This window comes from Perna viridis, chromosome 6, assembly GCF_037379345.1.
Source record: "Perna viridis isolate PV_CMFRI_1.1 ecotype Kerala chromosome 6, ASM3737934v1, whole genome shotgun sequence".
NCBI lineage: Eukaryota > Metazoa > Mollusca > Bivalvia > Mytilida > Mytilidae > Perna > Perna viridis.
This window is the reverse complement of record NC_142450.1, coordinates 21,977,801-22,028,823: the sequence shown is the minus strand read 5'-3', so window position 1 is coordinate 22,028,823 and position 51,023 is coordinate 21,977,801. Positions and strand designations below refer to the sequence as shown.

General features: G+C 33.1%; 4 protein-coding genes and 1 long non-coding RNA gene across 5 annotated transcripts; 2 read left to right on the top strand and 3 right to left on the bottom strand.

Moving 5' to 3' along the window:
- The first annotated feature begins 1,284 nt into the window (after positions 1–1,284).
- Positions 1,285–19,669, top strand: LOC148614083 (organic cation transporter protein-like). The gene is made up of 10 exons (XM_088587904.1): positions 1,285–1,532; positions 6,020–6,266; positions 6,688–6,791; positions 8,174–8,328; positions 13,194–13,362; positions 13,675–13,887; positions 14,753–14,979; positions 17,180–17,361; positions 17,610–17,761; positions 19,424–19,669. The coding sequence occupies exons 1-10, from the start codon at positions 1,390–1,392 to the stop codon at positions 19,497–19,499; spliced, it is 1,668 nt and encodes a 555-aa protein (XP_088444030.1). The 5' UTR covers positions 1,285–1,389; the 3' UTR covers positions 19,500–19,669.
- LOC148614082 (sialate O-acetylesterase-like) lies at positions 19,526–25,137 on the bottom strand. The gene is made up of 9 exons (XM_088587906.1): positions 25,004–25,137; positions 24,295–24,614; positions 23,822–23,960; positions 23,023–23,206; positions 22,401–22,492; positions 21,559–21,689; positions 21,053–21,216; positions 20,334–20,535; positions 19,526–19,950 (listed from the first exon to the last, which is right to left on the bottom strand). The coding sequence occupies exons 1-9, from the start codon at positions 25,080–25,082 to the stop codon at positions 19,648–19,650; spliced, it is 1,614 nt and encodes a 537-aa protein (XP_088444032.1). The 5' UTR covers positions 25,083–25,137; the 3' UTR covers positions 19,526–19,647.
- LOC148614081 (uncharacterized) lies at positions 25,120–28,990 on the top strand. The gene is made up of 3 exons (XR_015923559.1): positions 25,120–25,163; positions 26,797–26,917; positions 28,764–28,990. It is a non-coding gene; the product is annotated as an uncharacterized LOC148614081 (long non-coding RNA).
- On the bottom strand, positions 25,610–32,039 carry LOC148614080 (sialate O-acetylesterase-like). The gene is made up of 9 exons (XM_088587907.1): positions 31,656–32,039; positions 30,867–31,183; positions 30,345–30,483; positions 29,893–30,079; positions 28,773–28,858; positions 28,073–28,203; positions 27,458–27,621; positions 26,888–27,089; positions 25,610–26,108 (listed from the first exon to the last, which is right to left on the bottom strand). Exons 1-9 carry the CDS (start codon positions 31,735–31,737, stop codon positions 25,812–25,814), a joined length of 1,605 nt encoding a protein of 534 aa, XP_088444033.1. The 5' UTR covers positions 31,738–32,039; the 3' UTR covers positions 25,610–25,811.
- A 5,657-nt stretch (positions 32,040–37,696) lies between these two features.
- LOC148614079 (uncharacterized) lies at positions 37,697–39,957 on the bottom strand. Its single transcript, XM_088587908.1, has 3 exons — positions 39,718–39,957; positions 39,048–39,242; positions 37,697–38,215 (listed from the first exon to the last, which is right to left on the bottom strand). The coding sequence occupies exons 1-3, from the start codon at positions 39,776–39,778 to the stop codon at positions 38,061–38,063; spliced, it is 411 nt and encodes a 136-aa protein (XP_088444034.1). The 5' UTR covers positions 39,779–39,957; the 3' UTR covers positions 37,697–38,060.
- Between the last annotated feature and the right edge of the window lie 11,066 nt (positions 39,958–51,023).

Here is a 51,023-nt window from a genome sequence, read left to right as displayed (position 1 = left end):
TCGTATAATCATGGAGAGGCATTTCAATTTAGAAAGGAACTGGCAATTTTTTTTAAATAATATTTATGAAATCGTACCTTTCCTTTTACCTTTTTTTCTATTTCATGGACGTTCATTGCAAGGGCATACATCAGTTATCGACACAAAATTTGCAAGTTAAGAATCGAATGATTAATATGCAAAATAACTTATACATATTATTTATTTAAGACAATTTTATTTTTAATTGTTTACATTAAGAAAATTGTCATGCATTGAAGACATCGACAAAATTGTGGGTTTTGGTTTAGAATGATTCTAGATGGTAAATTTATGACATACACTTGGGCGGATTTCATTCATTGAACTATCATTGATTGCATTACAAATACAAAACCAAAATATTTTAAGCAAAAATATCGACAATTTTTGCATTAAATTTTGTTTATCGAATATTTACATTGCTTTGGTCTTCTGGTGGAGGGATTGATTGATTGAATAAATTGAATTTATTGAACGAAAACGACAAAAATGCACAAATTTTAAACATTAACGATTTTTTTTAATGTTGATCTTTGACCTTTGAATTTTCGAAAAATGCACCACTGAAAACTTCTACCACTGTACGACAGACCTTAGTCGAAGGTAATTTTACTTCCTTCAAACTGACACCAAATTCAGCCGTGTGGTATTTTGGTCCACTAAAATTTATCGATTTGTTCCCGTACTTCATGTGAATAGTAAAAGTGCCTTTATATCAATTAATTGTAATTATCATATTGATTAATGTTTGGATGCTCTTATCTTTTTCGTTTAACTTAGTATTCATTACTAATACTATCTACTATCAAATATCATGATGAGTTACATAAGAAAATAAAAATCAAAATTGTTTAATAAATTATTATCCGACCGCGGTAAAACTACGAAATTGACTTTTGACTTTCGGTGTCTCTAATTTCTCACGTGAACAAAAAGCAACTTCCGAATGACCATGAATCTAAGTGATGAAAAAAACCGGGAAATCAGTTTTATACGCCGAATTTCACATTGAATTAATTATACATGACAGATTGGTGTCAGAGTACATGTTATCAAAAGTAATTACGATTCGAGATGCAAAATCAACAGGATAACATGTATTTTTTTGGTTAAAAATCCTCTTTACTTGTTATTATATGAATCAAATATAGGATACTAATAACGTCAGCCAAGCATCCATTTCAGTTTTCTTTGCCAGAAAACGATATATATATATATATATATAATACATCTACCCATTTAAGGTGGATATACTTTGATGACATTTTGAGATAACAGAAAATAGGTAGATGTATTATACCTATCGTTGGCATAGCTGTAGGCTTAACAGAAGGGGGACGATTATTTTATACCTTGGACAGTCCAGCAATGCATTTCGACGAAATTCTTGAAAAAATTGGAGAATTTGGACTCTACCAAAAAATCTTGTATTTTTTGCTCTGTCTGCCTGGAATAAGTGCTGGTGTTTTTATGGTGATATCCGTATTTCTTCTTGGAATTCCAGATCATAGGTGTGTATTATCTTGTTAGTACAAATTTATAAATGCTTTCTTGAGAATGTCTGAATCTTCTGCATGTAAACATTCCGTTTCTACACCTATCATATTCGTTTTTTTGTTGCTGCAGCTGCTGTAAACACGTTTTTCTTTTTTTCTCCTTACCCCATAACATTTTGTGCTTATTTTGTTGTTTTTGCTCTTATAAAAAACTAATCTGCAGGTACATGTATTCCATACGCAATTTTACATTTAAGATCTTTAAGATCCGAGATAGGATTTCATTTCATGAAGAAGAGAAAAAGAAAAAAAATGTTTGTGCGAATGGACAGCCCAAATAATATAGTAGATATTTTTACATGTTTTTTTATGGAATAACGAGATAAGACATAGTAGTCAAAATTAATATAGATTATTTTTGATTTTTCTTGTTCGAACAGGAGTCGAAAAAAGGCAAGCTATCTAAATAATCTTAAACCACTGTATGTGAAAGATAAACTATCATCTTCAAGTAGTCGTTGCACAATTTTAATCTCGATCACCATTTACCTCAAGCTTGGGATAATTTATATATTCTTTCAAAAACTATCCCCATGTTTTGTTGTTTTATATGAAAAGATAACGGGCCACCCAACCCAGATATGTCAATAAGAAATAAAGAAAATTGACCCCAGTGACATTTTCAATACAACTACGGAGAACGCTGAACTTGTTACAAATGGAATGAAATGACCCTTCAATACAGAAATTTAACAGCTTTATCTTCATTGTGCTTTAATTTTGCGAAATGGTTTTGTCGTGAGTTTTCTACTGCAATTCAACTTTTTCTTAAGTTAATTTTTCCTCTCGAGTTACCCTCTTCTTTTTAATATTCTGTTTGCACTAAGGTTTCATAAGGATCTTTATTTTTTGGGAAAAAAAAGACGAAAAAACAGTCAGAAATGCTCATTAAATCGAAATCCCACGCTCCCATTTGATAACATGCACCTTTGGACCTCAAAATTGACTTGGAACAAAATCTAAATAAGAGGGTACAATGTGTAATATGTAACAAAGATCTAATATGAAAGTTTCATAAAATTGCATTCAGTTGTGTAGGGTGATTTACGGATAAGAAATGCATTGGTCCCCCATGTTCCCATATTTATCATTGAAAAAGTCCTTTTGCTCCGTGAAAACCTAAAAGTGATTCTGATCAAAATTTAAAATAGACAGTGCGCAATGGGAGTATGAAATAAAATATCTGTGAAAGTTTCATTGAACTCCATTCAGTGGTGTAGGCAGAGTAACGGATAGTAGACCCCATCCAATGTCCCCATATTCATAAATGACAAAATTCATGTTCTATGTGAAACCTAATTGATTCTGATCAAAATTTAAATAAAAGGTGCATACAAAGAATGTGTAATAACGATTCTGTGAAAGTTTCATTAAAATCCATTCCAATTCAAACCCTTAAACTGAATCTGATCAATACATAAATTGGAAGGAAGACAACGGAAATATGTAATAAAGATTCTGATAAACTTTCACTGAACTCCATTCAGCGGTGTAGGAGGAGTTACGGATAAGAGATGCCCCCTCTGCATAACGAAATGAAGAAAAGAAGGAAGGAAGGACACCCCTATCATAAATATATTCCCATTTTGAAAGTGGGGTATGGGCGTATAATAAGTGACTGCGACCCTACCGACAACACAAATAGTGCATAAAGATACTTCATTCTCAACTAAAACTATATTTTCCTCCTTGTCGCGGACAATTCTGTTGGTATATATTAATTATGTCTGTGTCTTTCTTTCAATTTCCCTTTTTGTCTCGATCATCCGACTATATATATATGTGTGTGTGAGTTACGGATAAGAAATGCAGAGTGTGACGACTCCATTCGATACATTGCTCCATCGGATCAAATTGATACAGGGAAGATAATGTAAGTATAGAAGGATCTGAAAAATTCCCAACATCAAAGAACTGTCAAATTTGTGAAGCAATTTTTGGTCGTTTCCTCCGCGGGACTTGAACCGCTGTGACATGCGTAGCAACACCGCCTGCACCAAATCCAGCGCCCTAGACCCCTCGGCCAGCTTGGCTATATATAAATATAGCTTTCGTTGGCCGTGTCATTCCTCCTCTAGCGCTGTAACTTATTAACGATGTAGTATGTATTTGTATATATACTAAAATGATATAATATACAATAATAAAATGATATAATATACAATAACTACATTGTATGAACATAAAAACAATCTACTTGATACACAATAATACGGACTAGAATTGCTCTCCGGGTTTTGTCTTTACCCTAATACAGTTGAAGATGAAGTGGAGAGTTTCGGGGGTTGGAACAGTTCCTCCTTAATTTGATTTTTAAAAAACGAGCAAGATTTGAACAAAAATGTTCAAGTAATAGCCTAGTATCCCGATTAAAAAATTCTGGATCGGAACCTTTTTCATTAATTTCTCAATATGCCCCTGCTTATCTAGTTTTTTTTTCGTTCACTATTTGAGTTAACCTGTCACTGTTTTTTTAATCAAATAAAAATAATAAGGAAACATATCTACGAATATGACACAGTTCAGTAAACTGTTCTAACCTACCAAGGAACTTCATCTGTAGTCGAAAAAGTTGTTGCATCGAGAATTGAGTGTCAATTAAAATCGAATTCCTTATATGATGATGTTCAATCAGCGTAACGAGAATTCCACTTTACTGAGACCGCCCTTCTATGCGTCCATCATGATATCACGTCTGCTCTTGACAAAAACTGTTGTACCGCACTTTTGATGCTAGATTTATCAGCGGCATTTGATGTCATTGACCATAATATTCTCATGAATCGTCTCGAATTTTCCTTTGGAATATCTGGAACAGCTTTATCGTGGTTACAATCCTACTTGACGAACATGACTCAATATGTTTCGATTGGATCTACTCTTTCCGACGATAAGTGTCTTCGATATGGTGTACCCCAGGGTTCCGTTTTAGAACCCAAACTTTACTGCTTAATCTCAAAACCGGTCGGTGAAATCTGCAGACGCCATAATATGTTGCATCATTATTACGCTGATGACACACAAGTGTGCTTGGCGATTAAGCCTCTCGATGACTGGTCCGATATATCAACTAGGTTAGAAAACTGCCTTTCCGACATTAGTGCTTGGATGGTTTCTAACCTCCTTAAACTCAACCAAAACAAGACTGAACTGATCGTCTTTGCACCGAAAAACAGGCTTAATAAGTTATCAAATCTTGATCTCTCGTTCGATGGAAATAATATTAGCGATGTACAAAGTGTGAAAAACTTAGGCATATTTTTCGATCGCTCATTAAGCATGGAACTACAATCTAGTGCCGTCAGTAAAGCTTGCTTTTATCAAATTCGCAACATAGGACGTATAAAACCTTACATTTCCGAAGATGCGAGTAAAACTTTGATTTGTTCTTTAGTAACATCAAGGCTGGACTACGGCAATGCCTTACTACATGGAGTTAATACTAGTGTCATCACAAAATTACAGCGAATTCAAAATTCAGCGGCAAGACTCATTTCAAAGAAAAGGAAATACGAACACATTATTCCTGTATTGATGTCTTTACATTGGCTTCCGATTCAATACCGCTGTCAGTATAAGATACTTTTATATGTGTTTAAAGCTCTCCAAGTTAACGCCCCGGTATACTTACAAGAACTGATTTCAATCTATAGGCCTGCGAGAACTTTAAGATCACAATGCAGCAATCATCTTCAGGTACCGAACGATACAAGAACAAAAACGTACGGTGATAGGCGCTTTGACAAATCAGCAGCAATGCTTTGGAACAATATACCTTCAACCATAAGAAATTGTACCTCTTTAGACATTTTTAAGAAAGACCTGAAAACATACCTTTTTAGACTGGCTTTTCTTACTTTTAGACAGCTGCTTTTAGTATAGATCAACCGTATGTGATGGATATGGTTTTTTTTTTAAATTGAACTGACTTTATTTATTCCTATTTTTAGGCTTGTAGATATGTATATATATATATTTTTTCTCTTTTCTGTGATATCGAAATAATTTTATTTTTGATAAATCCAAAAATTATTTCTATTTTTATTTTTGCTTGCAATTCTGTAATATTTTTATTATATTTTCGACCATTTTATTATTGCTCTTAAATTTTGGTTTATTTTAACTGTTAACTTTGTTTTTAAATTACAGGTCGGTTTTTACATTATTAACTTTTAAAAATGTTTGCCAAATATCAGATTAATATTTTAATTCATCATCATTTTTTTAATGCAAGTGTTAGATTAGATTTGTTTGTTCTTCCTTTAATGTGATTTGCTATATATTTTGTATGCATGTGTTGTATTTTTGTAAAGCGCTTAGAGTAATTATATAATGCGCTCTATAAATGTTGTAATAATAATAATAATAATCTGTAGACTGTTCCAACCTACCAAGGAACTTCATATATGAACAAATTTATTATTTCCTCCATTTTTTCCCAGATGCGCAATACCAGGATATGAAAACGACACTTTTCACTCACAAAACGCAAACCACAGTCTATTGATCAGTCATTACATACCCGACGCTAAGGAAGGCAAGAAGAAATACGATGAATGTCACCTGTATCGGTTCGACGACCTCTTCACTGAGTTCGACAACGATAGCCACCCAATAAACGCCACAAAATACAAATGTAATAAATGGGTATACGATGATGTCGACTTCAAAGCAACATTTTCGTCGAAGGTAAAATGATTTTTGCCTTTTTAAGTTTTGATAATAACTTTGATATTTGATGATAGTTCTTTGTTGGTTTTCGGGTAATGATTTAAGATCTGCCTGACCATTTTCCAAACTTTATCACAATAATCTGTAACCCGACTTGGTCAAGTTCGATTATTGTGCGTCCTGATATGCATTTAATCTGTTGTTAATATATTTTTGGCCAAGGTACGATTTAGTCTATTCTCGTATTGTTGAGAATAAATTCTACTGGCTAGTTACGCAATATATTTAAGAAATAAAATACATTTTGTAGTACTTTTTTTAACTTTTTGTCAAGAACTTTAATCTGTCACTTTTAATAAAAGACAATCTATCAATCAATCTATCAATATTAATTTTTAAAAGTTAAATGTACATGTAGCGTAATACCTTCTTATTTAAGATGGACTTGGTGTGTGATGATTTCCCTCTCACAACACAAGCGAAAACCTTATTCTTTGGAGGAGTGTTGGTTGGGGCATTTGGGACAGGGCTACTGTCTGACAAGTGAGCTGATTTTATGTATTTTTTAAATGGTTACAAATGTATGTACCAATAGTATTTAAATTATAAACAAACTTGTTATATTTACGATTTACAAAAGAAGAAATATGAACCACAAACATAATATAATAATAATAAAATATGATATAATGAATATTCTATCAAAATACAGTAACTGAAATAAAATTAGTAAATATTTATAGTTATTTCCGAATTCAGTGGGGATCAAGGGGAGGGTACAGGGAGTTGGACAATCCTTTTGGGAAATGACTTTCCCGGTTTTTTGTTCATTGAAAAGTGCTAGGTTTTATAACATGGGAAAAACAATACGAACTGACCTTTGACAAAGTAGAATAATCGATTATTGAAACATAGAAATAACATTTTAATAGTATTTCATTCAAAATAAAACCATAAAACATAGAAATATGGCAGGGTCAGGTCTAACTAAAAACCTTCCCATTAACAATGAATGCAGAGCGCGACTATCTAGTCAGGATACGAATACCACATCAAAAAGAGTCGTAATAAGCTGCTTACGGTGTACTGGTTTGTTTCATTTCTTTAACCTAAAAGTCACTTGCGCTTTCAAATGATCTTTTTTCTTAAATCATTTAAGGCAAAAAGAGATGGTTGCAATGGTGCTTCTTTGGAAGTTTCTGACTCAAAGTGTTCAATTCAGAGCATTTTTAAAGACTTTCGTTTCTTATTTTTGTACTTTTTCTCTATTTGTCTTATTTTCTCTCTCACAAATTGCATTTTTGAAACCAGAAACTTTAAAAGGTTTCTTTTTCTACAGATTCTAATGAAAATTTCGGCCGTTTTAACAATTTTTTTAATAGGCCATACTTGTGGTCAGAATCATGATGAAAATGGCTCAGGTTTATTTATTTCGTGAGAATGAGAAAATTACAGACTGGCTCTAGATCGGACCCAGTAGCTGTTCGGAAATTTCTGGATCTTCCACCGTAGTGAACTTACACGTACTATGTAAACACAAAGCTAACATGAATAGGTTTAAAAGGATTACCAACATATTTTATAAGAGTTTAAAGCAACATCAAAAATTTTAATTGTATTTAAAACTCTTTTATAAAGCAGAATAATGAATGCAAATTTTTCTGACCTTTCTATTGTATTTAATTTCTTCATGAGCAACATTATCAAAGGAGGATAGGGAAGGCTTAAAATGATAGGTCATGAACTTAATTCATGGAAATTAATAAACCATTGATAGACCTTTGGTCAAATATAAAAGCAAATGACTCGTACATAAAATGGAAACTAAAAAATATCCAGAGTGAAGAATTATCTTATTAACCCCAACAAAGATACTTTTTAACATCTAAATCGGTTCATAAATTCGAGCAATTATATAATTTCAGGATTGGCAGAAAGAAAACTTTATTTTTGTCGTTCCTTTTGGCCACTGCAGCATCCGTGGCGTTGTCGTTCTCGACGTCGTATACAATGTTTGTAGCCTTCCGATTCTGTGTTGGTTTTTCGATGGCAGGGATCTTCATGACTGCATTTGTCATAGGTAACAATATTAAAGTTTATATAATTCACTTCCAAACAAACTTTTCATTCCAAATATTTAGATTTTATTTCGAATGTCAAATTATAAGACTTGCTTTTGTAATTATTACTACCGACACAAAATATTTTAATAGTTGAATATATATCGTGGCTGTTATGGTATACAAATACACAAGTCTCACAAATCAAGTCCAATCAAAATGCTGAGGCAGTGAGTCAAGGAAGGCCTCATAATAAGTCATGTAACCAAATTACAAGCTAATTAAACCGATCAAAAACTTAGTCATTTTAAAGAGTAACCACCTGTTTTAATGAAATGCATATCAATACTGACTGTTTATTAATGTATTTATGGATCTTCTGTTCTATTATTGCTTTTGGCATTTCTTCAAAATTATGATATCCACTGGGAATCACTATCAAAATAAGATGAATTTTCAAAGTAAGAATGAATCCACACTTTGAAATTTCGGGATGGAGATGCTTGAAGTACAAATGAATCATATGGACTAGGGGAGGGTTAACCAATGTCCTAATCTAAAGAGAGAAATGAGCGAAAAACTTCTCCTTGTTTGTGCTTACTTTGACAGTGATTTGTAATAGATTACATGAACAAATATGTCAATAATATTAGTTTTCAAACAATATTTACTAAAATTTGTCCTTGAAATTGTCGTCTAGGTTAGGCCCGGAGTTGAAAATGTCTAACTATACACCTTTTTTTAACAATAAATGATTACCTTTCTCTAGGATTTTTTTTAATTCAACAAGGATATAAACTCTTGTTATCAAAACAAATATGCACTTTAAAAATCTTTAAACTAAAAAAATTGTGTACCTCATATATTTTAGCAATTTAAGATTCCAATCAAGTTGGAAAGCCAATGTTAAAGAGATGAAGTAAATACAGGATGTCTTTCTAACAAATGCACTTTGAATAAAAATCCATCTTTTCTACTCTCCAAGAAATAGGTTACTAGTGAACACATACCCCGTGACTCATGGGCCATGAGTACCGATTTTTATGATGAATCATTATTGCGCTTAAGCAGAGTGTTTTATATCTGTCTGCCTTCAATAATGCATTTCTTTCATTTTTTTAACATGATTGTTTCGCAAATATGTATAAGATTACAATACAAGTAACTCTTATGTTTTGCAAACAAATAAGTGCTAAGAAATCAATCATATGAGTCTTCATATTTGTAGTTTTTATTAAGAGATGTTGACATGTACCAGCACTTGAAAATCATGAACTGTGTTTCATGCTTAAATAGTGATCCAGCACAAGAATAGTGCATTTTGCTTTTGCTTTCTTCTCGCTACATCTAGTGAAACTTCAAAAGGGATTACCACTGAATAGAAATCAAGGAAAAATAATAACAGTGTCTTTAAAAAATGTTACAATGTAAATGCATGAAAATATACACGTGTTTTAACCACATGAAGATCCAGGAAGATGATTACAGTGGTTTGAAGTGGTGAGTTTAAAACAATAAATTAAAGTCATTTCATGTACTAAAAGTTTTCTAAATAAGAAAATGGAATGTTTACCTGATGATTTATAATGATGTCTGGACCTACATTTCAAAATCTCTGGATCAATACCTGAATGTTGATTTATCTATGAGCAATTAATGTCACATTGTAAAGTAGAAAACAAATTAGATACGTGTATTACTATATTACAAATATCATAATTTCAAGTAAGAAATCTTTAATTAATACTGTACTGCATATGCCAGTAACCATAGTTAGAGTACATGCATATGTATTTCTGTAGTTTTCAGTATAAATTTCCTGTTCACAGACATACAAAGTAAACTACAAATTTTGCTAAGAAATGTGACAGCTGTTCTACACTAGCAATGCTTACAATAGACCTACCACCTGAAAATTTTAAATCATTGTGTACATTGGAAATATATGAACAAACTTATGCATACCTTTACTTACCTAATATATTGTACATGTATGAATGTTCCGGAAAAGTCTAAATTTGGTGCCTTGATATCCATCACATTTTCAATTCACTATCATGGACACAGAATTTCTAACCTGATTGACTGTGTCTTTCACTTGTCATGAAAATCCTGAGTGTATATAACTGTAAGATCTGCATTCTAAATAAATGTATCTGGTATATCTTGACAATGCACTAAAAAAGAACAACATTGATAATAAGTTATGACTTACATGTATATGAATATAATACACATTTACATTCCATACTGAATATTGCATGCCAAAATCTGTATCACATGCGGTATCAACACAAGACTCCTATGTCAAACCCACTTAGGGCCATATATTTCAATTGCACTTCAAGTGTGTACTGTGTAGGGTGTGATGTAATGTATGAAATATAGGTCTACAGATGTGATATAGGGTATACAATGTAGGTCTAGAGGTGTGATATGGGGTATGCAATATAGGTCTAGATGTGTGATATAGGGTATGCAATGTAGGTCTAGAAATGTGATATAGGATATGCAATAAAGGTCTAACAGTTTGATATATGGCATGCCAAATAGGTGTAGGGGTGAGATATAGGGTATGCTGTATACAAGTAGGTCTAGGGGAGTAATATACAGTATATGATGTATATATGCATGTCTTAAGGTGCGATATAGTCCAGCGGTGGAATATAGGTTATGCGATATACATGTAGGTCTAAAGGTGTGATATACAATATGCTATATAGGTCTAAGGGTGAGATATAGGGAATGCGATATACATGTAGGGCTAAGGGTGTGATATACAATATGCTATATAGGTCTAAGGGTGAGATATAGGGAATGCGATATACATGTAGGGCTAAGGGTGTGATATACAATATGCTATATAGGTCTAAGGGTGAGATATAGGGAATGCGATATACATGTAGGGCTAAGGGTGTGATATACAATATGCCATATAGGTCTAAGGGTGAGATATAGGGAATGCGATATACATGTAGGGCTAAGGGTGTGATATACAATATGCCATATAGGTCTAAGGGTGAGATATAAGGAATGCGATATACATGTAGGTCTAAGGGTGTGATATACGATATGCTATATAGGTCTAGGGATACGCGAAATAGGCTTGTGATTTAGGGGTGTGATATAGGATATGCGATATATGTCTAGGGGTGTGAGAAGGAATGTCATAAGCGGGGCTCTTTATGCTCTGAAAGTTTGTTTGGCTACATATAAATACTTAATTTTTACTTGGCATCCCCTTTAATTTTTACTTGGCACCCCACTTTTCGATGAATCAAGATCAAATGCTGAATGCGATAAATATGCCACGTGACCTCATTTCATCCAAATATAATTCAGATTAGATTTTAATTGCTCCCCTTTTTTCTTTGTCACATGACTTCATTCTTACCTTTGAAACAGACATTGTTTATGTCCATCTGGTAGGGGCGGATCCACACATATTGAAAATGAGGGGTGGCAGCTTTTTGAGTTCCTCAGAAAAAGGGGGTGTAAATTTTACACATGAAAATTGCAAATTTTCTCATAAAAAGGAGGGATGTCAACCCCTTGCACCCTCACTGTAATCATAAACATGAAAACTATAAATACATGTTTGTACATCACAAAAAGCGTACACTGCAGCTCCGAAAATCCGTTATTAGAAGCTCCCGACATTCTCAATAAAAGAGTAAGATCAAGGATTTTCATAGGTATGATATATAGTAGTCCATATTTAACTCCTTGGTAAGATTGACAAAAAAAATACACTAAACCTGCATGACCCATCTTGTAATCGTAGACATTAACAATATACTAACAACTCAAAGAATGTACATTGCAGGTCCAAAGATCTGTAATTAAAAACTTCCGACATCTTCTTGTGAATGTTAGACCGGGTAGCTCGAATAACCAAAACCCGAAAACCATATTGAAAACTCGAAAACCTCTGTCAATAAAACACGTTTTTGGGTGGTATAATTGCTCACTGTGTTATTTAAACACAGTTGCAAATAAGTTTTTTTTTATTAATATTCCAACACTTTCTAGCTACCTATCGAAAGTCTGTAAATATAATGAAATTAGTCACGTGTCCTTCCGACGCCATATTGATTATTAGAGACTCTCGTTGGGTAGTTAGAAAGTGTTGAAATATACATAAAACAATTTTTTTCACGAAAACAAAATTCATACTTGTATGTTTAAACAATGTAAGAAACAATTGTACAACAAAAACACGTATTTTATTGAGGTTTTCAAATGTATACACCCGGTTTTCGGTTTTTTCATGTATTTTTCGGAAAAGAGGCATGTTTTCGGTTATTGGAGCTACCGTGTTTAACCTGCTTCAGGTCAATTAGAAAAATAGTCCTGCTCGCTAAGACAAGATTCAAATAGTTTAAAATAAGCACATAATCATAGAAATATTGCAATTCAACAAATATAACAAAAGCTGTAATGTCAAAATACTTCCATCTCTTACGAAAAATAAAGCGTCACATATTAAACTTGACACGGGAATGTGGATAATTGAATGATTGGCGGCGGAGCGATACAGTAACGTAAACTTAGCAAGGTGGAAAAGGGGGAGGGTAAAGAGAACAGACCGCGGGATATTTAGGCGGTTCCATATGGCAATATCCCACTTCCGGTTGAACCCCACTTGCCGACGATCTCTAAGTCAAGTTCAGGCCATAAATAGCCTTCCTTGACAAAAAAAATAGAATAGAATAGACACACACACACACACACACAATAAAAATGGTATGGTTTTATGTACATGGTGTTGCACAGTTTTAAAATCCTTTAAACAACATTTCTTATGTAGAAAGATACCATTAAAGGTGTATAGATGTGTTTCCGTGCTTTTTCTTACCTAAATGACATAAATATAATTTCCTAGGAATGGAACTTGTTGGGCCATCAAAAAGAAACTTGGCTGGTATTGTGATAGAGTACTTCTTTGCCGCGGGTTTAGTTATACTTGCCGGAGTAGCTTACTTACTGAGAGATTGGTTTTATATTGAACTGGTGTTTGGAGCACCCATGATTCTTTTCTTTTTGATGTGGCCGTAAGTCATTTTTATCTTGTTAATGTTACAGTAACTATAATCACAATGAAAGCAGAAGGAAGTTGAAAGAAGAAGTAATTTTATTCAATCAGAATACTATAGGTATCTGGAATAATTAGTTAAATCGCCGTTTTTAAATATAGAAAAATCAGAAAATAACATTAAAATAAATACTAATTTCCGAAGTTATTTTCAGTTTGTGTTATAATTATGTGAAATATATAATAATAATAATAATAATAATAATAATAATAATAATAATAATTAAAACGATTGTTTTAACAAATCAATATTTTTTTCTTTCTTTCAAAGAATTATTCCTGAATCTCCACGCTGGCTCATCAACCAAGGTCGCCATGACGAAGCGGAAGTAATTCTTAGAAAAGCCGCAAAAGTGAACAAAGTGACACTTCCGGATAAACTATTTATGGAACATGACCTAGAGGAACCTCCGACAGGGCATCTATTACATCTCTTCACAAGTAGAGTCCTGTTGGTTCGAACATTGGTCATATTTTTCAACTGGTATGTTTTGGTTAACATAAGTATAACTTCGACAAATACTTAGTTGAAATAACCGTTATATGTAGTTTATTTATAATACCAGAAGCAGCTAAAATCTGTAATGGACGAAGTTAAAAGCGAGAACGGCAGTATTTATAATAATCAGACTTACCAGAAGTTCAATTGCGTCATTGTAGATTTGAGACGACTTATCTGTGGTCGAATTTTTCTATATATTAAATTCATTGAAAGTTTCTAATTTAAACGATTAATAAAGTAAAGGCTTACGGGCCCAAATTCGAATGATGCATTTTTTATAAAGGTTGCAGTTAAAACTTTCACAAACGTTGTTTTTAATGAAGAATATACGGAACTATTTAAATCATGTACATATATTAGATGTTGGTTTTCTCATTTGGAATTATTGGCTATTTTAGCTTAAATACATTTCGAGATCCAAGAGTTCCGCAGAATTTAGCGTCCTGTCAGACTGAAATCAGGATCTCAGTGCTTTTAAGATTGTGTTATCTGTATTGATTACCATTTAATATATATGAGACATGTGTAACGAAGTTGAAAATATTGATATTTTTTTTAAATGATGCCTTTTACAGTTAAACTAAGCAACTAGAATTTATTTTCAGACTGCTGTAAAAGATACGAAACTGAAATAATGATCCTTGCTTTGTATTGCCCTTGATATTGTAAGTTAACTTTCTATCAGACTGTAATCTGGCTCTCAGTGCTTCTATGGTCAAAAATTAAATTCGCATTATGAGGACTGCTCCATATCTTGTGTACTAACAATTTAACCCCTAGGCGTTGAAATGCTGTATACTCAAATCAAAATATGATATTTAATTTTCATCTTTGGTGTTCATTACAGGATGGTCGTGAGCATGACATACTACGGACTGTCACTAAACACGGGGAATTTGGGCGGAGATTTCTACATGAATTTTTTCATATCTGGTCTGGTAGAATTTCCAGCGTATACATTGGCTATCTTTTTTCTAGACCGAATTGGCAGGAAAATATGTCATTTATTGGCAATGGTGATTGGTGGAGGCTGTTGCTTGGCAACAATATTTACAATAGTTTTTGGGGGAGAAGGTCAGTATCTGGTAAAGAGACTAGTTAGTTTGGTTTGGTTTGATGTCATTGTAAAGTTTTAAATTTCGACTACTTGGATTAGTCAGCTTAAGGGTGATATAAGCGATAATATTTAGAAGGAAACCACTGACCTTTGAAGGGCAGTTAAGTCTAACGCAACAAGGCATTGTCTATAAAAAATAAATGTATGATAAGTAGTATTAAGAGAAATACAGTTCGTTTGTTTGTTTGTTTGTTTGTTTGTTGGGGTTTAACGTCCGATCAGCAATATTTCAGCTATATTCAGACGATGAACATGAAATGGATAATAAAATGAACATGAAATGAAAAAAAAAGGATGGGACACAAGGATAATAGGGTCGACAAATTTTGATTGCCACTGTAAAAAGGGGGATGGGTTAGGTCGGGCAATTTAGCCTCCTGTGGCGGAGCGCAAAGGTTCCTACTCCTATCGATTACCACAGCAGGGTTCTATAACGTGCGAGGAACGTGGCAACTTTCCCAACACGGTGCACCACTATGGTTTGCCGTCAGGTTTTCCGTATTATACCCTGACAACCCCAGCATGTAACACGCCAGGGTCTACTCCATTCCACCACCTGTGGCACACATCCCAGTTGCTCTGTGGGCAGAGCTCCTAGCCCCCGGCTAGGTTTCTGAGCACTATTTAGTCGCCTTATACGACAAGCTAAGCGCTGCTGCAGGCCTATTCTTTTAACACCCGGACCTGCACGGGCTAAAATACAGTTCGAGTTTGATGCTTACAAACTGCTCTTAAGATTTATCATAAACATTCTTGATGACCGTTAGAGCAGTAACTGTTATATATTTTTCGTTCACTCAATGGTCCGTGAATGTTCATTAAATGTCAGTCCCTGTAAGAATCAGGCTGTAGGTGAAATACGGTATGAAAAAAAAAACACATTTTGATCGTGTTATTTGACTATTTGCCATCAGAATCAAGGAAAATAGGACAACGACAAGATTTCCAATATCATATTGGACCACTGAGTTACATTTTCATTGAAATGCACTGAAAATGGTCATTTCAAGGCAGATAACTCTGTCAAAAACCTAATTTTGTTCGGACAGTATTGAAAAATTTCTGCGCAAAGCCAGTGATGCAGAGATCCAAAAATGGTATTTTCAAATAGAGAAAGTATCTTTGAGTGCTGTAACATAGTCAGATCTGTGCAGTTTTGGCATGCATGGTTCTGATTATTTCCATTCTGCCCGATTCTTTCAAATACTTACACTTAAAACCTTTTATTTTACAGCGTACCAATTTTGCCTTTTCTTGAAATGAGTTATTTTGGGGAAATGGAGGATATTTATTTAATTTTATAGCCACGGCTTGGTAAAATGTTTTGGTTCTTTTCTAAAAACGCAGCGTTTTGTACTATTATAGCTCGAATGCACTTTCATCTCTTTGCATATTAGTTTGTGTTTATTTAATATTTTGTTATAAACCGTCTTGCGATGTAGTTCGGGTGAACTTAATATTTATGTACTTTAAGTGCCTTTTTTCTCATTGATTTTTTTATTACGTAAGAATAAAAGAAAGGTTAGCCTTTTTACTTTAACAACGTTAAAAAAATGGTTGTCACTGATTTAAATACGATATTTCTAAACAGTTATTTAAGTACTACGCCTACTCTTTATTTAACATTTTCAATAATGTTCATGTCGGATGTCTGGATAGACTACACCCAAAGCAATTTTTATCATTGTCCGACTCCAACCTTTACACCTCTGTGCCTAATTAAAGATTCTATGATCCTCAAAGAAACAGCCTTGCTCGGGTATCTGTTTAAATCTCGAATATGTTGAATTTTCTTAACAACTCATCCGTTGTATGTTTTTTATAGTACTATGTCACCCAAGCTCGATTATGTTGTTGTCTCACCCTTCAAAAGAGCCTTACAGGTATCCTTGTATCCGTATGCTACTACTATTTACGCTTTCAAGCATTCAGTTTGGTTGACAACTATAAACGGGGAGAAGTTGTCATTTTCATCTTGTTTATAAATTAGAAGTTAAAATCATTTTAAGCCAACTGCATAATATATTTGATTGAAAACTAAAGGGTTTAACACTGTACATCTTTTTAAAAATTATGAAACAAAAATGTTAACCCTCCTCCCCCTTTTTGTCATACTGCGTCCGTCTCTAATAGTAATACAATTTCTTATTTTTACAGATCTGCAATGGCTTACTACAACACTTGCTATGATTGGCAAACTAGGATCTGCAGCAGCTTTTGCTATTATATATGTATTCTCGGCGGAATTGTATCCGACTGTTGTGCGCAACACTGGAATGGGGGCCAGTTCCTGTTGTGCACGTGTTGGTGGCATGATAGCTCCTTATATCGCCGACTCGGTAACGTTTTATTTTAGTTCCATGAACCCAGAATGCTATATAAATATCTGATATATCAGGGTTTTCTTTTATAAAGAATTGTCTTGATACCAAATAGTAATTTGATACGTGAAGGTTGAATGTTAAAATATGATTTTGTTTTCGCATTATGAAAGCTTCATGAAAAATTCTACGATGCTACAAAATGTGTAGAATTCGACATAACATATCCATAAGTATTAGTTTATTGCATTTGTTTCTATTGGTAGGCTAAATTGATAGGAGGTAAGATGGGCCAAGCAGTACCATTGGTTATATTTGGTGCAGCGTCTGTTGCTGCAGGATTACTGTCACTACTGTTACCTGAAACATTGGGTCAACAGTTACCGGAGTCAATCGAAGATGGAGTAATATTTGGATCGTAAGTACAAATAGTTTGATGAGTACAAATAGAGTACACATGTCTGTTCCGTAATTTTCGGATATCATAATATTATAACTTATTTAAGCCATTATGAATGCGTCATGTCCTGCACATTTAGTATTGATGTTTGGTAGTTCAATTAGGAAATTTGACAGGTTCTTAAAACATAAACCGCAACAAATCAGTTTTAAACTTAAGACTATAAAACTTCCGTAATGTTTGATGTGAACTTTTTTTTACAGATAAGTTATAGCTAAATAGGACTACTGTATAAAACATGCACTTTAAAATATTTTCGACCGCCTCCAGTGAAATTCTCGACCGCATATGTAATCTTGTCGATCGACAATGAATGTGAATCTACTCTCGCAATGACGAAAAAATTATTCAATTTGTCTTAGTTTTCCGACGTTAAACTGTGGCACGAGTAACTTGCCGCGTTTGAAATATAATGTGCAGCCTTACGATCTCGCTGATCGCATTATGTGCTTCTATTTTTTGTTGCCCCCCCCCCCCCCGCGACGTGTCGCGACGGAACATGGAAATACCGGGCGTCCGTCCGTCCGCGTTTTCATCACTTTATTTTTTAATGCTTGTACCAAATAAGTTTCTTTTTGCTATGTGGCCTTATTATGAAGAATTACATATTAAGTTCGATTGAATGATTTTTACGAAAAATATTGCCCTTGGACTAAGAAAATTTCAGTGAATTTAAAGTTTTCTGCACTTTCTTTTTATTTTCGCGGGGGACATTGGAACGCTATTCTTTTACTGCATTTTTATCGCTTGTTTTTCGGTTTCTGTGTGTTGTATCTTCTTTATGTCTCAGTTTTTCTTTGTATGGCCTTTGTCCCTAAATTCGTATTTATGATTTCACTTCATTTTGTATTGCCTTCAATTTCATATTCATTTTAATATGCGTTAATATTAAAATTAATGTTCGTTTAACCATATGTCAACAAGAACTTAAAATAACAAATGTTACATTTTGTCCCTTATACATCTTTTTGTGCTGGATAAATCATCGTGTACTAGGATTTTTACAATAAATTTCGTCCTTTTTGGAAGATTTTTTCGCACAATATCGTAGCAAAAAAAGATCCTCGATTCCAGGCAAGCGAAGCCAGACAAGATTCGTATTAGAATTTGTTAAAAAGAAACAATAAAAAAAAGATTACATGCAAAAAATATCTAGGAGAGAGGTCTACATCGCGTTCGCCCCATATGAATCACACCTGTTAAAGAAGTAGACATAGGGTAAGGGACACAAATCTTAAAAATCATTGGAACGTTTGTATTCACCATTTTACATCCATCTTATGTAAGCAGTTAAATTAAATATAATACAAACATATCACTGATTTCATGAGTTATGTCCCTTACCCTAGGTCTACCTCCTTAAGGACCATGTTTACGTTAACAAAAATACAACTTACAAATTTTGTTGCATTTAAAGCAAACAGTTTGAAACAAATAAATAACATAATGAGAATGGAAAATTTAACGGTAAATATGTTAAAGAGACAACAAACCCACCAGGAACTGGGAAGGAATCCATGGAACTCTCCATCAAGGAGATTTGAAAAGTGTTCAAAAATGGGTTGTCGTCTAATCGTATGAATCCAAAAAAACGCTTTTTGTTTTGTTTTTGTTTTTCAGGGAAGAATACAAGGAAAAGAAAGAGAAGAAATATAAGAAGGATAACAGTATAGAAATAAGTGTAACGAAGTTCTAATAGGCAGCAATAAATGCATAATGATATTGTGTTCATACTAACCAATATTGTTTTTAAATGAATATGTTAGTCACTTAGTTATTAACAGCTCACTTTCAATTTTTCGAATTATACGATTAAAAACTTGTTTATAGAAGACGTGTCGGTTTCAAATAAAAGTTTTCCGTCTATCAACGTTCAATTCATGTCTGCCCTTCATAAAAATTCCAAGCTGGATCATTGGTGGTGCCGGAAGTCCATTGTCTTTACTATAAACCGCACATTTTTCGTAGTCGCATGGAGATTCACGCCATGCATACCGGAAGCCCATCGGCATTTCACTCAGTGCGCATGCATTATAGGACATAGTTACCATAGTGTCTGTGTAATTTACAATTGGAGCTTGCACCCAACGCGGTTTCTGGCTACCGTATTTTGTACATGATGTGGTATTGCTGGGTGAACAACAAACCTAAAACAAGAAACTTCTGATGAACTGGCACGGTCAAGTGAACAGATTTTTTGCAACGTCCCGAAACTTTAATTTAAAAGTATGAACGACTTGCCGCCGTCAGAAGCAAAATGGGCCTAATTACTTTAAAAGATTTGGAAATTCAATTCATTGTAAATTTATTTCGATAACTAACAATTAATTCGATTATTCATAAAGTTTAATAAATACATATGTTTTACGATAATTAGTATTCAAGAAAGTCGGTAAAAGTATTAATAAAAAGACTAGTGATCATATTTCATGGTGATTACTTAACATATAATCAGTACATATCCATTGCATAAGTTAAATGTAGATTTTGTGAATCATTGCTGCCACTCGTACATTATTTTATTGTTTACCTCAAATCCTTCTGTAGATCGAATGTCAAGATGTGTACTTCCGTTATCGTACCCGATTCCAAGTGTACGGAATCCATGATCTGCAAAGTAAGCACTTGGTTGTGGCCCTTGGAACCGTATTTTGCCATACTGGTTATATGCCACCGCCATCGCCGAAGTTACCAACCTCTGTGCTACTGCCTGCTTATGCCTTGGGTGAACACTGAGATAAAAATAATTGTTATATAATTAATGCAGTATATTGAATTTTGTTCCGATTGTTATTTTCAAACTCTATACTCAATAACTGTCTGTATATATTTAAGGATTGACTGTTATATGTTTCGGTCTATGAAGAAATAACCTCATCACGCGATGCACACTAAATACGCAGGTTATTTTCAAGTGTACACCACGGGCATGGAGGTTATTTCTAATAGACCAAAAAAAAAAATACAACAATCATTCCTTGACATTTAATTTAAGTATCAAAATTCAAGGAGTATCATTAAAAAAGTTTGATGACGTCACAGTCATTACAAAATTTAGTCTATGAGATGATGGACGAAATTTTGTATTCAATTAGAAACCACGTTACTACTGAAATTAATTATATAAGAATATATAAAAACTTGGAAACGTTTCAGTACAATTTCAGCTGCCAAACTTTTCAAGTCGTTAAGCAGTTCATTTTAATCACAAGGATAGTTAAAACTGGTTTACTAAATAGACCCAAATACCTGCCGTATGGTGATTTGAAATCCGGAAGGTCCATTGCCACTGCCATGAAGACGTTTGGAAGTACATAGTTTGGTACATAACCCATATCACCGGTTTGATGCCATCGGATGTCAGGAAAACCAGTATCTATGTTATATTTCTGTCTGTCTCTGTCACCAGCAAGCTGTCAATGGACAGAACAAAGCAAAAAAAAATGGTTTATTATTTCTTCATATTCGACTTTTACAACTGCAGCAAAAAAAAAAATAAATAAATAACTAATGAAATTGTAAGAAGGAACAATTGATTACCGAAAAAAAATCAGTTATCCAGTTAGCTAACCCCTCCCCCTAAAAAAAAACAACAAAAAAACAATTCGCAAAAAAAATAAAATAAAATAAACAAAAAACAATTGGTAATCCAGTTTTCAAAGCAATATTTTGCTTAAGAATTAGCCCTTCATGGAAGCATATGGTGGTACAAGGGAACATGTACTAGAAACCCTTTAGATATAAAGTATATGTACTTGAACAAATCCGAAAGGAAACTGGTTACTAGTCTGACCATTGGTATTCATGCTCCAATGTGATCTCCAGTCAGATATCATCTCAGGAAACGTGCAGTTGTAAGTGTCAGGAGTCCTAGCGTTTGCCTCACCTGAATTAAAAATACATTGTATACGTCGACATCGTCTGAATATAGCTGAAATATTGCTGCTCGGACGTTAAACCCCAACAAACAAACAAACAAACAAACATTGTGTACGTAGCCTGGCAATACAACGTACAAACAGGCGTTCACGTTCGTTTACCTCATGCAACAGACATGATTTCATGACAAAAACTGTTTTTAGTGCATGTATGGCGACATAATCAAACTAGTTCTAGAAGAATAAGTTCCATAAAATTTCAAAAACACACGATAGCAAAAAAACTTGGAAGGAAACGGACATTGTTCCAATGATAGGTAAGCCAATCCATCGAAGACCCCTAGTTCGGTTTCTGGCTTTTATTAGCAATTCAGCGGGTGTTTCTAGAAAACCAGTGGACGCTTACCCTACCGGTGCACATGGTCCATGCTCCCAGTTTTTAGTGGAGTCCGAGTTGCTCATTTACTTTCGTTACTTTGTATTATTTTACATGTATTTGCTTTATGTTCTTAGTCGTTTTGTCTGTTTTCCATGTCTGGTCTTTGTCCCTGGATTATATTCTTTTGATTTCTGCTAGAATCTGGGTTCCCTTGATTACTTTTGCACACAAAAGGTCTCAAGACACTTGCAAAACTCTCCGTACACTTAAGTCCCAAGCAAGTTTTAAGTAGAAAATTTCCCAGAAAATAGGCTGAAGTTCATTCAATATTTTTTATTACCTTGGTACCATATTACTCCATAAATGGTCATTTTAGTGAAAGGTAGCATCATCGCATTCCACAGAGACGAATGTTCCAGACTAGCAGCTCCACTATTAGTCATCGACATGATAACAAACATTTCAGTGTATATATGTACATGGATACAAACACAATTCTAATCTCATTTTATTACACGTTTCCTAGGAGAACAATTGCATCATGCATTATTTAAAAAACAAGTACTATCTTTAAAAATAAAGATATCCGATGCACGCGGCAGTAAAATTGGTTCCTTCTACTTAAAATTTTCTACATTTCATACGGGAAATAACATATGACACGCAATTTTATTTTTCGATACAGTTTTTTTCGAACGCCACTAAGATCATAACATGATTATAAAAAATAATGCTTATACTATACACAATATCATTTTTTCAAGAAAATGGATGATTGTTAAGATATACAACATGCATGTTTAATGGAAGCTAATTATATCAGTTGCACAAATTCGTTCATAGAAACTATGAAACTTTCATGATACAATTATTACAACACAGTGCCAAAAAAAGGGGAACATCCTCGGTATTGTTGTTTTATCGTTAATGGCGAAAAGCAAAACAATCCGATTTAACCTTACTTATGTTTAGACCTTTTGATGCCACATTGAGCGAGTGCATTAGGCGATGACCAAAGTTCTATAGCGGTGCCACCCCATGCTGAGGTTACCAGACCTATCGGATAGTTTCTTTTTTTATACAAATATTTCCCATACAACCAGCATACTGCAGAGAAATATGTCCACGGTTTGTGGCCAACGGCGTCTGAAAGTAAAACACCAGTTTTCATGACATTACAATACCTATTCACATAAAGATCACGAATTACGCACATTATTGGTTCTTGAACAGCTTTGTATATCAACTCGGCGGATGTTTCTAGAAAAGCGGAGGACGCTTACCCTACCGGTGCACCTGGTTCTTGCTCCAAGTTTTAAGTGGCGTCCGAGTTGTTTTTGTTTCATTGTACGCATTATTTTGGTTATTTCTTGTTCTTTGTATTGTGTGTCTGTTTCCATGTCTGGTCTTGTCCCTTGATTGCGTTCTTTTGATTTCTGTTAGAATCTTGGTTCTCTTGATTACTCTTTAAAAATTTGAATTTCATATCTCTTTTTTGATAGGCATTGATGGCGTATAGTTCAATACATAATGTGATAAGGTTATAATAAGGTTATACGGAGGTTCAGGCTAAAACAATAATATAACGAAAGCTATTAGGGTGAAGCGCCTTGAGACAGAAATCATTCTTAGAACAACAAAACTTTGCTTGGGATCAGTAGAAAATTTTGTAAAATACATGAATGAATGGGTGTCTAGGTTTCCTGTCCCACATACCAGAGATATTATGGGAAGTTAATATTTAAGCAACAGATTTATCACCTTTGTTTGGTATTGACCATTTCTCCTCTACAGATTTCAAATCGGTCAATGGTTCGGTAGATGATTCTAACGCAGCTGTAAATACCCGGATGTCAGGGTAATTGTGTGCATCTTCTAATTCTTCTGTTGCGTTGTCAGCCTAAACAATATTAACAATTTCGCGGAGCACCATACACGCTCTGTAATTTTTTTTCTTGTGCTCATATTTGTCACTACAAAAGCACCACGGTTATATTTATTTTGGTAACATACTGCAGTGCTTTGAAGTGACGCTTCCTCAAGGCAATTTTCTATACCGAGTTATTTGTTATTATGTAGGACAAGTGACAAAATACAAAATAACTTGAGGTTTGTTACATGTTGTTTAAGCATTGCTATTCATTGCCCAAAATGTAATTTATATGTACGGTGCTTCTGTCAAATTTAAGCAAATTTTAGATAAGTAAACCTTTAAATGACTATATGCAACCTACCATATCAAGAGTGAAGACCATATTACTCTGTCCTGAACACATCCACACATCACCAAACCGAACATCTCTCAGTACGATTGTTTTATTGTTGGACTTAGCAGTGATAGTGTACGGATTTTTAGTGTCGGAAATGGGAGGCAGCACAACATACCAGATGTTAACGGGGTCGACGCTTGCCACGATTGCCTGGTGGTCGAACCCCGTCACTATAACGGTGTCGCCTGTCTTATCTCCGTATCCCCACAACATGGCGGCTTGTGGGGCCTTTTGTAAAACCATATGGTCGCCATAGTAGGAAGCAAAGGCGAATGTCGTGTTTACTGAAAAGCAAAGGTACACGGAATTTTGTTAATTTATAGGACGTTTCCAAATGAATTCGTGACAACGGATATGTGTAATATTTTGCTTCCAGATGTGATGCCTTTCAATTCACAAAATTTTTAGAGTCATGTCTCACATATGATCCAGTGTGGACAAATTGCAGATAAAGTATTTTAGTTTATACATTAGGTAATATATAGGCTTACTTTTTTCTTACAAAATTTTCGTTGAATTGTTTATAAAAATAAGATAAAATAATACAGTCACTGTAACAACTTACTTGAAGCAAAGTCTTTTTTTTATCAAACCCTTGTCCGACCTAGTTGCTACTTTAAAACTATCATATCCGAGTAAGTAAAAGTCTTGTTTTTGTTTGAAGGAAACTTACCACTCAGGTTTTCTGCTCGGACACTGCATATTGCTGCAACAAATATGCCTATCACAAGCTTTAAAATAAAGTCTGACATGGTTTGATAGTTACATATAAATGTACTACTTCCGGTATGTGTCTTATCAGATATTGATGTGATCGACAGTTACATGTACATGTATGTATATCTCTTCTTACAATGGCTTTATCTTGAAATATACTACTACCACTTTCAAAATAATGTGTATATTGTTATTTAGGATTGGAGAAGGTTATTGCATAAAAAAAACATTCAAAACTTGTGTAAACTAACGGTGTTCGAACAGAAGAATAGCTAATATGCTAATTTTTCACATTTAAAGTGAGACACTGTGTAGTGGCGGATCTAAAGGGGGTGCAGGGGATTCGCTTTTTATTTCTCATTTCCATGTGTAAAATTGACAAAAATGACAAATAATATCCTAGAACCCCCATTTTTTCTGAGGAACCTTGACTGGCACCCTCATTTCCAAGTGTCTGGATCCGCCCTGCTGTACATGTTTCTGAAAGACCAAGAAGTCACGCCCAGTCTGAATTGTTAGAGCAGAAGATAAAATGCATGGTACCATTTATACTAGTACAAGATTTCGTTTTTCAGATCTAATTGTTTGTAAAATGATCATATAAGCTAACAAAGACACAACTTGATTTGTATATGTCTGCATTGAAATCTTTCCAGTAGAATTAAAAGGACGTTTTTTATAATCATACCAAACATAGACTCAGCACAATATTTTGATAAATTTATCATTAGGGTTAAATTATTTACTACATATTAGTTACTGTATTAGTGATACACAACTCGTTTATCAGCTCTTTCTCTATCATAGTATTTGTTTTTAAATAATCCAATAGTAATCAATGGCGGAGTTGGAAGTCCGTTTTCCCTACTATACACAGCGCAGAAGAATAAATCACATGGTGATTCCCGCCACTCATAGCGCAGGCCTACAATGTAGTCATTTTGGTCACATGCTTCCGTCCACACCTTTAATGACCAAGCATCGTAATCAACAACTGGGGCTTTCACCCATTTTGAAGTTGGGTCATTGCATTGTGAATTATTGTTCTTTGAGCAACAAATCTAAAATAGAAAGCGTATTGAAAAAAGTTGTGGTACTGGTTATACTTATATCATTTCGGATAAAAATGTAAAATATTAGCATTTATTCAACTAATATAACCGAATTGCATAATTTATCGAGAAGCGATTGATATGTCATTCTTTGCATGAAACTTCCTGGATCCATCGTCATCACTCTTTCTCACGTGTGTTACGAGATTTGTATCCCTTTACTGGTTCTATAAAAGAGGTCTTTGGAAACTTTCGGTCTCTTCTTTCCAGAACATTGGACTGATACATGTACGCATTCAGTCATTGTTTTAAAATGTAATAATTGATAACAAGACGTCGGTCATTTTGTTTGATGTTACTCCTTTGTTGGGTTTTATACCATGTATGGTTCTTCATTATATGTACAGCCTGTTGTATTACTGTAATTATTCTGTGAAATTTACTATTTGACCACCATCCAGTCTATAATACCCACGACACAAAAGTTTCATGAAAAAAGACAAAACAAAAATAACAAAACAAAAAAAAAACAAAACAAAACAAAACAAAACAAAATTAAATAAATATTAAAAACAAAAACAGTTATAATAAAAATTGAAATAAAGGCCTTGCAATTTTAATAGGAGCATTCATAACCTTGAATCCTAATAAGTTTGTAATAAGCATTCTTATTGATATGTTTCTTTGGCCAACTTAGGTAATTTTTAACAAATTTGGTTCTGTGACGTCGAGCGTGAGAAGAAGGCCATGTGAACATCATGAGAGTACTAGCTGAATACTAGTTATACCTCAAATCCTTCAATCTGTTTAACAATCAAGTGAGTAGTCTTGTTATCAAAGGTTATATGTATAGTTTTGTCGCTCAAGTCTAACTTGTAGCTATCAGGGAGTGGTCCTTGATAATTACGTTTAGTGTTGTTGTTATAGGCCACTGGTAAAGCGGCGGTAACCAGGCGGGTGGCTATATCTTGTTTGTCTCTAGGGTGTATACTGAAAATAAACTGCAGGTGTTACTAAGTTAAAACAATTAAAAAGCATGAAAAAAAAACGAAACTTAGTCTTAGGCAAATTGAAATTACTTTATAGAATAGAATCGGAATGGTATAATGATTACAATTTACAAATGCTGGACCCGTGTTAACAACCATTATCGCTTAGGAGAGATGGAATTTGCACAAAAATCAAAATCAAGTTAGTATAAAAAATGCAACAGATAATATATTTAGAAGCTCATTTTGTCATGCTGTATCCAGGCAGTAATTATCTAGCCTTACTGCGTAGCTATGAGAATCCATGAAAGCTGATATCGCACCCCTTTTATCAGATCTTTTGCTGGATAAGTAAACTTTACACTTTACCTTCCATATGGAGAGTCGAAGTCGGGAAGATCCATTGCTACAGCCATAAAAACCTTTGTCATATACTGGTTTGGAACATAACCAACATCCGCTGTCTGGTGCCATCTAATATCTGGGAAACCAGTCGACACGTCTACTTTTGTTCGGTCTCTATTAGGCGCTAGCTTAAATCATATAAAATCAATTACAATGTATGCCTATGTCAGGAAATAGAACCTCGGTCAAAATTTGTTCAAGAAATATATTTTCAATTACCCTTTTGATATTATATTTCAGTAAAAGCTGAACTGTCTGGTATTATTCTTAAACGTGGTTAAATTAGTTGGTTTTCATCTTTTTGAAATATTTATGTGATTGATATTTTTGTATTCCACAAATTAGTTGATTTCACAACTTTATCATTTACTCAGAATTGTGTTCCGAATTTCAAATTATTGTGGAAAATAAAAAAAACAAATAAAAAACGAACAAACGAAATGAATTAAAACAGATAAAACAACCGTCTTACTTAAAAGCTTTGTTTACATATTCTACGATCCCATAAAAGACTGAATATATGGGAAACAACTGCGTAGATAGCTTGTGACATTTGACTTCCAACAAGTAAAAAATTACCTGCACAAAACCAAAAGGGAATACAGGGTCATTGACATTCCCTGAATTAGTACTGAATGTTTTTCTCCAGTCTTTAATCATAGCGGGGAATGTACAGTTATAAGTATGGGGATCACCGGCATTTGATTCACCTGAAACAGAATACTTTTAACTATACCACTTGTATAATCTTACCAACATCTAAGGCTACCGTTTTAGCATCAATTGTCAACCTATGTGACATACACTAAGCTCATTTTCACAAAGTAACATTACGTGCCTGTTTTACTACAGTTTATATTACACTTACTCTGTTGATGCCTTTTTGTCCTTCTTTTTATTTATTACAACTGAACTACATGACTTTTGTGTAATTATATTTTCTGCTTTATAAACGCAATGACGTAAGACAAGAGGTAATGGGTTCGTTGCTGAACATGTCATGGTGCATATTCATGCCAGTTTTGAAATACACTGTACACGGAAATTCACTGTGATATGAAGAAGTCGCAAACGAAAACGATGAATGCTCTTAAAAAACTGCCATATCATTGAAAATGGCCATCAAAATCGGCAAAGTTTGAACACTGTTATTGTTGGATGAAAATTAGTTTCTTGTGAAAATGTGACATGTTGAATTCGAAGAAAGTTTTAGAATATGGTCGAAAAACACTGTAATACTGTAATAGGATAATTTTAATATAACTTAAAGGATCAATACCTTGGTACCAGAGAACACCATAAATGCTCATCTTAGTGAATGGTAAGACCATGGCATTCCACAGAGAAGAGGGAGATAAACCTGTCCTATAACGATAAAGGGAGATATTTATAAATTGGATTTACTATTTTCAATTACAATTCTTTACATCCAAAATGGTAATCTTATCTATTCCTACTCTAACACTTGTTACTTATATTAAAATATTTATTATATCATTCATCGAATCGTTTATATATTCAAATAATCTCATATTTGAATGCAACAAAACTTAATATGGGACCCAATTTGATGTCAACTCAGAACAGTGGTAGACAGTTTAATTTTTTAAGTATGTTTTTGATAACGAGAAGAAGCGAGGAAATTATATTTAAGAACAAGTCACATGATATTTATAATCCATGAACAGAGACTAGAATAAGAACACAGACAAAAAACGTAAGTAACACAAGACACATGTATTCGAAAGAATACGCACAGAAACTAAATAATAAATGAGCAATTTGTGACATAATCAAAACTGAGTGTGGACCAGGTGCATCGGTAGGGTAATCGAATTCTTGCCATGTAGTGTTCATTTTTCAATATACGGACATACTTTTAGATTTCATATATCTTTGCTTTTATTTTTCATATTTTAGTGAATTATAGCTTATTAATTACTTTCAAATTATAATTTTAAAAACAAATATTGAGTATATGCATGAGTTGAAAGGCAATTTCACGGTTTTATTGCATTTTATTATTATTAGTTTTTCAATTTCTTGTTATTGCTATATTTATATTGTATAACTGTTTATTATCACTTTCTATATTTTATCTTTTCCTGTATATCTTAGTTTGTATCTGTATCAAGTCATGAGCTTAGAGTAATTGTTTACATTATATAACGAACTATACAATGACTGTATAATAATAATGATGATGATGATAATGATGATAATAATAATAGAAACATCTGCCAAACAGCTAATGTAATGTTAAATCTGGGCTAAAACGAAAGAAGTTCGACAATAACTAAAGAACAAATCCTTTCTCAATGCAAATTTATATAACTTTAAGCAATTCGATATTTTGAGACAACAAACCGATAAAAACAAACAATATCCGTTAATCTTACGTTAAATCTATACTCTCTTTAATACCACACTGCTGTAGCACAATGGGTGAAGTCCATAATTCTATAGCTGTTCCACCCCAGGCTGTTGTTATCAAACCAATAGGGTAGTTAAGTGTCTCAAAAAGGACCTTACCATACAACCAACATACAGCAGAGAAATATGTCCACTTTTCATGTCCGACAGTATCTGAAACATAACATAAAGGAAAGGAAAAATAGTTTGATGGCACGACTTATTTTTTATCTAATTTGCTGTGCATAAAAATGTGTGGAACCATACTCATAAAGTGAAAGGAAAATGCAAAATCATATTCATGTTTAACATGGTAAAAAGCGTTGAGATTAAAGTCAACATTAATTAGACATGAACAAAGGTAGGATATTTTATATTGATGCTTTGAACATGTATGTATTTTTCTGGAATCAGCACCATCCGAGTTACATTTATCTACCCTGACAAGGTATTGACCACGGTTCTTCGACACTCTTCAGATCTATCAATGGTGTATCAGACGACTCCAGTGCTGCCGTGAACAGACGAATATGGGGATAATTTTTGGCTACCTGCATTTCAGCCATTGCATTGTTCACCTGAAAGTAAATTTTATAATTAGTTAATCTGTGATCATGGAGGAATCGCCAATTTAAAATGAAATGGTTTTCGAAAAAAGGATATAATTTAGTAAGTCACGAGGCAAACGAGATCTCACTCTGCACAGTTTGTTCTGTATTTATGCTCATTTTGCACATGTTTTATTTTATTACATCTTTCTTTTTGATCGTTAGAAACGTGAATCGTCATCGGATATCTTTACCAGCCAACAACAACGTTCGGGATTCCGTTTTCTTCGAATATTTTGTCCTGTATTTTTTTTTATTCTTGGGCTTTTTCCTGAGTATATCGATAAATGCTACTTTTCTTTCATTTTTTTTTTGTAAAAAAATAATAGTGACTTCAATTATTCAAGCCATACCATATCCAGAGTAAAAACCATATTGCTCTGTCCCGAGCATACCCATACATCTCCAAACAATACGTCTTTCAATGTAATGGTCTTCGAATCTGACAATGCAGTTATAGAATAGGCATGCTTTGTGTCAGACACAGGAGGAAGAGTGATTGACCATATCAATTGTGACGTCACTATCGCCGAGAGTGCACTGTGATTGGTAAGAGTCAAAGTCACACTACTTCCGGCTTTCTCACCGTAACCCCAAATTATTGCCGATTGTGGTGCCTTCTGGAGTATCATGTGGTCTCCATAGTAGGAGGCAAACGAAAATGACTGGGCTTTTAATGAAACAATAACAAGTGCAAGGTCAGTTAAGTTTTAGAATATCACTTAAAACCTGTGTGTTGACATGTACATTTCCTGTGATTTGGTTGTATGACAATGATGTTTTGTAAACAATTATATTTTAAAAATGACAATCTCATGTAGACTCGTGTTATATATACATAAACTAAGTGATTATTGATAATACAGCCTTTCATATCAAATGAGCTAAACGTCCATCTATATCGTATCTTGACCTTCCAGTTTTGTTTGCTTAATTGGTTAATCAAGATCGTAGAATTAAACACGTTGCAAAAATGCAATAAATATCTTGAGCTAAACATATTTATTATGTTGCTGTTTTGATCTTGTAGATAAAAAAATACATTTTCTGGACTAAGTCAAAGTAATGCAGTCTTATATGAACATTTTCGAACTAATTTAGACATAAAGCAATTAGCAAGCATTGTTCTAACCATATCATACCTTTCAGTCCTGATTCCGTTGCACCTACTACTCCATGTAAAATGCTGGTTAGAGCTAGCAGAAATTGTGCTTTTGTCAACATATCTGTCAATTACTCGCTATCATTTTTAATGATATGACCACATGACCTAAACTTGATAATTTAAGTGTATACTATTTACGCACTTTAGTATTTGATCAACTATCTGTCAAATTTTGTCATTTATTTCGTTAAAAAATGGTTGTACAAACTTAAAAAGTCGGTTCAGGTCGAAACATAAAGGGCATGCAACTTACGCAAAATTAAAAAAAAACATTCCTGAAATCCTGACTTATTACATATAATATACACGATACGCTTTTTTAAAGTTCCCAGAATAACATACTGTAATTTTTACTAGCAGAATTGGTAGCCTAGATAAAGACGCTTTCGAGAGTTAGTAGGCTAGATAAAGACGCTTTCGAGAGTTAGTAGGCTAGATAAAGACGCTTTGTAGAGTTGGTAGGCTAGATAAAGACGCTTTGCAGAGTTGGTAGGCTAGATAAAGACGCTTTGGAGAGTTGGAAGGCTAGATAAAGACGCTTTCCCATTTTCAACAGATATATACTGGGCCCTGCAATTGCAAGTTAATACGTGTTTATTTTGGTAATTTAAGAGTTCTTTATAAATGTCAAGCATACATGTGTTGCTTTGGCAAGGAGAAAAACCCAAGCAAATCACATTTTTATCTATCTATGTTCAAGTGCAAAATGCAAGTCATAATAAGTTCAAAGGCATATACTGTTTCACGGATTTTTATTCAGAAGGGTGCCATGTACTACAACGATTATAGGGAGTTATCCAACAATTTTGACAAAAAACGACTTTGACAAGACTTATGATAAGGATCATTTCATCAATTGAAAATTTCTTTCTATCTATCTTTTTAAGATATTGGCTATATACTTCAGATACTGAAAACAGCTAAAACATCATTTTTCGACTTTCAAGAGTAATAACTCTAACAAGGAGTCGTCTGACAACTTTGATTTCGCAAACTCTTATAGGCCTTATTATAAGGATTAGTTCAGCAATTAAAAAGTTTCTTTCTATCTATAAAAGTTTTCAAGATATTGGCTGAAAACTTTTTTTTAAAGTCATTTTTCATCTTTCAATGGCAATAAAACTAACAAGGAGTCGTCTCACAACTTTGATTCCGCAAACCTTTATAGGCCTTATCATAAGGATCATTTCAGCTATTTAAAGTTTCTTTCTATCTATCATGTTGTTAAGATTTTGGCTGAGACTTAAAAAAAGAGTCACTTTTCATTTTTCAGGGGCAATAACTGTAACAAAGAATCGTCTGACAACGTTGATCCCCTGCAAACTTTTGTAGGCCTTTTCATAAGGATCTTTTTCGACAATTGAAATAATTTGGCTAAACCTAATAATTTTGGAGATACATGAGAAAAACTTTTGACTGACCCCTTTGTTCTATTTTAAGTAAAAGCGGCCATGTTTTTCGACGGATCAAAAATTCCTATAGCAGAGCTATGCAGAATACCCTAGAGAATGTTCATACCAGGTATGGTATTAATGGCTCTGGTAGTTTCAGAGAAGATTTCTGAAATAACACAAAAAATAGGGATAATAAAAGGGTAATAACTCCAACATGGCTAAACACATTAAAACAAAATTTGACTACTGTAACAGATAAATCTCATCATGCTGAACGCTTAACCCCATCCAGAATTTGGCTAAACTTAACGGCTTCGGAGATAAATGCGAAAAACTTATGTCTGATCTCTTTGTTCTAATTTAAAATAATGGCTATGTTTTTTTTTTGGCAGATCGAAAATCCGCACATCAGTTCTATGCAAAATAACCCGCGGATTATTTATACATAGTTTGGTTCTTATTGGTCCAGTGGTTTCAGAGGAACAGAATATGGAAAAAATGTTCACGACAACATCGGACGACGACGACGGACGCCAAGTGATGGCAATAGCTCACATGGCCTATGGCCATATGTGCTTAAAATTGCTGTCCCCGCATTTAGACGTAGCACAGAACAACTAGCTTGTCGAAAACTTATTTCCTGAAATTTTCTTTTGATGTTTAATTTGAGATTCCAACATAATTGTCATAATTTTGAAATTCAAACATCATCATCATAAATGTTTTGTAAGTTGATATTTCAAGGACTAATGGTCTATCCATTAGATCGTTCAGAAATGTAGTAAACCAAGATCTCATTAAGTGAAGTAACGAGAGTCGCATGTACTTCGCAGAGACGTTTTTTGATTAGGCAGTCATTGTTAGTCGTTGTCGATCGATCATTATTTTTTTCACAATATTTTTTATAAGGTATTAATTGAATATCAGGAATTTAGCTCGTATCTTATTACCAACCCAGAACTTTTATAAAATTTACGGTATACTGCATAGATGAACTAAACTCTATATAAGAATCATGCAAAATGCGATTTATGCTTGGAAAGTCTACATATTTTTTATTTTTGATATTTTGTTAAAATGTTATAGTTATAAATTAACATGTGGATTTTCATATAGCCCTTGTTTTAGGGGATAAAAATGTATAGAATGTACTCAAAATTAAGGGAGATAACTCTGTAAATGACACTTAAATACAATAGAAACTGTTGGATTTTCAGTGGAGATTATCTCCTAAGACTAGACTGACTGGAATGAATAATTATACATTTTATCATATAGACCTATAAAGGAACTTAAGAACAAAATAAAAATGTGTAGTCTTCTTTTGCACGATTCTTACAAAGACTACAACTTAAGCTTTATAAAATTGTGAATTGTTACCGCGATTAAATTTTTGACACGTTTTTTTTATTTAGGCACCGACCATTTTTATATTGAGGGGTGGGGCTGGGATATTTTTGAAGGAAAATAAAATAAATATTTTTTCTATGGCAAGAAAAAATAAATAAAGTTCCACATTGGTAAAAAAAAATAAATAATGTTGTATTCTGTTTTTCATTAAAAAAAATTAGGAAGAAACAAAATAGAAAAAAAGAAAAAGGAGAGGAGAGGAGAGGAGGAGAATCTCATGTACATATAGTGAATGTATCATAAACTGCCATCCAACATGTTAAATTATGTATAAAGAAGAATGTAACAAATGGCTTTAATATCAAAATTTTACGGTTTATAGTCGCTAAATTCGTGATGTTATAATAACAAAATAATGGATATTAATATACAGATACTTTTAAAGTTTCTAAATAACAACAAATTTCCCAGTACTTATGACATGACAATCATGTATAAAGATAACGAGGAGTTTTACAACCAGCTCAAAGCTACCCTAGGATGGACACCACGGGACATCTTGATTGTAATGGGTGACATAAATGCCGGAAGTCGGAAAAGATAACACAGGGAGAGAACTCATCATGGGGAAGGGAGGAATTGGTAACAATCAATTGGAGAACTCTGCAGATTTATGCTCGAATAACGATCTGGTAAGAGGTGGTACAACATTCCCTCACAAGAATGTAAACAATCTGGGTATCTCCAGACATGAAAACTAGAAATCAGAAAGAGCACATTACAGTCGCCAGGAGATGGAGAGAGCATGACAGACGTTACAGCTTATCAAGGTGCTGATATAGCATCCGATCATCAATTTGTGGTGGCTAAATTTAAGATCAAGATAGCCAGGGCAAGTAAACGATATCAGATTAGATGCACAGAGTACAGCATAAGGAATAAGCACAGTAAACAAACAATGGGGAGAGAGTAAAATCCACAGATAACAGCACATGCCAAGAAGAACTTGGATTTTCAAAGAAGGAATACAAGAGATGGTTATCTGACGATACAATCGAGACAACTAAGAAGCGTAGGTCTGTTAAGATACAACTTAACCAAGTCAAGACAGAATTGAAGAAAAAAATAGTTGACGAGGTAACACATAAGCATTAGGAAAGAAGTAAAGAGAAAGACCAAACAGGATAAAAGAACCTACAACAACGAGCTCGCTTCAAAAGCAAAGAATGCAATGGGCAGAAATAACCCCAAGAATGCGTACAACATCACATTCCAACTGGAAGGTAGAAGGACCAACATATCCAAACCGCTGATAGACAAAGATGGCAATGTGATAACAAACCTAGATCGACCACTTTTAAATGGAGAAGATATACCAGACGCTCCTGATCTACCTCCTGGAGAAGACCTTGATGTTGATACTGACTCAATCACGAAGGATGAAATCATAAAATCTCTATGGAGAATCAGGACTGGAAAAGCCCCTGGACCGGACCAAACTCCACCGGAGCCAAATGGTGCCTACTCCGGTAGCATACCAAAGAAAGGTTCTTTAATATACAAGGAACGTGGCATCTTTCTCAACACGTTGTATCACTATGATTTTCCGTATTATGGCCTGACAACCTCAGCAAATTAAATGCCAGGGTTACCCCATTCCAGCACCTGTGGCACACAACCCAGTTGCTCTGTGGGCAGAATGGATCGGAGACTTGGAAACAGACAAAGAAAATCGAACATGACCAACAGGTCCTCGTAAACAAATGCCTCAGACAGATTTTACATATCAGATGGCCTTGTAAATTACCAGAGCTATGGGAACATACCAACCAAACACCCATTACTGACACCATTAAGAGACGTAAATGGAGATGGATAAGCCACATACGAAGACGCACAGATAGTAACATCACCAAACACTCTCGGGAGTGGAATCCGTCAGGGGAAGCTTCCCGGATTACACCTGCACGAGTCCCAGAGTTTCTCATGCTGTCGGAGGGGAAGCTTCCTGGACTGCACGAGTCCCAGAGTTTCTCGTGCTTTGTTATGGTTTATGAAAAAGAAGTAGCTCCTTGTCCAATTCCTGGCTACAGACAAAGCATTGTCTTGTGGGGCCAAGTAAATTTCATCCTACCCTCACCAAATATATGGGGTGGTTGGCGGGATTTTATTATTTATTTTTCATTCCTGACCAAATGTTTACTATCCTAATTTTAGCTATTTGATGTAAAGACATGTTCTAAATCCATAGCCACGTCAGTTTCAGAGAATAAACGTCAACGGTCAACAAGAATTGAAATATTTGTATGTAATAAGGCCTAAATACAAGAAACTGACGTGAATAAAAATCCTGATTTTGAAATTCCCGTCCCATTTTTTTTCAAGGATTGTCATTTTTACGGGCGGGAGGCGATGCAAATTTACTAATTTATTTTATTTAGTTTTTACGAGAATAAAACATTTGATTGAACGGAATCTTTACTTTTATATGCACTCATTTGATATCTATATGATATTTCCCATTTATTGTTTTTCATAAAGTTGACTGGCAAAAAAAATGCCATATTTCTGAAAAAGAAAATAATTCATGTGCAGCTATTAAAAAAAAATAAAATAATTTTAAGAAGAGCAGAAAAAAATATTTAGCTACATTGAAAATCCCAGCCCCCACCCTCAGTATAAAAATGGTCGGTGCCTTATGAAACAGGATAATTTAAACAAAAATTTTACCTTTCATAGTAAAAAATAAAAACAAAAACAAAAAACAAAAGTCAAAACAAAATAAAACAAAACAAAAATACACTTTTCGTTCAATGTAGCAATATCGGAAACCAAATCATTAGACAATGTTAAATTTGAGACCCTTTGGGCCTTCATTTAAACCAATGTTAAGAAAATGTCCACAACAGATAACAAGAGTCAGCATATAAAAGAATCCGAAGAATTCATTTAATTTAGAAATCATATGAAGTTTAAATTTGAACTTCGGTTTAGACCTTACTGAAAATAGTTCCAAAAATTTCTCAAAAATGTCTCATAAATCACACATAATTCATGCTACTTTCAGAACACAAAAAAATACCAATCTTCAAAATATTGTAAATGTTGGTGTGTTGTACAAGTTGTACAAGGTATAACTCTCATCTTCAGCATTAGAACCAATACATACTAGGTCAATGACTAAGTAGTCTTACCAAACCTGTTCACTGCAAAGAATGAAATTCTTGTGTTTACTACCGTGAATCTGTTGTTGGGGAACGAAAGGTAAAAGTACTTAGTAAAAGTTATTTATTTTTTAATATATAGTCATAATATAAAATTCGTGTATATAATGATACAATTAGTGAAAGAGTAATCAAGGGAGCCAAGGTTATAGCGGTAATCAAAGAGTAATCAAGGGAATCAAGGTTATAGCGGTAATCAAAGAGTAATCAAGGGAGCCAAGGTTATAGCGGTAATCAAAGAGTAATCATGGGAACCAAGGTTATAGCGGTAATCAAAAGAATGTAATCGAGGGACAAAGACCAGACATGGAAAACAGACATACACAACAAAGAACATAAAGTAACTAAAATCATACATACAAAGTAACAAAAGTAAATGAGCAAAAATATAAATAACATGGTTAATGGTAACATTTACGTGTCAGTAACATTGCACAATGTCTGTACTGTAAATCCAGCATATGAACAGAAATAATAGTTTGATTCACTACACCAACATGAATTAAACCCGTCAGGGGAGGTAAAACGTTCTCCGATATCATGCTCCTTACCGCCGTACGTACAGGTCCCTGAAATGTAAAAGATCTGACATATACATAATGACTACGAGTGAGCTGTTGTCACTTGAATAATTCTGATCGCTCCACTTTTTATGTGCGTGCTTAAAATAAATATTGATATAAGTAATTAGGATTTTCGTGTTACTTTATTCTTATATTACTCTAAATAACCTGAATTCCTTTTTTCGTACATTGTGTTTCTTTGAAACGTTTCTTCCTAAAATGCACTTTTTACTAGAAAACACATTTCCAGCCTTTATGCTCAGACTTATTATCAGACAAATCTTCATTGCTAATGCTTACAATAATTCATTTTCCGACCCAATACTATATTTTTATTTCATTCCTTTTAGGTCAAACGTTTTTTTCCATTTAGCAGCGCTGTCTGGTGCAAAGTTTTAGTTTTTTTCCTACACTCATGCTGCTTATTATAAGGTTGAACTTTCTGTTACATTGAAGTTGCTTCGAAAAAAAGTTGGTCAACGACTGATATGCTAGAAGACCCATTATGTACACGTAGGATAAGACAACTTCACAAGATGTTAGAAATGTTAAATTTGCAAACTAATTGTTTGGTCGATCCCTCCGTGGAACTTGTACCGCTGTGACATTTATGGCAACAAAGCCTTAGACCACTCGACCAATTAAGCTACTGGTATATGAAATAACATTCGCTGAATGGGTGATAAATATAACGAGAATGGATATGGTGAATATACATGCTTTACCTCATCCCTTGTCTAAGAGCTTATGAAATTAAATTGCTGGGGTGTTTTTATTATTTTTTTTTCTGTTTTTTTTATGTTGTTGTTGCTTTTTTATTGTCACTATAATGTGTTACCTTCACAATAGTTAGAGCAAATCCCGGAATTACTTTTCTTTGGGTTATCACAAGAGGGCTCCGGGCATTCCCACTCCTTGCAGTATGTCAAATTGTTTTTACTCGTACACAATCGATCTTTTCCGTCTTTCCAGTTTATTTGGTTATAATTTCCGTAAACGGCACATGCTTGATAGTATTCAATATTAGACCTTTCTGCAAAAGATATTGATACGCGTAGTAATTGAAACCTATATAATGTTTTTCGCGCAATTCTTAATTAAAACATACACGTTTACCATTTACTATGAATTAATCGTGTTGTTTCTCAAAAAATGTTTGAACATTGGAAATTCCGGAAAAAGAACTTTATTCTAATACTAATAGTCAAATTAATTCTCGTCATTAGTATAGTAAATACAGAATGTATACTTCAAAGTGCATTCAAAAGAACGAACAATAATAAGGCCTTTCAATACAGTGTTCGCTTGGTAATCAATATTTTCATAATTCATAATCTTACAATTAACATATTCGTAAACAACTGAAAAAAACAAACAAACAAACAAACAAACAAAACGCAAAAAAATGCAAAAAAAACCAAACAAACAAGACCAAAGAGAACCAAAAAAAAAAAAAAAAAACCCACAATGAGGTGAAGTGTAAATAAACAAAAAAATGAAAAACCTACCTTTAAATGGATAAGATGAAACAAATCCAACAAACGCGAAAAACCACACCAAATTGTTCATGTTACTGTAAAACTTAAAAGGATTTTCTCTTGTCAGGCTTTTATATTTCTCACAAAATGATCCACTTTCAATTATTTAAAATTGCTGTCCTGAAATTAGTGAAATTGCTCTAATTATTAAACATACAACGTTCTCGTATCTTTAAGTACATCGTTGTTTCCTATCCTTAAATAGCAGGAAATTGTTGTCTGACCTTTCAAATATGAAACAAGATATTTATATGACGTAATAAATATGTTGATAAGATATGCAATAATTACTTAACATGATTGGAATTTTTTTTAATGAAATATATGAGATAAAAAACTAGTTTCCAAGTACGGCTGTAGCTTTATATTCATCGCAATTCATCAAAAGTACATGTAGCTCAATATAAAATCATATTAAGTATACATGTATAAAGATGGAAGAAATATAAGAAACGATGAACTACATTTTACAAAGGTGAAATTGAGAAATATAAGAAAACAAATCAATAACAATCAATAGTTACCATAAACAAAGTTTCTGTGGATGCAGAAAGTTTAGTTAAATATATCACAGTCTTAACAAACTCTTACTTTTATGAGATCGTGAAAAAAATAAAACAGAGACTATACTTTGATATAGTCTGTATTCACTGCTGAATTAAGCTAAGAAGTAAACAACAACGTTAAACAAACCTCTATCTGTCTGGGCCATTTATAGTCTTGTGAGCACTCGCATACATCGTGGACTGTCCATATCACGGTGGAAAGAAATGATATATTCATGACGATTTTATTGAATATCATCAGGTACCGTACGTGCACGAACCCCGTCACACCGTTCTATAACGATAGAAATTGAAATGTTCTTGATTTCTCACCGTTAATGACAGACCATGGCCTTGGCTACTATGTATAATATAAAATAATATTTTGCAAAATTGTTGTCTCTTTAATTGACACATTCCCTGTTTCATTGTTAAAATATTTTTATAGGTATATACCATCTGTACCTATAATCTCTTCAACCCTATACCAAGCCAACCATTACCCCAGAATTTTTTGTAAACATTTATTTTCACTGCCAACGGTACTGTTATTATTATTATTATTATTATTATTATTTTTCCTAAGTGCTGGATTTGATAACAAAAAAGTAAACTACGCATCAAAATTTACAATGTAGTGCAACGCGCACAAAGTGCATGTGTTCCGTACCATGAACTTTTCGGTGCTAGATTTGGCTTCTTATTTCCATAGTTTTTGGTTTTTATCACTTTTTGTATCCAATCTGTTTTTGGATCTAGATAGTCCTATGTTTTTTTTGTTCTTATACGGCTGCTGAGAAACAATTATTTAAATATGTGTACAGTATACCAAAATTTTCAAAATTTCTATGATTGATATTTTTGTATCAAGTTCCCAACAGAGTTTTAAAGTTTATATATTTTTATTTAAAAAAAAAATGTTTTGTAAAGTGGTTCTTTCATCATTTTTTACGAAAGTTTCATCATCGAAAGAGATAGCATAAAAATGAAAATGATAAAAAAAAATTTTTAAATAAATAAAATGAAAGCAACAATCAAACAGACTCACAAACAACAAAATACTGAAGTCAATAGAAAAAAGGGAACGTGAAAATTTACTTTCTGTCATGGGAAAGTTACTGCTTTTTAATTTTTTCATTTGTGTCTTTAAATTTGAAATATATACAAATTTTTAAAAAGTTTACACTAATATACAACATGCATATTTTTTATAAGGTGTTCGAAAGTTTATAGACTGGCTTCACAACTATATATAAATTCAATGAAAATAATCCAGAATGATCACGGTGCTGTAATTCTTTGACGACAGTGATGCCACAACGAATGAAGATCACTCATCACCAGGCCAACTGTATACATTTAAAAATATGTACCCATTGCACATTAGTTTTATTATTATTTTGTTTCTGTTTTGTTTTGTTTTGTTTTGCTTTTGTTTAATTTTTGCTTTTTTTATTATTGTTTTTTATTTTGTTTTTGTTTTTCGTTTTCTTATTGTTATCGTTTGTTACCATATTTGGTTTTGTTTGCACGATCATATTATTTTTCCACTTTAAGTCATTTCTTGTCAAGATTTCTTTAATTTTGTTGTAGATCTTCTTTTTACCTTTTTTTTTGTAGTAAAAAAACAATTAAACAAATACCGTTACTGTCTAATAGGGATTTAAGCCCTAAAGATTGTCAATGATAAACTAAAAAGTAAATTGAATATTTTCGTGTTAATACATCATACTGGTGACCATTCGGTGTACACGCGAAGCTACCTTGATCCCAACGCGTCGTAAGATAAGTGTGTATCTCAAGGTTTCTTTTGTTTTTAAGAGAGATAGCAAATTTACATTTCTTTAGATAATCAATTTAGTGAAATGATTAGATTTGCTATCTATGTCCATGTTGTCATTAAAACTTGAAGGTCAATGCCGATTTTTAAAAAAAAATAATATAAATAAAAAATGTATGGTTGATGAACGAACATCTGTTAAAATATTGTAGTAGATGTTATTCCTTAACGAACCATATTTTATGTCCTTTAAGTATGACATTAACAAAACGATCGCAAGTATAAGAAATAACCAACGAGAAATGTAAATATCTCCCTCTTGGGGGCGCTTGTTTGTTTTCCTTTCAATTTCATACCTTCCGCTGCATAAAATTATTAGCGGAATAGGCAGCATGTTTATGTTGTCTTGGTGAGCTTACAATAGGATATGAATAGAATAGCCGTTTGAGATTCGGCAATAAATCATATATGAGAAGTACTGGTAACCAAATATGTAACTGGTAATATTTTCGAAAAAGGCAGTACGTTTATGTGGTATTGATGTGCATACAATAAGATATATTCAAAATTTCGTCAATACGACTAACGCCAGCCAAATGTGATTTCTTGTCGTCTGAATTGATGCATGCAAAGAGCGTATACCAATAAGTAATCTTATTGTGTTTATTGTTAACTTTTTATTTTTTTCATGCCCCGCTTGTTAATTTTCCATTCTTTAAATTGGATTCGGGCCTCCTTTTTAGTTTTATGTTGTGCTATATTGTATTTTATAAGTAGTAGTGGGTGGGTGTCGCATTGAACGAGTTCAAACCGCCGCATTATTTGTGCCTGTCTCTATATAAGTTGTTCACTTGTTTATTTGTCATAAGGACCATATTGCATGATCCTAGGAATAGATGTACACCATGTTTCATTAAGCCTGTGTGTATATTGTTCTAGCTTAACAACTGAGATTCAGGTTACATTATAGTAGTAATCTAACTTAAAATTTAGATGGATCCAGAAACGTATACAAAGGGTCGGGTGGTTTCATCCAGAAATTTAAAGTGGAGGATCACGGCTATCATTTTCACATTTTCAACAAAACAAACGATTTTTTTTCATGCAAAAAATTCGGTTCTAAACCTAAGAACACCAACCATAACAACCACCACCATAATTGATGCCAATGAAATTTGGCTTTTTCTGGGTGTTACTGATGCTGATCACAGTTATCGTTCTTTGAATGCGATGCCATCGTTTGGAATGACGGTAAATGATTCAAAACATGTCAACACTTCAAAACTTTAATCAAACATTCTGAATACATAACAAAGTTGAAAAATAATGCACAAAGATTCAATATTAAAACTTAACAAGTTAATTCAGAGTCATATATGAATGTAAATAATCACAATTATAGTAGAATTATACGTAATGTAATGCCTCATAAAGATAATGCACCAATTATATACCTCAGATTTGCAAGTAGTTTATGTAACTATTATAATCCATGCCCTTAGATTCACATATATAATATATACATAACTATTATAAAATAGATGAAAAAATAGCTACTTGTTAGTGGACGACCATTTGATTCTGACGAAAGAGGACTTGGCTTGCAGTTTTTGGTCGAGACAGAATATTTATTATAATAATTTTACGTATCAAAGAATTTATTTTCAACTGCTATACGGCTAGAAACTTTATTTCCATTATATTGAACAGCAGATTATTATGCCAAGATATTTATTTACGAAACTGTCAGCCCCCCTCCCCTCCTAAGAATGAAAAGGTCGTCCTCTTATACAATGGAATCTTATTTTACAGTACAATTGAGATTGGACATCATTATCGGTTAACTATACACAAATATAGTTTATAAATTGTGTACTACCATGGTAGATATTGCACATACAATGATGTTACTAAGCACCAATACACAAGAAGGAGGTATTGCAACAAATGAAATTTAAATGTCGTAATTAATCTATATTCTTACAAAGGTAAGACTGTCTGAAGCGCTGTATTGGTTTCTCAGTTTATGTACTGTCAGTAGCAAGATACACAGTAAAGATAGAAGCATTCCTCTTCCATGAAGTTTTCGTCTCTGGTTGAGTTTGGTTGAAATGCCCAACGACTCCAAAACAGCTGAGTTGTCTGGACGGAATACGATACCGCTTATAACGGCAGCTAAAACTGATGTATATGCACACATCTGAAGAGCTGTATTGTCGCATGTATACTGGGATACCAACTTGGTACAGTATAACACATAAATCGGTCCGAGCTTGCTTCGAACTCCTTGTAGTTTGGCTTTGAGATGTGAAGGCTTCCGTATGAATTGTGGAATAACTACGAGAAATATACGGAAACAATTCAACTTAAACGTGACATCTGTTGATTGTTTGTTCAAAATACCAAAATGCAGTATCATATTTCGCAAAATGTCAAATTTACAATCAAAAACCGCCGCTAACATCGCAATAAAGAAATTGCCACTTAAGCTTTTCAGCCACTTCAAATGATGCATACAGCAGTAAAGCGTAGCGCTTAACAACGCACCATTGATAACATCTGAAGTTTTTGATGCACTGTCTCTTGAGCGGTTCAATGATATACCTGCAAGTGTCAGAAAGAATAACAATGTCAGGTTTTCCATGCGAAAATTACGTTTGTAAAAAATAGTCAATGCTGCCGCGAAGCACATGCACGACGGTAGTCCAGGTTCAATATTACTTATCTGCTTATTCGCCATAAATCCGATTGAAACCATCTTGGATGTTCGTAATTTGTATTATGCAATGCTAGCCATTTGTAGTTATACTGTCTGCTTATCATAAAATGTTGGGAATTTTCTCATGATTAGGGCCAATAGGACTCCGAATTTTCCAAACTGAAACTTTCCGAAATTGAAAGTAAAAATTTACTTGTGGAAAACGTTCCAAAAATAGAAATAGATTATGACGCACTAAAAGTGAAAGTAGATTCATTTCAATTTTTAAATGTGACGTGCGCGTCTTTAATATAAACTTGTAGCTAACACCCGTAAAACCTAATTTTACAATGAAATTTATCCAAACTTTACGTCTGCTGTACGTATTGTTTATCTGATAAACAATTTAATTGATAATAGCACATGCTATGAATACTGCGTACACATAAGTCATGTGCTAAAAATATAAATCAAGCATGATCAATTTTTTGGAAATTTCATTCGATCTACTGCAATAACGACTATGTTGCCAAACGTAAATGAATTTTTAAAAAGGAATTGGTTGGTTTCTAAAAAAAATATTGACAGGAGGTTGTTCCGTGTTTAGTTAGTGTATAAACTTGTCCTTATATCGATATCTGCATACAGATTTTGGCATGTAATACTCATTATATATAACTAGCTAGACTAAGTAATATTTTCGAACAGATTGATATGAAACAGCAATTCCATTTGAAATAAATAGGGGACACAATCTTTCATTAATTTCTAGGAATCTTAAGATGTCTTCCTCGCTCAATCAACAATATTTGAGTACTTATTCACATTTAAATACAGCAACTCGATATTCTTTACTTTTTTAAATTTCAACATTTGGAGGTCTTTGACCCATTTTGTAGGCACTCTGGAAAATTCTAACTTTTGGGACTCAAATTTTTTTTTGCATTTTGAGTTCGTAAACATTGTTCTGTTTTTTTTTTTAACCTAATATGGCATAGATTAGATTAAATAGATAACATATTATTCTATGGCAAGCCAAAGTGGTCAAAAATCAATATTTTGTAATATTAGAAAATGAATTTTTAATATTACAAAATCATTTTTTTAATATTACAAAATATTTTTTTTTAATATTAGAAAAGATTTTTTAATATTAGAAATTAAATTTGTAATATCAAAAATTCATTTTCTAATATTACAAATTCCTGATTTAGTAATATTATAAAACATCACACATTTTGTAATATTGCAAATTGAATTTGTAATAATTATTATTTAGAAAATGAATTTGTAATATTAGAAAATCACTTTGCAATATTGCAAAATCAGTCATATTATTTAATATTACAGAACGATTTTCTAATATTAAAAAATCGTAATTGAATATGACAAATCCATTTTCTAATTTTAGAAAATCAATTTCAATATTGTTTTTTTTTATATTAAAAAGGTGTTTTGCGATAAAGAAAATCTAATTTGTAATATTAGGAAATGAATTTGTAATATTAGAAAATGAATTTGTAATATTAAATATCATTTTTAATATTAGAAAATGCTCATTTTGGTCCATTTTGGCTTGCCACTATATTCAATCTATATGACAGACCTAGGTCGTTCAGGATTTTCTTACTTTTTAAACCTAGAATTGGTTTCCGTTGATATAAAATATATATCGTTTACTACAATATTACATGGTTAAGAAAATTAAATATAGAGTTTAACAATAAATGGATTCTATCTAATCTGTCGTTTATCGCTTAACACCGAACGAACGTGTATGCCAGAGCTTGCCGTAACTGGGCAAACTTTTTGTATCGCGCTAAACTTGAGCATAAATATATTAACTTAAGGAGGTAGACCTAGGGTAAGAGACATAACTCATGAAACCAGTGATATGTTTGTACTATATTCAATTTCACAAAAGCCTCTCAAGCTTTCGTTTGAAGAAGAATAAAATGAATCCAAGTTAATTAGATGCTTACATAAGATATATGTAAAATGCTGAATACAAACGTTCCAATGATTCTTAAGAGTTGTGTCCCTTACCCTAGGGCTACCTTCTTAATACATAAAAAGGTCTAAATTTAAAATAAATTGTATACAAGAAGTACTCAAAATGAAAACAAAAATCGGAATAGGAAGCCGAATCCAGCACCGAGAAGTTCTATTAAGTATACAAAACTAAGAATTATTCCTCTATGTTTTAGGGCTTTTGAAGTTTATATTAATACTGCAAATTTAAGTAAATAAAGTATTTTATAAATTGGGTCAGACAAGTCTGACCACTGGGTTGGTAAATATCCTCGGGGACCTTTGGTTAACCAGCAGTGACATTGTCATAGTAGTTGCTAAATACGAAATAACACTCATATGGATATTGTAAATTTCATTATGCATTACAATGCTTACCCTACCGATGCACCTGGCCCATGCTTCCAGTTTTTAGTGGAGTCCGAGTAGCCCTTTTGCTTCCGTTACTTTGTATGTATGATTTTAGTTGCTTTATGTTCTTTGTTGTGTATGTCTCTTTTCCATGTCTGGTCATTGTCCCTGGATTACATTCATTTGATTACCGGTATAACCTTGGTTCCCTTGATTACTCTTTCGAGGAGTAACCTCTAACCAGCAACGGTACATAGAAAGAAAGAAAATAAACAACTCTTCCTACTGTCAACATTAAGACATAAAGCCTGAACTTACCTGGTTCGTTATTTAGAGTATCATAACGGACAACATACATACGTTAGACCAATGTTAGCCCAACGAAATCATTAAAGCAAATGTTTGTTACTGATCAGGTATTAGGATTAGATGAAGGGTAGGAATTTCCACGAAAAAATATTGTAAAACTCAATATTTTTCAACACAAATTATGCATTACGTAGAAGACTTGCTTTAAGCAGTTTATTGGGCCACTATTTAGTTAGTATATAATACGCTGTATTTCGTTACTAACTAATTGTCAAAACTAAATAATCAAATTTAATTACACGATCCTATTTTAATTACACGATCCTATTTTAAGTACACGATCCTATTTTAAGTACACGATCCTATTTTTCAAGGAAACATTTATGTTTTAAAGTAAACACCAACTGGAAAGCACCCCATATTTTAAGGTAGATGGTTTGTTAGCTACAAATCACAGTCGCACTATTCCGCAGAGTATAAGTTGGGAGTGTCTGTTTTTCCCCTAAGGCTTATGGTTCATGGACTATGTTTAAAATAAGTTTTTAATGATCCCCTGCAGTATAAATTATATTTGCTGATATTAATTTTACAATTTGTAGATATTCAGGTAATATACACTAAATGTTTTTTTTTTTTAATAATTGTTATAAATTATAAATATATTATGGACATTTTATTTTTTTATTTCATACTGTTATTTTTTAGTTGCCATATTTTCTTCTATTCTGTTGTTTTTGTTTGTTTGGATTTGTTTTTCCGACCGTGTCCTTTTATTCCTAAAAATTTGTAACCGTAGTTTTGATGAGATTCGCCTTGGGGCTAGTTAAAAAAAAACATGCTGACGTAATTTCTTTCAGCATTTTTTGTTTACACAGACACGTAGATCTACTTATCAATTGAGTAAGAATGCGTTAATTGGATATTCTCCAAATCAAACAACATTTTTCACCATGCTTAGGAGTGGTAGTTACTATGACATGAAGCGTTACAAGGTATATGTTGACAGTCTTGGTTTGCTTCCGAGAAGTGGAGACTTTAATAACCGGTGTACTGTATAATCACAACAGAGTGTAAATATCTATCAATCATTGTCTCAGCCGTATTATAATAGATGCTTCTTTAACAGATATTGATGACATAATTATTCTCAATTTTTCATGGAATTATTCTTTTTTGTTAATCAATTTTCCACAAGAGGAAGCTTAAGCTATCATTACTCTGTTCTTCATCTGTTTACAAGCCGATTTAATTATTTTCTATAGTGACACTAATTTCATATTATCACCAAGCCTGGTTCCCGTCTTGACTTTTTCATTGTGTTTCCCAGCCCACTATGTTATGGTAGACACGTAAAACTATACCAGTTGAATGCTCATGCGTTTCTAATTGGAAGGTACACACTTTGATCACTCAATCTTGAGTATTTTTATAACTGAGTCTAAAACATTCGTCATCGTAATGACATTTGAATTCCCTTTCCTTTTCAATCTGATTAAAATGTTGAAATCTTTATTCTGTCTTTAAATTAAGATAAAGCATAGCAGTTTTAGGATCCACAGGAAAGAAAAAACAAACATTTGACCATGCAAATTAATCACCAGTGATCGAAATATGAAATCTCAAATTAACACAGCTAACTCCACTATACTAAAATGATTACAGTATAGCCAAATAAAATTGTTCGCATTTTTTAAATGTGTAAGAGCAGATAATATAAATTTTATTGATTTTTTAACGTATCTTTTCAGTTTGTAAATGTTTTCTAAACACTGGAATACAATCTTAATTTGAGTTAACGGTCCCAAGCAAAGGCATTTGGGTTTTGTTTTTAGAGCGATAGCAAACCTTAAGGAGACATTTTCTGCCGTATCTATGTAGTTTTTAGCTCGAAAGAAGTTGTATCAAACTCAATGAATGGTTTCTGGTAATGTAGGAAAAACGATAAAAGCAAAATTTCCATGATCTTCACGCAAGAAAAAACTTAATTTTGAAAATAAATTGTAATGATGCCATTGGTCAGAAAAAAGACGTGTTAACTACTATGTTTGACCTTGCAAATCTGACAGGAAGTTATTATGAGAGATACTTATCTTTCCCTTTTGTATCCATATTGGTGAATAAATATGAGATTTTAAGGAGTCATTTGTTCTTGCACTTTATTGTCTAGTATGCAAAATCTGTAAGATGTTGCGTCAGCACTATCAATCCAGAGACCAGTTCGTGCAAACGTTTCAAAGTGTTTAAGTGTCAGTCTTTGTAAGAACCAGGCAGTAGGGGAAACATGGTATGAAATAACCCATCATTTTGATAGTGTAATTTGACAACTTGCACCATCAGAATCAATTAGAACAGACAATATTTTCCATATCAAGCTGGAGCATTGAGTTATAATTTCATTGAAATGCCCTGAAAATGAACATTTCAAGGGCAGATAACTCCTCAAAACCCTCATTTTCTAACATCATATTGCAAAATTTCTGAGCAAAGCCAGTAATGCAGAGATCAAATAATGGTCTTTTGAAATAGAGTGATATCACATTATCAGATCGGTGAGTTTTTGACATGCATGTTTCTGATTTTTTCCAATTTTTGTCTGATTCTTACAAACACCTACGCTTCACAAAGCAGCAGCAGTTTTCTAATACTTCCGGGTCAGTCATAGCAGAGAAGATTATTATTATTATTCCAATTCGTATTCAATAGTTTCCATTCAAACAATGTATTTCTGACACATTTATATTTTGTGATATTGCACGTTTAACGTAAAATAAGAGTGAATATCAATTGTTCAAATGTCTAAAAGGTATTTGTCTAAAGTTGTTCACCTTAAAAAATTGAAGGACATTAAAAAAAAACAAATACATACAAAAAAATCTGTGTAATTGCCTCGACCAAATTAAATGTATACCAAAATGTTTTTTTTTTTTAATTCGTGAAGAAGAGAAATTCACTCAGCGGGAAATTCTTACAATTTCTATAGAGAAATGTAATAATACAATTCTGTCAGCTTGTTGCATGCATTATAATGGAACATATGATATTGCCTATACTAAGCTGCCATTATTGTACTATGAATTGGCTATGATAAAAAATTTGTCTATTGAAAAATAACATAAATTTTCCATGTGCATATTTTTTATTGCGCGAAGTGTAATAAACAAAATATGCACATGGAAAATTTATGTTATTTTTCAATAGAAAAATTTTTTATCACAGCCAATTCCTATAAATTAATTTTAAAACATCCATTAATCTTTAAACATGAAAAAAGTACTCTGAATTTAACTGAATAGGGGCGTGTCAATTTTTTTTTATCCATTGAGATATAGCAAAATTATTTTAACCAATCAGATTACAGTATTTATCTCAAATTAACTTATATAAACATATCCTCAATATCAACTTACGCTGAAGAAACTAGAGCTTGTTTCTCGAACCTTGGTTGATAACTGGTCAGTGGATTTACAAGTACAAGTACACTGGAATGTTTTCCAATTAGCATTTATATTAGATGATTTGAATAGGCTCAGCAAATCATTGCTCTGACATTTGGCTCGTGGTT

Bases quoted from the DNA above. Each gene is read 5' to 3' on its own strand.
- LOC148614082 (XM_088587906.1), bottom strand. From the start codon at position 25,082: ATGTCAGACTTTATTTTAAAGCTTGTGATAGGCATATTTGTTGCAGCA. The intron at 21,690-22,400 runs GTAATAAAAAAT...TTTTTAATTCAG, and splicing joins TGGAGTAATATGGTACCAAG to GTGAGGCAAACGCTAGGACT. The intron at 21,217-21,558 runs GTACATATACTT...GTCCATTGACAG, and splicing joins TTCCTTTCGGATTTGTTCAA to CTTGCTGGTGACAGAGACAG.
- LOC148614083 (XM_088587904.1), top strand. From the start codon at position 1,390: ATGCATTTCGACGAAATTCTTGAAAAAATTGGAGAATTTGGACTCTAC. The intron at 13,888-14,752 runs GTATGTTTTGGT...TGTTCATTACAG, and splicing joins TTGGTCATATTTTTCAACTG to GATGGTCGTGAGCATGACAT. The intron at 17,362-17,609 runs GTAACGTTTTAT...TTCTATTGGTAG, and splicing joins CTCCTTATATCGCCGACTCG to GCTAAATTGATAGGAGGTAA.
- LOC148614080 (XM_088587907.1), bottom strand. From the start codon at position 31,737: ATGTTGACAAAAGCACAATTTCTGCTAGCTCTAACCAGCATTTTACAT. The intron at 28,204-28,772 runs GTATTGATCCTT...ATTCTGTTTCAG, and splicing joins TGGTGTTCTCTGGTACCAAG to GTGAATCAAATGCCGGTGAT. The intron at 27,090-27,457 runs GTAAAGTGTAAA...GTTTATTTTCAG, and splicing joins TTCGACTCTCCATATGGAAG to TATACACCCTAGAGACAAAC.
- LOC148614079 (XM_088587908.1), bottom strand. From the start codon at position 39,778: ATGAACAATTTGGTGTGGTTTTTCGCGTTTGTTGGATTTGTTTCATCT. The intron at 39,243-39,717 runs GTAGGTTTTTCA...TATCTTTTGCAG, and splicing joins TTCATCTTATCCATTTAAAG to AAAGGTCTAATATTGAATAC. The intron at 38,216-39,047 runs GTAACACATTAT...TTTACATTTCAG, and splicing joins TTGCTCTAACTATTGTGAAG to GGACCTGTACGTACGGCGGT.